Source organism: Mirounga angustirostris, unplaced genomic scaffold (assembly GCF_029215605.1).
Source record: "Mirounga angustirostris isolate CCGP_5_RB_7025 unplaced genomic scaffold, mMirAng1.0.hap1 SCAF_10, whole genome shotgun sequence".
In the NCBI taxonomy this organism is placed as follows: Eukaryota; Metazoa; Chordata; class Mammalia; order Carnivora; family Phocidae; genus Mirounga; species Mirounga angustirostris.
The window spans coordinates 13,995,937-14,068,025 of record NW_026991718.1 but is presented as its reverse complement, the minus strand read 5'-3'; the positions used below and the strand labels follow the sequence as shown (position 1 = coordinate 14,068,025).

The 72,089-nt window shown below is 39.5% G+C and overlaps 2 protein-coding genes and 1 non-coding gene across 7 annotated transcripts; all 3 read left to right on the top strand.

Moving 5' to 3' along the window:
- The first annotated feature begins 20,601 nt into the window (after positions 1 to 20,601).
- Positions 20,602 to 40,106, top strand: NT5C1B (5'-nucleotidase, cytosolic IB). 5 transcript variants are annotated; one of them, XM_045884138.1, is made up of 10 exons: positions 20,602 to 20,634; positions 22,594 to 22,682; positions 23,041 to 23,173; positions 23,783 to 23,920; positions 25,792 to 26,250; positions 26,543 to 26,710; positions 27,897 to 28,026; positions 30,873 to 30,995; positions 31,400 to 31,584; positions 39,774 to 40,106. In XM_045884138.1, the coding sequence occupies exons 1-10, from the start codon at positions 20,602 to 20,604 to the stop codon at positions 40,104 to 40,106; spliced, it is 1,791 nt and encodes a 596-aa protein (XP_045740094.1). The 5 variants fall into 5 exon arrangements, with proteins under 5 accessions (XP_045740094.1, XP_045740093.1, XP_045740092.1 ...); XM_045884137.1 differs by having other exon boundaries at positions 22,594 to 22,683; positions 22,991 to 23,173; XM_045884136.1 differs by having other exon boundaries at positions 22,594 to 22,683; positions 22,991 to 23,173; positions 23,783 to 23,924; positions 25,790 to 26,250.
- On the top strand, positions 27,411 to 27,513 carry LOC123852162 (U6 spliceosomal RNA). Its single transcript, XR_006792785.1, has one exon. It is a non-coding gene; the product is annotated as a U6 spliceosomal RNA (small nuclear RNA).
- A 3,019-nt stretch (positions 40,107 to 43,125) lies between the features above and the next one.
- RDH14 (retinol dehydrogenase 14) lies at positions 43,126 to 48,242 on the top strand. The gene is made up of 2 exons (XM_045884140.3): positions 43,126 to 43,612; positions 47,167 to 48,242. The coding sequence occupies exons 1-2, from the start codon at positions 43,220 to 43,222 to the stop codon at positions 47,782 to 47,784; spliced, it is 1,011 nt and encodes a 336-aa protein (XP_045740096.1). The 5' UTR covers positions 43,126 to 43,219; the 3' UTR covers positions 47,785 to 48,242.
- Positions 48,243 to 72,089: the final 23,847 nt, after the last annotated feature.

The window sequence follows — 72,089 nt, the reverse complement described above, 5'->3', positions numbered from 1 at the left end:
AAATATCATTTGCTTTCAAAACAATTTGTGTATATGTGTGTGAAATTCATATTTTGCTGCAAAGCCAACATTACCTTCATGTATGCATAGCATATTTTCTTTTAGCTCTTTCCTTTGTAATACTATATACTTTAGTTATATGTCATTTGCCTTAAGACCCTGTGAAAACCCTGTTTCCAGGCTTCTCAGTTGAAGTTTATTACCTATCTAGGCTGATTGTCTCCAAATGTCCTGTGGCTGGAAGCTACCATACCCAAAGAAGCAGAATGCTGAAGGAAATCATTCCTCACCATTAAGAATAAGTTCTACTCTCATCTTCCCAATCTTTTTTCACTGCTACTGGCAAAAAAAAAAAGGAGGCATTATTCCATTAAGGACAATAACCAGCTGGCTTTGAAAATCCTTAAGACATTGAAAGGACATTGTCATTGAAGACATTGACATAAGACATTGAAGTGTTCTCAACAGAACACTTCTAATAACCATTTGCAAATCAGCCTTGCTCTTAGAGACCCTAAATGTCCAGGCTTTCCATTGACACAGGCACCCACCAGTTTGCTTCTTCCTCCCTGAATCTATGTGAGTGTGAGGTGGCAAAGCATCTTTAATTCATCTTGGGTTATCACTCTGTAATGTGAATGGACAGCATCTAAAGTAAGATGACTCTATCAGGCTGCTTTCCCTTCACAGAAATGAAAGTGGGGTTAATCTACTATATATCTGTACCAGGAAAATAAAACTCTATTGATGTGCATTGTGAAAGGACCACCTCCCTCCTTCGGTACCGTGTTGGGGTGGGGAGTGGTCTAGAGAGAGAAAGCCTGGTTGAGTCCCTGGCTTCTACTTGCCAGAAGGACTGAAAGGGACTTTGCCTAGTGTGCATGTCAGCTTTCTCATCTATAACACAGGAACGAAACCCTGCCTACTTTCTAGGCCCATTTGTAGGAAATGAGTGAGATCATGTGAGCAAAAATATTCTACAAACTGTAATGACCCCAATAACTGCAAGTTCACAACATTTGAGCTCCAGCTACAGAGGAGAGTCAGTCTCTAAGGATTCGTCTCAAAGCAAGGGCAGAAATGGTCACTTGAAAATAATGCTTTTATTTTAATCTAAGTGTTTTAAACAATGTATATCTGCACCAAGCAGATATGTTACTCTGGGGGGAAAAATAGCATGCTGGTATTTTCAGTTTGTTTATTTTATGCCACTCTTACAGAATAACACAGCCCTTCTCTCCATAAGAGCCTTTCCTGATCAATAATGTGTTTAACCTCAATGTTAAAGAGGTATTTAAATTAGCACATGATTCTCAAGTTCCTTGTCCCAGAGAAGTTCCACAGAGTAACCTTCTAAATATTGCTTTTGTCTGGGTCAAATCAACTTGAGATGCCAGAAATACATTACCCCAAAGCTGCATTATAAGACAGTGCCATCATAACAAAATGGTGAAAACCAGAGCAGTTTTTATTAATAACAGCAGAACCTAATTTTGTTGGTTTTAATTTACCATTTTTACATTTTACTATGACATTATCCAGATATAAATTGTTATGATGAGAAGCTATTCACTAGGGACAAAAAAAAATTACAACTCTGCTTTTAAAAAAAGACTTTGCATATATCAGTGAAGGACACACTAATAAAGATTGGTCTGGAACATTTCTCTTTATGACGATTGACTTATCAGCAATAGTTACTGCCTCAGAGTTGGAAATTACATAATTGCGAGAAACTGTAGATATTTGACTTGGCAAGAACCCTAGGTTTATCTGATTTATTTTTGTAAGAATTGGGCCCCGTGGATATTTAGAAATGTTTAATGAAAGAACAGTAGAATATAAATGAAACAAGCAAAAATCCTCTTTTCAAAGGCTTCATTTAACTCCATCGTCACTGTTGTGATAACACAAATAAACCAAAGACAAACCTTTGGTGATGGCATTGGGGGAAAGCACTGGTTTAAATTAAAACATTATGAGCTACTAACATCTGGACAGTTTCTCCCTCTTCATAATCATTCTCGTCCATTCTCTGCCTACTATTTATCAATGGGCACTGCATAATGTGACATTGAGCTTTCGAACACATGCACAGTAATGAGCACAAAACACGACGGGGCCATATTCATGTGCAGGTATGTTCTGACCTCTGCACTTGGGAAAGAGGCCATCTCTTGGAGACAGAGACAGAGAGAGACATGGAGAGAGAGACAGAAAGACTGAGAGACAGAGAGAGACATGGAGAGACAAAGGCAAGGGTTTTGTTAACCCAGGCTGTTCTCCTGCCTTTGGATCTCCAGTGACTGGTCAATGCTTATTACAAAGCTAATTCTCACAGAGTGCTTTGTTGTAGAATTGAAGCAAATGAGTTACATGGATGGACCAACTGGATATAGTAAGAAAAATCAGAACACAAAGACCTGAGTTCTTGCTCCGGCTGTATCATCAACACTGCGTGACTTTAAGTAAGTCCTTTCTTCTTTTTAGGCCTTGATTTCCTCATCTGTAAATTGAGTTCATTTTGCTTGATGGTATCTGAAACATCTCAAATATCATCTACTCTATTAACCCAATCTTTTTCAGAAGCTTACTGTCCCACCAGAAATGTCATACTTCCTCCCCAGTACAACAAACTGTTAGTATTCACCACTATATTTACTCACTAAGTTGATTTATTTTGGCAATGCCCCCAACAGAACTTCATCAGTAGCTATTTTTTCTGTTCTGTTCTTCTTGATTTCCCCACCTAACATAGCTCTGAAGCATCCAAGCGGTGGTGGGCAGAGTCACATAGCAAAAAAAAAGTTCACGTTCTGGAGTCAGACCAATAAGAGTTTAGGTTTTGGTCCCTTCATTTTCTCAGAAAGTTATTTAGCTCCCATGAAACTTGAACCTACAAAGTGAGATTCCTATTTCCTTCATCACAGAGTTGTTGTAAGGCTAAAATAAGAAAACACATAAAGCAGTCATTTGGACCTAACAGTTTCTCAATATTATGTTTTTGCTTATAATCCACCTGCTACCTTGCAGATCCATTTTAGAAATGTCTACATTTCCCCTCTTTCCCATCCCACAGCTTCACATTTTGAGATCAGGCCCAGCAGTGAATGGGTTAAGCAGACCCTAAAGGAAGGGAAAGCTACCCATTTCAGAAGTTAGTCATTTATCCTTCATTCCTTCAGAAACATTTATTGAGGACCATCATGAAGCAGGACAATACCATGCATCAGAATACAAAATATAATCAAAGTGTTGTAGGAGAGACAACATATAAATGACAAAGTGTCATGTAATATGTTTGATAACAGAGGGATGTACATGATGATATAGAAGCACGAAGGAGCATCCGAATCTGGTTAGAGTTGCCACTGGCTCGGTAGTTTCAAATTTCTCTTGTTTCCATTAGTAAAAGAGGAATATAGTGCTGGGTTAAATACTCTCCCTCTTGAGGCTATTTTTTTTTTAAGAGTTTATTTATTTATTTGAGACAGAGAGAATGAGAGAGACAGAGAGCACATGAGAGAGGGGAGGGTCAGAGGGAGAAGCAGGCTCCCTGCCGAGCAGGGAGCACGATGCGGGACTCGATCCCGGAACTCCAGGATCATGACCTGAGCCGAAGGCAGTCGCTTAACCGACTGAGCCACCCAGGCGCCCTCTCTTGAGGCTATTTTTTAAAGCAGGATAAAACATAAAAAATTGACTCCCTCCATAGGAATATAAGTAATGGGATTTTAGTTGAATACTTATTTCACAGATACCTATGCATATAAAAGGATTATTGTAAGATCCATTTGTACATTAAAACATATCAAGCTTGTGGTTTTCTCATCACTATAAAAATGTTCATACACACAAATACTTCAAATGTTCTTAACATCTTTATATACTCAAAGTCATAAGAGTAGCAAAGTTTCTCACATTAGAATATTATTCAGATTTAATAATGAATAACTATCACATAGAACAAGTCTCTTCAAAGATCCAGTTGCTGACTGGCAAAATGAGAACTCTAATATAATACTTAATATAAACACAGTAAGTGTTGACTCTGTTTTTAAATATTTTTTTCAATAAAAAAGACCTAAGTTCTTTTTAGATCCTTTGTATTTTATCTTTCATTATCTCTTGGGTAGTAAAATAATGGTTGTAGCATGTCAAAAGTTTAAAATTTTGTGTGGAAGCTATGTGGAGGTAAGAAATTGGGGCAAGAAACACTAGAGGCAGGAGACAAGGAAGAAGGCTCTTAATTTATTTAACAAAACTATACTTGCACAGTGTTATGAGTTAGCAATTCTAAAGCTATCTTATGTATACTTCAAAGTTGAGGAATAAATATGCTGGGGAGAGCTGAAAGAAGGAAGTTACAAATATGAACGGAAGGTTAGACTGAACGCTGTAGAGCTGGATTGTGATTGGAGATATCAGTATCAATTCATGGTTTTTAATATCATAGACAGGTAGGTAGACAAATAGATACGTAAATAAACTCAGGTGTGTGCATGTACCTCTGTGTGTGTGTGTTGCATAGCCCATCCACTGGGAGGGCCAAGCAGCAATGACATACTAGGGGCAACAAGCCACTTAATGCCTACATATTGGTTTCTACATACTATTGTCCACTAAAAGGAAATAAAACTCTAGAGAAATAGCTGATTCCAGGGATGGAAGAGAAAGAGTACAAGATAAAGCTACAGAATTCTGTTATTCTCAAAAGTAAGGAAGTGCTTAAGAATCATGGGGACATTTCAAAGGTATATAGGAAGCCACTTGGATGGGTTCCAACTAGCTAAAATCTGGAACAATATGAGCATCTAAAAAATAAGATAACAAGGAACTACATCCACTGAATAAAATAAAAATCTGAGTCCATACATACAGAAATGAGTAAATGCATGAAAAGAGAATGCACTTTATTAAAGTAGAATGCCATCTAATAAGTAAAGAAGGAATGGAGCTAGAAAATCATCAGTGAAGCTAAAACTAGAGGTGAAAGTTGGTGAGGATGGGATATTTGCAGTCTCTCAATGTATCTCCTTGCAATTACACATTACACACAAAGGGGCGATAAACAACTTCACTATGGAGAAATGTGGAAGACACAAATTCAACCAAATCTTCAAACTAAAATCACCAATACTGGGACAAACTGACATTGTGATCCTCCTAATGAGATGCACTTAGAAGGACACAATATTGTGTCAGTGACATTATTCCAAAAATAAGTTACCTGAATCTAATAAAAAGGAACTGTCAGGAAAACCCAACTGATGAACATTTTAAAGAATATTTTCTGGGGCACCTGGGTGGCTCAGTTGTTAAGTGTGTGCCTTCGGCTCAGGTCAGGAACCCAGGGTCCTGGGATCGAGTCCACATCGGGCTCCCTGCTCTGCGGGAAGCCTGCTTCTCCCTCTCCCACTTCCCCTGCTTGTGTTCCCTCTCTCGCTGTGTCTCTCTCTGTCAAATAAATAAATGAAATCTTTAAAAAAAATTAAAAATAAAAAATAAAGAATATTTTGCTAATAATTTTCAAAATGCAAGGTCAAAAACAAAACAAAACAAAAGGAGAAAGGCTGAAGAATTGTACCAGAGATAGAAGATTAAAAAGACATAAAAACTAATGTAACATGTGATTCCGGATTAGATCCTGAACAAGAAAAACGGTAACTATAAGAAACATTATATTGTGACAGTTGCCAGACAGGAATAGAAACTCAGGACTAGATAATAATATTATATAAATGTTAACTTTCCTGATTTTAGTAACTACATTGTAGTTATGCAAGAGACCATCCTATCTTAGTAAATGCACACTGAAGTATTTAGGGGCATAAGGGACACAGTTTCTCCAACTCTCAAATTGTCAAAAAAAATTTATCTATCTATCTATCTGTCATCTACCTATCATCTATCAATCTATCTATCTATCTATCTATCTATCTATCTATCTATCTATCTATCTATCCAGAAAGAAAGAATGAGGAAGAAAGGGAGAAAGAATTAAATGGGATAAAATATAAACAATCAATGAATCTGAATAAAAGGAATTCAAGAGTCCCTTTTACTATTTACTTGTCTGTAAATTTCAAATTACTATGAAATCAACTATATCATGCATTTACTCAATGAACATAATTCTGGATCTCAATCAGTTCCAGATTGAGTAAAGAATTTATCCTACTACATGAAACACCTTGTGCTGGTAGAGATATTTACTGGCACTATGGTGACCCAAAAGAAGAAGTGGTCACTTCTGCTTGGGGAAATCAGTGAACCTAGTTCAGAAGTTCCTCTCAGAGTGTTGAGGGCTGGAACCAAAGGAGGGGACAGATTCAAGAGATATTATGGAGTGGAATCAATAGAACTCAGTGACCGGATGAATGGCAGGATGGGGGAACTAGGAGAAGCTTTGCATGCCTTTTGCGTTCCTGCTCAGGTAACAGAGCTCACTGGGATAAGAAACACAGGATGAAGAAAAGATTTGAGAGGGAGAGAATAAATCCAATTTTGAACACAATGAATCATCAGGCATGATCATCAGGCAGGAATGACACCTCTGTTTACTTAGAATAGTCTCTGTCAGGATATCAAGTAGATAACTAATCACTGAGGACATTTGGCTGAGAGTTGGAAAATCCCAAATAAGTACAATGTCATTCAAGCCTCCCATTGGTGGAAAGAGGATCGGGGTTCAATTTTAGGGTCATAGAAAGCGCCTCCTCACACCCTAGTCTGACCTCTGACACAGAAAGTCTTTCCAAGGGACACAATGTCTTTACACTTGTGTTTTTTTTTGTTTTTTTGTTTTTTGTTTTTCTAACTCATCCTGGAAACATTTACTTCAAACATTGTACAAGGCACTGGAGATACAGAGATGATTAATTCATAGGCCCTGTCCCCCAAGGTTTATCACGGACTAGTGGAAAATAAAAATATTTATAAATTGGTGTGCTTAGGATAGAGCCTGCACAGGATGGTGTGGAAGGGACCAGAGTATGGCAGTGAACATGCAATTGGGAGCATGGCTGCTTTTGAAGATATTAAGGAAGTCAAGCTAAAAGATGCTAAGATGTGACCCGACCAAATGTGACAGGGAGGAAGAGATAGGGGTCTAGGATAAGTTCAGGATGGATTTTACCTGAGCTACCGGAAGGATGGTGGTGCCATCCACCAGAATAAGAACACAGGAGTAGAAGCAAGCTTTTTGGTTTCAATGGGGAGGAGGAAGCAGCCAGGAGAGGGGACCAACTAGAAAAGAAAGGAGAGGCTATTAATCTCAAAGCCAAACTCCAAAAAACTGAAAAAAAATGTCACAAACGCCAATTTTATCCCTATGCATTGCCAAAAATATCGAATGCAAGCTGGACTGGACTTGGGACTCTACTCTGAGCTGTGCAGCACAGATAGACATTCATCACTGACCTATATTTTGCAATATCGAGGGGGAGCACCTCTAGAAACAAGCTGCTTGCTCCTTAAATAGCAAACATGCCTATTTTCTCACCAGGAAATCACACAGACCCCAAATCTAAAACAAGCCAAAGGAAAACAAAGAGACAAGCCTCCTAGTCTCCTGTTCATGAGACCCTGAAGTTCAGGGCAAGGCTTCTCTAGGTGGTCACAGGGTCCAGATAAAATCCTCCCAGAGCTCTGAAATTTGTTTATGCAGGTGAATCAGGAGGCAGGGGCCCTGGGGAGAGGATGGTTACCGAGTGCCTGCTCAGTGCCAGGCACTGGGCTTCACCCTTCATGTTCCTTGTTTCCTGTCTCTCTAGGAGGTCGGTATTATTATCATTCCTATTTCACAAATGAGGAAACAGGCTGTGAGGTTAAGCAACTTGCAGAGGCCCCTGGGCAGTGGCAACACTAATGTTCAAAGCCAAGCCTGCGGATGACAAAGCTGTTTCTTTTCTCAGCAATGTGTTGCTCGTCTCAAGGAGGTAAGCGTACTTGCTGGGAGCTCCTGGTGGCTGGAAGGAAGCACGTAGGACTGCAGCCTCTGATGTGGGAAACAAAGGCAGAAAGAAATGGAGATAACATTAAATGTCCTTATAACCTGCAGCCCATTGACAAAAATACCTGAGGCCAGCAGAGTATAACGTTCCTCCAGAAAGCTCCCAACTGTCTTAATTTTAGTGCCTTGCTAGAGGCCAAAATAAGCTTGATTTGAGAATAGCAAGGTCTCCAGTATCCTGTGAGTCTTCTCTAGCACACGGAATACCTCTTGGAACTTCCCTTACTTTTACTTCCCCCAACCCCGAAGTATATAATCAGTTGTTCCTCACAATCCTGGGGCAGTGGCTCTTTCTGCCCATGGGTCCCCATGCTTTAATAAAACCATCTTTTTGCACCAAAGATGTCTCAAGAATTCTTTCTTGGTGGTTGGCTCCCGACCCCAAGAACACTACTCCAAAAACTCCATCACCTCCACACAGGAAATAACTTGAGGACAACGTAGGGGCGGTATGATGAACGTGTATATGGGTAGGTGTCTCATCCATCCCTTTTTTGTTGTTATTTTCTCTTTCTTTCTTTCTTTCTTTCTTTCTTTCTTTCTTTCTTTCTTTTCTTTTTCTTTCTCTTTCTCTCTCTTTTCTTTCTTTCTTCCTTCTTTTTTTTCTTCCTTCCTTCCTTCCTTCCTTTCTTTCTTTCTTTTTCTTTGTCTTTCTTTCTTTCAGATAATCTAATAGAGAAAGCCCTTTAGTCCCTACAGTTCCTCTCAGCTGATAAAGTCCTGAAGGTCTCAGGCTTTGTTCTACTCAAAACTTGTCTCTGGAAAACAGAAGCATCAGAACATCACACAGAACCAGACAGCCCAGATGGCTGCTGTGAAATCTGGTACACGTCCTCCTTCCCACACGGCAGTCTCAGGTGCAGCACTTATGTGCCGTGAACATGAGGAGGGCACATACTGAAGTCCTATTTAGCACTTGGTTCATCTGACCGGCATGCAACAGGAAGCTGGGTAAATTTTTTTTTTTTCCCTTGGATGAGGCATAGCAAGCTGATTAATGATGTGAGGGAGAGTGGGCTAAGGAGGGGAGTTCTACAAATGTTCCCTTTCTGAGAGCCATAGCAGGCCTGGGAAAAGAAAGGTGTGCATTGTAAGGGGGTGGCAGGCAGTATTTGGCTAATTAGGGTTTGGTTAATGCTGGTGAGTGTTGAACATTCCTGCTAATGGCTGTTACTAATGGGAGAAATGGGATCATTTGTTAACTTTACTTAGGAAAGTGAGTGTGGAAGGCAGGATGGAGAAAAAAAGGTAAGCATGGCCCATTCTGGCTAAGCCAAATGAAAAGTGGAAAAAACTCCTCATGATTTTCTTTAAAAAAGCAAGACCCCGATTTCACACAGGTACCAAGCTCCCTCACCTTTTAAAAAAGTGGTCACCAATTTCTACTTCACCTACCTGCTTTTCAGGCCCTTTGGCCATTTTCCAATTGACCTTTTCTCCCTGTTCAACATGCAGATTTTTAAATGGAAGTTGTCTTGGAAGTATGTGTTATTAAGACCTTACTGTGAACTGTGCTCTGTGCTTTGACTTGCATGATTTCATTCAAGTTTTACAACACAATTGTGAGATGTATATATGCATCTAATTCCTATTTTAAAGATGAAAAGATTGAAGCCCAAAGCCCTAATCTATACAACTAAATGGCACTTTTATTCTTTAAAGGCCTTATGTTTTATAGAGCATCTTTACCTTTAAGACTCCCCCAGGATAATCTTTAAAACTTATTTTCTAAAGTACAAGTGTTTTTCTTCTTTTTAAATTCTTTCCCAATCCATCTGACACATTCCATTCCAGTGTCCCACAGAAAGAGTTTCTCTGGCCTTTTGAATTCACAGTAACTCCTGAGTCATGTGGGTAATCAAGATGGACTGACCCAAGAAATATGAACTTGAAAAACAGCTTATTCTTCACTAGTGAATTCTGATTGGCATATTCTCTTCTCTGTATAGTCTTCCCAGAACTTGTACGTTGCAGCCATGACCTACGTAGGTGGAAGGCTGACATTAGTCATCTGAGCAGAGCCTAGTATATATGCACATTGGCCTCCAGTCAATATCTTGAACAAGGAATTTCCACTTATCAGCTTTCAGCAAGAGTACTCTGCATATACACTATGAATAGCGTTGATATGATGAGAAGCTGCTCCTTAATCATGCTCTCAGACCTGTAAAGACATGGTCTCATCCAACAGGGTTTATATTTAGAAATATGAAGACTCATTCTTTAGACCACTGAATTAACTGCATAGGATTTCAGATTGACCTGCTGTTAACCTGAGTATTGGAGAAGTTTCCTAGAGGCAGGTAGGACTGAGAATCTTGATTCTACCAATTGTCAGTTTTGTGACTTGGACAAGTTACTTCACTCTGTCTGCTTGGTGGTTGAAAAGTAGTAAATAGTATAAAATGTGTAAAGTGTCTTTTAATTCCTAAAGATTTCAAACTATCCCTATGGCAGCAGCATCCCAAAAAGGGGAAAGAAAAAAAGTAGTCACTGCCAACCTTTGAAGACCTAAACACTTACACAGTGTTACTTCCCCAGAATTATATTAGATAAAGCAAGTCATGGGTAGGCCTGAATTCAAGGGGTGGGAAACAGACTCTACTTCCTGTTGGGAATGGCTGCAAAATAATGTGCAAGACTCAGTCAGACACAGAACCAGGTACTCTGAGCCAAACATACTATAGGTATTGCCCATGTATTTCTCCCTAAAAAACCCTCAAACTAGGTGTTATACACCCATTTTATAGACATGAAAAACAAGGCTTAGAGACATTAAGAATTTATCTGAGATTAACCAAGTGGTTACTAGCAGATATGGATTTTAAATAGAGGTTTTACTCCAAAACCAACACTGATAACTTAGATACATACTTTATTTTTTTATTTTTTATTTGTTTAGATTTTATTTATTTATTTGAGAGAGAGAGAGAGAGATAGTGAGAGAGGGCACAAGTGGGGAGGAGAGGGAGAGGCAGGCTCCCCGCAGAGCAAGGGGCCCGATATAGGACTTGATCCCAGGACCCTGGGATCATGACCTGAGCCGAAGGCAGATGCTTAACCGACTGAGCCACCCAGGTGCCCTAGATACATATTTTAAAGGCCAATCATGAGCAATGCTTCCATTTCTATAGGAAGGAGCTAAGAAAAATATATTACTTTATCTTTACATTTATTTTTTAGGACTATTCCAAAGAAAACATCTTGAGTATATAAACTCTCTATTTAGGTGTCAAGGTGCTCCCAAGTCTGTTAATGCCAGCCTCAACAATCTATAGAGGAGTGTCCACCACTCCTCCAAAAATGTCCAAAGACATGAATCCAAGGAACTTAGAAACAGGCTCAAACAACTCTTCATATATTACTTTTCCCAGCCCATATTCTCAAAAAGTAGGAAATGTCTTTAAATCAAGTGCCAAGAGAAAGACATGTATCATATGATCTCACTGATATCACGAATTCTTAATCGCAGGAAACAAACTGAGGGTTGCTGGAGTGGGGGTGGAGTGGGAGGGATGGGGTGACTGAGTGATAGACACTGGGGAGGGTATGTGCTCTGGTAAGCGCTGTGAATTGTGCAAGACTGTTGAATCTCAGATTTGTACCTCTGAAACAAATAATGCAATATATGTTAAAAAAAAGAAGAAGAAGAAGAAGGTAGCGGGAGGGAAAGAATGAAGCGGGGGAAATCGGAGGGGCAGACGAACCACGAGAGACAATGGACTCTGAAAAACAAACTGAGGGTTCTAGAGGGGAGGGGGGTGGGAGGATGGGTTAGCCTGGTGGTGGGTATTGAGGAGGGCACATTCTGCATGGAGCACTGGGTGTTATGCACAAACAATGAGTCATGGAACACTTCATCTAAAACTAATGATGTAATGTATGGGGATTAACATAAGAATAAAAAAATATATATATATATAAAATAAATAAATAAAAAAAATAAATCAAGTGCCAAGAGCAGCCCTAGTTAGGCCATGTTCCCAGAGATAGATGATGTCAGTTAAAGGAGTGTTGCAGGAGATATTCTAAGATGACTCCTCCACAAAAAAAAAAAAAGAACAAAAACAAAAACCTTCATCTTTGAATAATTCCCTTCCCTGTGAGTACAATGGGACATGGCAAAAGGGATTTTATAGCTATAATTAAGGTTACTCATCAATTGACTCTGAGTTAATTGAAAAGGAGATTATCCAGGTGGGCATAACCTAATCATGTGAGTTCTTTAGAGAAAGGCAGAGAGATTCAAAACATGAGAGGAATTCAACCAAAGCAGGTTCTCCATTAATGAGATGGAGAATGTGGGGCAAGAATCTGAGAATGGCCTCCAGGAGCTGAGAGTAACCCTTGACCAACATCCAACAACTTGGACTTCAGTCCCACAATCACAAGATACTAGATTCTGCCAACAACATAAATGGGCTTGGAAGCAGATTTTTCTCCAGAGCTTCCAGATAAGAGCCCAGCCTGGCTGACACCTTAATTTCAGCCTTAGGAGACCTTGAGCAGAGGACTGAGATGAGCCTATCTAGATTTCTGTTTTGCAAAACAGTGAGATAATGAATTGACATTGTTTTAAGCTGCTAAATGAGTATTTGTCATATAGCAGTAGAAAATGAAAACAGAAAGCTGAACCAAGTGGCAGATGGAGGCAATAGGAAAACCTGAGTCTTTTCCTTTCTCCACAACCCCCGCTCTGTCATCTCAGACAAGGCATACCTGTGTTGACTTATCTTAGGCCTGATAATCCCCAAACTATTTGCTCTGTGATATGGACAGTATCCATGGCTTACTATATTAAATTTTCTATTATAGTCTTGATTTGAAATATATCATTAGACCACATATTCCACATATTTTCATTTTCAATACCTCGCCCTATTTAGGTAGTAGAGCATTGGTCATAGGATCACAGCAATGCTCTATGCAATATTCTGTTCATAATTCACCAAAACAAAATGATAATTAACACCCATTATCATAATTCACCAAAACAAAATGATAATTAACACCCATTATTGCTAGACACCTTATTATATTATCAGTAATCTTCACAACCTCTCTGACAGGTAGGTATTATTCCAATTTGGAGGTCAACAGAACTAAAGTTTGAATGGAGTTAAGTGGTCCAAAGATATTTACTAGCAGAAGTAGAATTTGAACCCAGCACATCTTACTCCTAAGTTCAGAACTCTATTGGAGAGTGGTGCATAGATCTGTAAAATGGGCTGTGAAGAAAGCGGATTAGTGATTACTTCATGCTGGAAATGGGCAGATGGGGGACGATATCTCAAGGGTGCTAGTTTATTTTTGAAATGATGACAATATTCTAAAATTGATTGTAGTAATGGTTGTACAACTCTGTGAATACAGTAAAAACCAATGAATTATACACTTTAATTGGATGAATTGTATGGTATGTTGATTATATCTCAATAAAGCAGTTTTCTTTTTTTTTTTAAGATTTTATTTATTTATTCATGAGAGACAGAGAGAGAGAGAGAGAGAAGCAGAGGGAGAAGCAGGCTCCCAAGGAGCAGGGAGCCCGATGCGGGACTCGATCCCAGGACCCTGGGATCATGACCTGAGCCGAAGGCAGACGCTTAACCGTCTGAGCCACCCAGGCGCCCAATAAAGCAGTTTTCTAAAAAGAAAACTGAGAAGGATCTTGTAGGAGAAGTTGAGGTATATAAGGCAAGGGAAGCAGGTGAGGAATAGGTGTGGGCTAAGTTATGGAAAGCCTTGCATATCAGGCTAATCTGACTGAAATCTGTTCATTCAAAAACAATGGTTCCCCACAAAAGGGTTTTTTTTTTTTTTAAGATTTTATTTATTTATTTGACAGGTGGGTGGAGAGAGAGAGAGAGAGCACAAGCAGGGAGAGTGGAAGAGGGAGAAGCAGACTCCCTGCTGAGCAGGGAGCCCAATGCAGGGCTAGATCCCAGGACCCTGGGATCATGACCTGAGCTGAAGGCAGTTGCTTAACCAACTGAGCCACCCAGGCATCCCCCCACAAAGGGTTTTAAATAAGGGAATGAAAAATCCTATTAGTGTTTTAGAAAGATACCTCCAATGGCTACATAGATGAATTTGAGAAGAGGGATGCAATACTGTAGACTAGGAGGTTGATAAAAAGACTCTTGCTTAACTCACTGAAAAGATGGACTTGACCTAAAGGTAATGGAATAGAAAAAGGCCTAGTGTTTGAAAAACAATGCAGAGAGAAAAGAGATGTAACTTTTTAAGAGCCTGAGATAAGGAAGAAGAAGTCAAAGACAACTGGGCTTTCTAGTTTGAGAGGCCAGGTTTGTAAGAATGCTGCTGCCTGGCCTTTTGTAGAGCCTGGGGGCACGGGACAGTGGAATTTTTAAGAGCTCCTAAGTCATTCTAACATGCAGTCAAGCATGTGAACCTATGGCTTGGATTGTTCCTTTCCGGCCAAGGCTGGCAGAAGAAGGCACAGCTATTGCTTGCCAAATGCTTATAGCCTAGCCAACAAAACATGGCTCTGCTGAACAGAGGTGAAGCTCCATCATGAGTAACTGGGGGTCTGATGGGCCCATCAAGTCGCAGTTTCACTGACGGTGGGTTTTACTAAAACAGATAAAATTTAAGGTAAGGAGAAGACTATTTGAACTGGTTAACATGGAATCAGCGGGCTAGCTAGAGCTGTACTCTGAGTAGTAAAAATTCCTAACTATTCTAGTGCAGTGATTATCAAAGTGTGGTTCTCAGACCAGTAACATCAACTTATCTAGGTACTCTTTAGAAATTCTTGGGCTCTAATCCCAACCTAATGATCACAAACCCTGGAAATGAGGCCCAACAATCTGTGAATATTTTTTTTAATTAAGTAAACTTCTTAAAAATTTTGAAATAATTATAGATTCATAGGCAATTTTAAGAAATAATACAGAACAGGGCGCCTGGGTGGCTCAGTTGGTTAAGCGACTGCCTTCGGCTCAGGTCATGATCCTGGAGTCCCTGGATCGAGTCCCGCATCGGGCTCCCTGCTCGGCAGGGAGTCTGCTTCTCCTTCTGACCCTCCCCCCTCTCATGTGCTCTCTCTCATTCTCTCTCTCTCAAATAAATAAATAAAATCTTAAAAAAAAAAAAAAGAAATAATACAGAACAATCCCATCACCCTTTGCCCAATAGATCCCAATGGCAACATCTTGCAAAACTGTAGTACAGTATCACAGTCAGGATATCAACATTGATACAATCAAGTTAAAAATATAGTTTGACTGGGTATTTACACCAAAGATACAAATGTAGTGATCCGAAGGGGCACATGCACCCCAATGTTTATAGCAGCAATGTCCACAATAGCCAAACTATGGAAGGAGCCTAAATGTCCATCAACAGATGAATGGATAAAAAAGATGTGGTGTACACACACACACACACACACACACACACACACACACACACAATGGAATATTATGCAGCCATTAAAAAAAATTGAAATCTTGCTATTTGCGGGGCGCCTGGGTGGCTCAGTTGTTAGGTGTCTGCCTTGGGCTCAGGTCATGATCCCAGGGTCCTGGGATCAAGCCCCGCATCGGGCTCCCTGCTCGGCAGGAAGCCTGCTTCTCCCTCACCGACTCCCCCTGCTTGTGTTCCTGCTCTCACTGTCTCTCTCTGTCAAATAAATAAATAAATAAATAAATAAATAAATAAATAAAAAGAAATCTTGCCATTTGCAACAACGTGGATGGAACTAGAAATTATTATGCTAAGTGAAATAAATCAATCAGAGAAAGACAATTATCATATGATCTCACTAATGTATGGAATTTGAGAAACAAGGCAGAGGATCATAGGGGAAGGGAGGGAAAAATGAAACAAGATGAAACCAGAGAGGGAGACAAACCATAAGAGACTCTTAATCTCAGGAAACAAACTGAGGGTTGCTGGAGTTGAGGGGGCTGGGAGGGATGGGGTAGCTGGGTGATGGAATTGGGGAGGGTATGTGTTATGGCGAGCACTGTGAATTATGTAAGACTGATGAATCATAGACCTGTCACCCTGAAACAGACATTATATGTTAATAAAAAAAAAATACAGAGTTCTTCCACCATCATAAGGATCTCTCATGTTGCCCTTTTGTAACCATATCCAATTCCCTCTTGCCCTCATCTACTTCTGAAACCCTGGCCACTACTGTCCCCATTTCTATAACTTTATCATTCAACAATGTTATATAAATGGAATCAAACAGAATATAACTTTTGGGGATTGGCTTTTTTCACTCAGTATAATTCTCTGGAGAGTCATCCAGGTTGTGTGAATCAACCATTTGTTTCTTTGTATTGCTGAGTAGTAGGGATGTTCGTGTAACCATTCACCTACAGCAATCTTATTTCAACAAGCCATCCAGGCAATTCTGATGCATGTTTGTTTTTGAGAACCACTGATCTCTAGACAAAGAACTTAAAAAGATAGGGAAGAAAAAAGGCATTTTTCTACTTCCACTTCTTACTCCCTGATCTTATGGGTCTTCTCAGAGGTATGGGAAACCATTTCTTTTCATCTTCACCACTACTGTTAACACACGACTCTGTATCCTGCTTATGGTTGCTATGCATTTCTTAAGGGATCGATGTATTTATTTAAGAAATATTTATTGTGGTACCTCCTAGTAACTGTTCTAGGCACCATGAAGACAGCATTGGAAAAGGTATACAGGTCCCTGCTCATGAATAACTTCCAGGACAGTGAGGCCACAGGAGACAATAAAAAAAGTCAGGTCAAAATAAATGCCATCTGATTTCAGCCCAACCAACCCGATGTGGCACTCTGAACACAGCTCCAACATGAGCACTTGGATTCTGATGGGCCCATCCAACTACATGTTTGAAACTACTGGTCACTGTGGAAAGATTTTATACTAAGGAACTTTACTTTAGCTGAGAAAGAAGATACTCAGGAAAATACTATTCATAAGAGAAAAATCCTGGAGATACTCCAAATATTCAATAGTAGGGAAATACTTATGTAAATTGCAGCAGACCCAATCTAGAGCATATGGAGTCATTAAATTGATGATTACTCAGACCAAGTAATAGCATGAAAATACCTGTGTCTAATATTATATAGAAAAAAATCAAGATACTGAGTTATATACACTATATAATTCTAATACTACTTTACAAAGGAAGAAAGATTAAACTTCAAACAAATGGATGAGAAAACTTTGGAAGAATATAATTGTAATTATGACTATCAGGATACTAAGTTCACAGATGCCTTCTTTTTTTGAACTTTCTAATTTTCACTAAATTTCATTATCTTTGAACCTACCTATCTACATATGTATAAACATTTTAAAATATAGTAAATGTTGACATTCTGACATGTTAGTGACTTGTGTGTCTTTACACTCAGAGAAGAAAAGCTATGAAGGCAATAGAGCCACTTTCCACAATATTAATTTCAATAGATCAGGGTGGACATGATGAAGAAAAAGATTCTTCAGTCTTCCCAGTATACTAGTGCCTAGTTGTATTACTCAATATGCATCCTACATTATGAAAATCTGGCTAAAGGAGAGTTTACTAGTGTCCCCAGAAATTTTGCATAATATCACAACCTCACAAGAAAACAAGAAATAGCAGAAGGATGGCCAAGTAGGAATCATGTCCCACAAATGACTCTGCAATGTCCTCTTAGCTCTGTCAAGGGAATAGGTATATTCCTCTCAGTAACCATGGTAAGAATCGAAACATATTTGCCAAAAATAGGTGAGAATGCCTATTTAGACATGTTTGTGGTATTCTACAATGTCTTTGAAGTCTTTTATGGAGCTCTTTAAAAAAAAAATTTATCCACAGCTAGAACTGAAAATGAAAATTTCATTATAAAAACCAATTTTGGGTGATCTCGGAAGGGTGCATGACAATGTCAGAACTTTGCAGCGTCTTCGCTTTATTACCAAGGTTGAATTCATGGAGAAACAAATCCAAGACAACAGAAGATATGTTGCTGTGATGGTTAATTTTATGTAAACTGGACTGGGCTAAGGGATGCTCAGACAGCCGGTTAAACATTATTTGGGGTGTGTATATGAGGATGTTTCTGGAAGAGATTAGCATCTGAATCAGTAGACTGGTAAAGAAGATCCACCCTCACCAAGGTGGACAGACATCATCCAACCCACTGAGGGTTCAAACAGAGCAAAAAAGGTGGAGGAAAGGTGAATTCTCTCTCTCTTCTTGAGACAAAACATCCATCTTTTCCTCGTGCCCTCAGACATCAGAGGTCCTGATACTCAGACCTTCAGACCCTGGGGTATAAACCAGTGGTCCCTCAGGTTTTCAGGCCATTGACCTTGGATTGGGAGTTCACCATTGGCTCTCCTAGTTTTCAGGCCTTCAGATTCAGACTGACTCATATCACTGGTTTTCCTGGTTCTCCAGCTGGCTTAGGGCATATTGTGTGACTTCCTAGCCTTCACAATCACATGAATCAGTTCCCATAATAAATGACTTCTTATATAGCTATATATCTCCTATTGGTTCTGTTTCTCTAGAGAACCCTAACACAGTGGCCAACACGTATGTGTAGTTTTCAGTGCTCAACATCAAGTTAATAATCAGAAGATAATGAAGAAAAACAAATCAGGAAATCTGAAAAAAATACAAATTTAATATCAACCTCAGCACTCAGAACAAAATGATATATTTAAATCTCAGTACATAAAATAATTTAAAACACTCATGAGGCTCACATTCTATCCTAGGCTGTGTGTTATGGGAAAAAACCAATAATCAAGGAACTTATTGAATATATGGATGCTGATTTACATGGAAGAGTCATGGAAAGACCAGAAGCAAAAGCCAATCTTGGCTGTAGACTAGAAGGACCAGTCAGAAACCAAAGACTCTTTCATTCCCTCATCTCTGCAAAATCTTCTTCCTGTGTTTTATAGAACACAAGTCTCAGAGCTCTCCAGCTTTTGTTCCTAACTGCTACTCTAACTTCCCGCTTCCAGTCTGCCCTCCTTGCTCTTTCTCCACAAGTAGGCCTAGAGTTTAGGATATGGGAAGAATCACCAAACTGACATTTGATTGATTATATATGTATATGAACAATAAGTATTTTTAAACTTCTGTTCCTACAACCAGATTGCATTGGAGATTGGAAATTTCTGTTTGAACTCTCTAGTATAGATACAGCAGAATTATGAATAAAAAAGTAATAGCTAATATTTATTAATCACTTATAAATACCAGGCACTGTCTTAAGTACTTCATACTAGCTCAACCATCACAACTACCATTTGATGTTGATACCATAATTTTCTCCATGTTGTAAATATGGAAATTGAGATCTAGGAAGATTAAACACACTTGTTCAGGATCACAGCAAGATATTGGCAGGGGCTGGATGCAGGGGACCAGTGGAGAAAGAATTCAAACCCAGGTCCTCTACACTTGAGCCTGCATGTTTCACTTTCTGGAAGACCCCTTGGGGACCTGTGCTTAAAGCTGTCAAAAACTTCTGATTTTCAAACAAAGTTATCAACTCCAATTAAAAGAGGTGGAAATCTGCCTTAGTTTGTGATGGTTTGACCAACTCAGGCTTGTATGTGAGTCTCTTATCTAAAGCTTGGGTGAAGATAAAATCAGAGCCATAAAATGTATTACATTAGTAGACCCTGTAAACCAGAGCTGGGGGCTGGATTTTACATATTTTCTGTGCGTATACAAGAGGGACAAATGTGTGTTTAAAAGTTCAAGGATGGGGCAAATGGCAAGGAAGGCAGTGAAAGTATCATTCTACTACACTGTATCTGGCCATAGGGAGAATGCTTTGAATTTGTGACATAGAAATGGCCTTGGCATTGTGAAAGAAACATCCAACATTAAAGCTAAAAATAAGTCTAAATTCCATGTCTAGAATGAAATCTCAGGTGTCAAAAATAGTCCTCAGATTGCAAAAAGTTCTCCAAAATCTGTCAGGATGAACAATAATAAATGATTGGGTCCACAAATGAGTTTACCATTTATTTTGGCACGGCCAGAAAATGTACAGCCACAGTGGGGTTTATATGATGAGTAATATAGTAATGTTTAAAAAGAAAGAAGCAGTAATATTGATATCGCTTCATATTAAACATTTTAACATTGTTTAGACATCATTTCCTAAAAACTCTAAGAATGGTTATGAGTGGATATACTCAAATATGAAGAAATACTATTGCTTTTTTTTTTTAAGATTTTTTTATTTATTTGACAGAGAAAGACACAGAGAGAGAGGGAACCCAAGCAGGGGGAGTGGGAGAGGGAGAAGCAGGCTTCCGGCGGAGCAGGGAGCCCGATGCGGGGCTCGATCCCAGGACTCTGGGATCATGACCTGAGCCGAAGGCAGACGCTTAACGACTGAGCCACCTAGGCGCCCCATATTGCTTTTTTTTTAATAGTCACATATTAAGAGTCAGTTTGTTACTATGGAATCACATATGATGTCATAAATTTGACATTCTAAATGCAAACCAAGGCAGAGCAACAGAAACAACAGGAAATGGAGCTGGGGAGAGGAAAACCTGCATAACAACAAAAGAAATTCAGGACTTAAAAGAAATGAGTCAAACATCTCTGAAACAGAAAAAGAAGGTGAGTGAATTGAATGTCCTAGAATCTTGCCAAAGAGCTAAGGAAATGTAGACATCAACAAATGTAGGTATCATTACCTCTGGGAATGTTCTGCAACAATTAAATCACTTCAGATAATGACTACATGTGGAGTAAAGGGAAGGAAAATAAAGAATATGAAGAATGAAGAAAAATGAGATTAAAGCATTCAGAATCAGTCAATCTAATAATTCAGCATTTGTATGCTCATATGTTAGTGACAAGAGGTGAAAACACTGTTGCTATCTTTGGAGAATGCACAACCTAGTAGGAAAGAGAATACATAAACAAAGTACAATTCAGTGCTCAGTAAAAGTATGTACAAAGACACAGGCAATACAAAGGAATGTTTAACTCTGGGAACTTCTCCCAGGTCATACTGAGCTGGACTTTGAAGAACATTAAAGAGAAGAGGCGGTTAGAAGGAAATAGGGTGATATGTAGGCAAATGCAGGCATTTAGCACAAGCGAACATAGAGATAAAAGTGTACCGTGGAGGGCAAGTTGGAGGTAGACAGGATACACCATGAGACTCTTGGTCTGTAAAACCAGTACCCAGAAATGAAGCATAATTATATTTATGTTTTATAAGTATCACTTTAAATAGAGGGGGTCGATGGATCTAGAAGTTGGGAGGATATGAGGTTATGAAATCTACTCAAAAGTCTACAATTCTAAGAATGCAGGCCCATAATGATCTGAGATCTGGAACAAGGCGATGATAATAGGGATGGAGAAAAGGGATTGAGTTTCAAATCTCTTTTGCAGTTATAAGTGACAGGATTTTATGGTTACGATGTAGGGAGTGGCTGGAAGGATTTTAGTATCTAGTTCTAGGACCACACAGCTCTGCAGTCATAGACTCAATCATCCAACGAACCCTAATACAAAAAGAGTATTATGCACAGACTGCTCCTGAGCACATTGGTCTAAGCTAGAAGATGAGCTCTTAAAACAGAGAAATAACACTAATCTTGATTGCAGTACAGCTACTGAATTAGCATGAAACAATACAAATAATGCTCCAATACAATGGTATTTCCCGCAATCGAAAATGAACATATTTGAATAGTGTCCATGACACGAATCATCTCCCTGTGCCCTCCTACATAGCCTTCCCTATTAGTTTACTCATGAGAAACCTCCTTTCACTCTAGGTGGTATGAATAATTAGAAAATATGTACAGAAGGCAGGACTGTCAATGGATCTGCACAGGATTAAGAACCTTGATTTTAAAAATCAAGCTAATATTCGTGAGGCTTAGATCCACAGAAGATTGGAGTTACGGTTTATTAAGAAAACAAACAAAAGAAGTTTCAATTCTACATGGCCAAAGGAAAAGTTCCTTAAGTATCAACCTTCAGAGCAGTAGAGAAAATAAAAGTTATTCTGTGTGAGCAGTTTCACATTTAAATCAAAATCCTGCTGAGCTCTGGAAAATTTTCCCATAGCATTTCGCCTGATATCATTTTTTTTAATGATAAATGCCTCATGCATTAAATCTATAAACCAACAAATTTCTATATTAAAAATTATTTAGGGGCACCTGGGTGAATCAGTCGTTAGGCATCTGCCTTCGGCTCAGGTCATGATCCCAGGGTCCTGGGATTGAGCCTCGCATCGGGCTCCCTGTTCAGCGGGAAGACTGCTTCTCCCTCTCCCACTCCCCCTGCTTGTGTTCCCTCTCTCACTGTGTCTCTCTCTGTCAAATAAATAAATAAAATCTTTTTTAAAAATTGTTTATATAGTTCTCTGATATGTGTTATTTTTATTAATGTCTGTAGAACAGAGGGAAAATGTCTAAAATTTATATACATATATATTTTTTTTATATTGGCAAAGAGACAAATTCTAATTTTTATTCACCCTTTTATTCCCAAACTCAAGGTTTCTAATGCTCCTGAGATTAATTAATAAACATTCTTTGTTTCCATATTAAGAATGAGACTGGATCGAGGAACTCAAAAGACAGCCTAGACACAGAGAAAAGAAAGGATTCTGAGAAATCAGGAGTTCGTCTGAGCACTCAGGTGAGCTGACCTCTTTAGAGTTGGCAAGAGAATTAAAGAGCAGAAAGTACAACAGAAAATTTAAGGGGGCAGGAAAGTTCTGGGAGAGAAGACTGAGCTGCCAAGATTTCTACTAAGGGATACCTAATGTCCTCATGGAGAGGTTAAGGACAAAATAGGAGAAGCTGGTCCCTGCCTTCCCCACCAATATACATCCCCACAGTCATCTTCTCTGCTCAGCCTATGGGAGGAGACTGGTCTATGTTCAGATCAGGGAGGGAAGGGGAGTCTGGCCATCGCATTGACCATTTTCTGCACAATCTTTCAGATGAGGCGTGCAGTCAATCCGAATCACTTGCTGAGATGTTGCCCCATGCGAGGTCACTCGTCGTGTAGACGCTGCCTTTGTGCAGCTGAGGGAACAGTACCTCTTGGCCCCTGCCGCACAATACGTATTTATATTCACATGTGCCTGTTGTGGGAGCAGGGCCGGCAGATCACCATGATCAGGGTGAGCAGAGATCAAACTACTGATTTTGGAGGGGAACCACAGGCAATCTGGGTGAGGGGAAGGATATGGGGAATAGAAACTTCCACTTGCCTCTCCATAGTGTCTTCCAGTCTGATTCCTCCCAAAGGAAATGCTAGAGTGCTCTACTCCCCCTTAGGCAGCTGCTTGGGAGCCCTGGTGCAGCCTCACTTAGGTGGTGGCCGCCCTCATCTTTGTAGTGTGCTCAAAAATGGTAAATATGTCATCTTAGCTTCAGCTAACAGGCTTAACCTTAAGGGAAGAAGTGGGGAAAAGGTCAGAAAAATGGTCAACTCTACCATGTTCCATAAAAGAAGGGTCACAGGTGAAAAAATATGAGACATCAGATTTGTTTCTTAGTTTTGGATTCTCTTCCAGGTGGATCTCCATTTTTTGTTCATCACAGAATTTAGGATTGGGCCAGAGCTAGAATAGTACATAAGGGTCAATGTTGAATTAAGGTCATATAGGACAGGGACCTTCTCATTGGGTTCTGCTATGTTTAGCTTGAAATGGTTGTTTTGTAGGCACAGGCATGGCAGGAGTGGGTGGTGGGGTATTACACCCCTGGGTCTCTTCTTTCCTCCAAAGGGATCACAGGAATTATCACTGCCAAAGACTGATTCTCGAGGGTACCTTGTGCGAAATCAGTGGTCCCGAACTTCACGAAGCCCATCCACGAGAGGTCCATCAATAGACGAACCTAGAAGCAAGAGTGCCAGTCTTAAGGTAGAGATGGGAGATGAAATGAAGGAGAACATGATATAATAATGATGATGATAATGATAATAATAATAGTTAACATTTACTTATGCTTTCTATGTGCCAGGCCCTGTTCTATGTACTTTACATGTGTTAGCTAAATCAGTCATCATTAAAACAAACAAAAAGACAAACCCATAAGCCCCATTCTACAGTTGAGAAAATTGAAACACAGAGTAATTTGCCTAAGATCTCACATTAATAACACTAATTGAGGTAGATTAAAACCCAGGGTCACTAAGTCTATAAGCTGTACACTAACTTAATGATTAAGCCCTTTGACTTCTCCATCCTTCCTTCATTTATTCAACAACTATTTACTGAATAATCAAGCCTTAGAAGACAGGATGGACCGTGTTTATAGCAGCAATGTCCACAATAGCCAAACTATGGAAAGAGCCCACATGTCCATCAACAGATGAATAGATAAAGAAAATGTGGTACATATATACAACGGAATACTACTCAACCATCAAAAAAAATGAAATCTTGCCATTTGCAATGACGTGGATAGAACTAAAGGGTACTATGTTAAGCAAAATAAGTCAATTAGAGAGAAACAATTATCATATGATCTCACTCATATGTAGAATTTAAGAAACAAAACAGAGGATCATAGGGAAGGGAGGGAAAAATAAAACAAGATGAGATCCGAGAGGGAGACAAACCATAAGAGACTCTTAATCATAGGAAACAAACTGAGGGTTGCTGGAGGGGAGAAGGGTAGGGGGATGGTTTAACTGGATGATGGACATTAAGGAGAGCTCATGATGTAAAGAGCACTGGGGATTATATAAGACTGATGAATCACTGAACTCTATCTCTGAAACTAATAATATACTATATGTTAATTAATTGGATTTAAACTAAAAAAAAAGAAGAAGAAGGGGTGGAAAAATCAACAAAGTAGATAAATTGTTGAAAAGTATTAGATTGTGTGGTGCTTTGGTCCCTTAACTAGGCCTGGCCCCATGAGAGGAAAATGTTAGTTTTGAGATTAAGTTTTTGGATGCAGAGAGAGAGTGACACAGACCTCGCCACTAGGAGAACATGTATCTCTGTGAAAAGTGGCTCAACAGTCTAACCAAGAATATGCCTTTTGAAATATGTGAAACAATCATGAAAACTGAAATATAGATGCCTAATAATTTATTGCACACCTTGGTAAAGGTATTTTTCTCTAGAATCCTTCCTTTTTATTTAGGAAGAGGATTCTCTCCAAATGAGCTCCACTGGCACACAGAGTTCTGAAGGCAATGGGAAGATACTTGGTTCTCCAGTCTACCAACCTTCCCAGCAATCACTGCATTAATCACAGGAGAAATGTAGAAAGAGATACCTCTAGGTGTTTTGTAGAGTCTGCTGGTGGGAACATCTGGTCTAGTTGTTCATAGAGTTAACTGGAGGTCACAGATGAAGGCAGTGGTAAGCAAGGACCTTTACTCAAGCCCTCCATCCTACCTGGAGGTCTCTGAGAAAGTATAAGGGAAGCAAGCAACAGTACTTTGCAAACTACAGGCCAGCTGCCTAAGGGTAAGGAAGAAGACCTGTGCCCTATCAACTCCAGAAAAAAAAAAAAAAAGTGTGAGGTGCTGATGGGGGAAGGTAGGGGAAAATAAAATAGGCCAATCTCTGTGTCCGTGTAACAGAAATATACAATAACTGGGGCCCTGAAACATCTGAGCCCCTTCGAGCCCTACTGAAAGGAGCTATGATGAACCAGGATCCAACTAAGGGCTAAGAATGGAACAGAGGGAAGGGGAAGGCTCCTTGACTCCTGCTGGACAGAGATGGGGACAGGTGAGCATCTAACTCAGACTCCCACTTTCTTGCTCCAGCTCCCCAGTAGCTCCACGACCTCCCGGACTTCATCCACCTCCCCCAGCCAGCAAGAGTCCCTGAAGCAGCTGTCAGAGCAGCCCTCGCCGCCCACGCCACCTTTGCCTTCCACTCCACCCATGCCCCTCGACTCGCGTCCTCCCACCCCGCCGGAGCCCTACAGCTCTTCCCGGCGCAGCACCAAGATGCACGAGAATCCCGAAGCCTGGGCTCACGGCATCGTGCGGGATATCCGGGACTCCTCGCAGCAACGGGATTACCCGCGCACGCCCCCCACCGAATGGAAGTCCTATAGCCAGCGCAGGTCGACCTACTCCTCCCCGCTAGACCGGGACTGTCTGTCGGAACTGCCCCGGCAGCATCAGCAACGGGAGGAAGAGGAGGACGACGAGGAAGCCTACTGGGCCTCCGTGAAAACTCTATATGAGAAGATCCCGAGCTGCTCCCGCCCCCGACCGGTGAGCAGGGCCCACCGACCTGGTACTGGAAACTCCCCTCCGTGCAGCCCTGCAAACCTGAGTCTCCCCCAGCCTCCCTTCTCTCCAATGTGTAGTGAAGTCCTGCCCAGACCCCTGCTTCTCCCCTACCCCTGCAGCCTCAGGAGTTGGGAGGGAATACCAGCCCTTGGCTGTCTCCAACATCCCAGCGCTCCAAGCGGGGCCTAGATGTTTTCTTCCCACCTTGCCCTGGCATACGCCCCTCTTCTGATCCCTTTGGTCTGTGTGCCTGACTATCCGCCCCTCTCTGCAGCCCAAACCCAAGAATGCCATCACCATCGCTGTGTCATCCCGGGCGCTTTTCAACATGGTGGATGGCAGGAAAATCTACGAGGAAGAGGGTCTAGAAAAGTACATGGAATATCAACTCAACAATGAAAATGTCATCCTGACCCCAGGGCCCGCGTTCCGCTTTGTTAAGGTACCCTGCAAAACTCTGTTTGGAATGTCAGGACCCTGGATGGAGATGGAAGAACCCAGGCAGACCCTTGGGATCTCATCCAGTTTCCCTTATATTTCCCAGTCCCCCCATTGTAATTCTTGCCCGTTTCAAGTTGACCTCAGGCCAGCTTATGCTTCCATGGGAGGCTCCCAGACTAGTGAGGAAGGGCCTCCAGTTCTAGATTTGGGATGTTGAGAAGGCGCTCAGTGGAGTTCTAATCATGACACCTGGAAGAAACACCTTTGTTCAGTGGAGTTCTAATCATGACACCTGGAAGAAACACCTTTGTTCCCTTCCTAGGAGTGGTAACTGGAAGCAATAATGAGTTTACAATCCCAGCAGTAGAAACAAAATGCCTCATTAAAATGAGATGAAATTCACTTGAGATGCTTTTGCCCCAAACATAACATATTAAGAAGATCAAGATGATCTTGTTGGCATTTGGGGGGGGGCATGATTTTAATAGAAAAAGTAAGGTTCTCTTAACTTACACTGAAATGTATAGCACTTCTAACACTGATACTCTATATAACTTATACAAGTGTTATACAATAACATAACCAGGCAGAAAAAAATGACACCTACAAGTCGTGAGTAGAAAGTACTTATGGGGCATGGTAGAAGCATGGGAGGAAGCCACTAACCTATTCTAAAGACTCATATTTAAAAAATAGACAAAGTGCATTGGTAGCACATATCCTAAAATTGGAACAATACAGAGACCATTAGCATGACTCCTGTGCAAGGATAACATGCTAATTCATGAAGCGTTCTATATTCCTTATTTTCACAAGAAATAATAATCACCCAATGATCAAGAAAGAAAAGCAGATTTTAGGAATAAAAAAAAAAAATAGACAAGCTTGAAACTGTTGGCCTGATCCTTCTCTCTACCTGCCCCACAGAGAGAATTCTAGAAAACCAAATGTCATTAACAATTTTCAACAAACATTGCCTATCCATTCAGCAAACATTAACGAGGTCCTGTATAAAAGAGGCTGGAAATAGAGAAATGAATGGCATAACCCTGCCTTAAAAGAGCCATAGTCCCTCAGTGAAGAGTCTCCAGAGTTTGAATTTGACACCAATGATGTCGTTTCTCTCCAGACTCCAACGGCCACCTTGCCTGGTCCTCTTTACATGTGCTTATGTTTGTAACCTGCAGGCACTGCAGCATGTCAATGCTAGACTCCGTGAGCTGTATCCTAATGAACAGGACTTATTTGATATTGTACTGATGACTAATAACCATGCCCAAGTGGGAGTGCGGCTTATAAACAGCGTCAATCACTATGGTAAGTAAAATAAATACCATGTGGAAGAACAGCTTGCTGCTCTGGGAGAGGGAAGCCGTGTTATTTTGCTGACTGTGACCTAACTAATGCAGTGTCCTTGATTCTGACACCCCCCTTCTGCGTGAGGAATGTTTATTTGCCCATGTCAGAGAAAGAGAGGCCATGTTCATTTTTAACTTTAGCACAGAGTTAGGCCCAAAGCTCTGGACTTAACTTGTCAAGTGTGAATTTCAAAGTCTTAATCCCAGCTCCTGCAATATACTTCTCTGTTTTATGTTTTTCACTTCTGAACTTGACTTCAAGAAGCCATCCACCCAGAGGCTTTCTCCGTGTGATCAAACTTCTTGCTCACCACAGATCTGTGTTTAAGGTTTATGGGTTTTCACCTTTCCTTTCCACTCCTACAATCTGATTCTCCCTGACTGCTCTCCCTACACATCAGATCCATACCCATGTCAGCAAAATTGTCTTTGTTCCTTTACATGGAAATTTTGACTGACTCTAGTCTCCTCACAGCATTTCCATCAGTGTGTTGGATTCTTTAAGAGAAAATCCCCAATTTCCTGTTATGGAATTCCATGACTTATTATTTGGGGACCTTTAGACTATTTTCTAAGTGACCTATCCAGGCTTATGATATGTCAAGTCAAAGTAAGGTTGAACTTTGGCATATTTAAATTCAAGGTTTAAAGTGGGCATGCTTATAAATAAACAAGATGAATTACAACTTATGAGTTTTACATTATCCTAATTATAAAGCTGATGTCTGAGGGGCGCTTGAGTGGCTCAGTCAGTTAGGCATCTGCCTTCGGCTCACGTCATGATCCCAGGGTCCTGGGATTAAGTCCTGAGCAGGGAGCCTGCTTCTCCCTCTCCTTCTGCCGCTCCCCCTGCTTGTGTTCTCTCTCTCTCTCTCTCTCTGTCAAATAAATAAATAAAATCTTTTAAAATTAAAAAAAAGGCTAATGTCTGAGACATACTTTAAAAAAAGGTTTGTCTTTCAAAAAAAGCAGCTTTTCATAGTGTTATGACATGGAAAGAGAACACAGATAAAAGGTTTAGCATAGATGAGTAGCATAATCACTCAGTAAACAGCAGCCATTATATTTTACAACACACAATCTTGCGCAATTTAGTAGGTGACTTAGGTCTATCTATCCCTCACCAAACTGGGCCCAACAAGGCTGGCAGCATAAGGAAGCACAGTTATCTACCTGTCAATTCTGCTAATGAGTTGATTGAGCTCCATCTTCTCATGCAGCCTTATTCATGGAATAACAGCCTTTCACCTGGAAGAGCTAGTTGGTTGCTTCCCTTCTCTGGGTGTTGAAGGCAATTTGTATCTCCCTCTGCTGTGGCCTGTTACATTATCATTCTCTGTCTTACATGCCTGACTGCTCAGTGGACTGTGATCTCCTTAAGAAGTGGGAAGATGTTTTAACTCTTTCTGAAGTCCCCAATGCCACCAAATAATTTCTGATCATATATTAGTATTAATTTATAATATTATTTAAGGGCTTGTGGAATACACTTTTGTGACACTTATGTCCAGTGTTGGCTTTAGTGAAAAACTGTAAGTATTTCGTTAGTACCATAGCAAACACTTCCACCCCAATTGTTGATGGACCCTACCTACTCTGTGGGTCCATACAGAGGAAAAACAACTGACTAGACTCAAAATTCTGCTTTATATCATGTGCAGCTACCCAGTTTATTATGAATCTAAAAACACTTTGAATGGGTATATACTATTTAGATGCATAATGTTATACTTTATTTAACTGCTCTCAAGACAGTGTTCTGCTTTTACAAATTATCCTGAACTGAGACCTTTCCACATAAATCTTTATCAGAGTTTCAGATTATTCCCTTAGAATAAAACTAACAAAAAGGTCAAAAGGTATAAACCAGTTACATTTCTTGATACATCTTGTCAAATTACTTTCTAGGTAGTTTGTACCAATTTATACTTTCATCCAAAGTGAAAATGGGTGCCTATTTTACAAAACTTTCACCATATCTAGCATTTGTTTTTTAATTGTTGTTTATTTGAAAGACATTTAATGGTATTTTAATATTTAGTCTCCTAAATAATTACATTTAAAATTTCAAGTCAGGGGACACCTGGGTGGCTCAGTCGGTTAAGCAGCGGCTCTTGGTTTTGACTCCGGTCATGATTTGGGGGTCATGGGATCAAGCCCCGACTCAAGCTCAAGGAGTCTGCCTGAGGATTCTCTCTCCCTTTCCCTCTGCCCCTCCCCCACCCCCCTGCTAATGGTTGCTTTCTCTCTCTTTCAAATAAATAAATCTTTAAAAATAAATAAATAAATAAATACAATTTCAAGTCAAGACAGAAACAATTTCAGACCTGTTGTTGTTTTTAGAAAACAGTTTAAATTCTAGCACTGCTTGTCATTACTATTATACTGTTCCTGAAGAAATACAGAAATGGTACTTAAAATAGAGTCACACATTAACTATCTCTTTCAACAAGTGAATAGCCTATGGTTGAATTAAAAGAACTCTGTCTAGTCTAGACAAGAGTCAATGTGAATCAGCGGGCTTAGACAAGTCTTTATGTCTCAGTTTCCTTTTCTGTAATGATGATAACAATGCCTATCATACAATTGTTGTGAGAGCAAATTGGCATAGTCTATGTGGACATACTTAATAAAAAATAGCTTTTTTATATATAACATAGCAATTTTTCAATATTAGTGCTACAAAGGTAATTCTAAAACCTCAATAAGCACTCAATTATTACTAAGATAATTTTGGTTTACATTTACAGCAAGTATATTGTCTTTAGTCTCTGACATAACAAAGTCTTTCTTGCCCAATAATAGGCTTATTAATTGACCGCTTCTGTCTGACTGGTGGAAAAAGCCCCATTGGCTATTTGAAGGCATATCTTACCAACTTGTATCTTTCTGCAGATTCTGAAAAAGTACAAGAAGCAATACAAGAAGGTATTCATTTGGTTTTATCCCTCAAATTAATAAAGAGGTTCATTGGGTTTCATATATGATTATGTGGCTTATGTCTTTGTTAAATTTTCTGCTAAGGTGATTCCACAAGTAGAAGCCCCTAAATCTGTCTTTTAGAGCTTTGACCTTCTTGGAGGTGGACATTCTCAGTGATTGTCCTACATCCCATTCTACACTTTCCCATCCATTATAGAAATGGAGGCAGTGTGTAAACAATTGTTTTGAGATGTGTGGTTATAAAGAGCAATTGAGTCATCAGGTTACATAGGGAAAAAAAATATTTCAAGGTCTGGAAGGACCTTTTTTTTTCTTTTTTTAATCATTAAAATGGTAGAAGAAACTGATGCCCCTGAGAAGAGTATTAATAAATCTCCATGGTCTGCCAGGGATCGCCTCTGCAACAATGTTTGATGGAGCCAAAGACATGGCTTACTGTGACACACAGCTCCGTGTGGCCTTTGATGGGGATGCCGTCCTCTTCTCTGACGAATCTGAACATATTGCCAAGGAGCACGGGCTGGACAAATTCTTTCAACATGAAACAATGTTTGAGAATAAGCCTCTTGCTCAGGTAGGTTCAGTGAGTTCTAATTAATTTTCATCTACTTATTTTCCAACATATAGATATACATATTTTAAATTATTTTAGGCAGCCACTCTTCATTTCTTATCCTTTATACTTTCCTCCCTTTCATGAACTCCTCATTTTGAAACATATACTGCAAACTTGGGTTTTTGTTTGTTTTGTTTTGTTTTGTTTTGTTTTAGCATTCTTTTATCTATCCTTTTTGGAAGTGTTCCTATGATCTTCTCATGATAATGAGTTCACCTCCAAATTACAAGTGATAGAAGTAATATGGCTTACCAGTAAGCTATTTCTACATAATAAGTTCTCAGAATAGTAAAGTGATTTCCAATAGGTCAGTAAACATTTGTGGACCTCTCTGCCCATAAACCTCAAACTCACTAACAGCATTACTTAACTGAGAAAATTTGCACAAATGAGAGCTCAAATTAAATCAAAATAATGAGCCTCAATAAAGTTCAAGCTATGAACACCTAATCAAAATGAAACTGAATATTTAGGTTTTTTGGAATCAATCCATGAACTGAAGTGTTAAAGTCACAGTATAAAATGAACAAAACTTACAACTTCTGAACCAAAGGAAATCTGAAACATCAAAATATTCTCCAAACTGAATCTGAACTGATAGATTATTTAGTTTTAATCTAAGAATTTTACCAAAGAATTGGTCTTTTTTCTCAGCTCTTCTTGAACATAAGATAAACTTAAATGTTGTTTATTTTATTAGACTTATAAAAGTATAAATAGAAAACAGAAAGCTGAAGAGTTTCACTAACTCTTGTTACAGCAAGTGATATTTAAACTGTGTGTGTGTGTGTGTGTGTGTTTTAATCAGAACTGTTGAGGTGTAATTTATATATAGTAAAATTCATAATTTTTAGTGGATGCTTCTAAGAGTTTTGACAAGTGTATACAGTTATGAAACCATTACCAAACTCAAAATACTCATTATACTCACAAAATTCCCTCATGTCTCTTTGTAGCCATCCTACCCTGCTATCTCCAGGATCTATCCCCTACTAATCTGATTTCTGTCCCTATAGTTTTGCCTTTTCTGGATGTCACATAAATGGAACTACACAGGATACAATCTTTTGAATCTGACTTCTTTTATTTAACATAATGTATTTGAGATACATCCATATCATTCCATGTATTAGTAGTGACTGTTCCTTTTTATTGTTGAGTCTCTTCTATGGATGTACCACATTTTCTTTATCCATTTACTTGTTGGAGGATATTTAGGTTGTTTCCAATTTTTGGCATTTATAAACAAAGCCATTTTAAGCATTTGCATACAGGGTTCTGTGTAAGCTTAAGATCTGATTTCTCTTGGATAAATACCTAGGAGTAGGATTACTAGGTCACATGGTATATGTGTCACTAGGTCATATATTTAACTTTATAAGATACTTCCAAAGTATTTTCCCAAGTGACCAGACCACTTTGCATTCTGAATAGCACTATACATGAGATTTTGTTGCTCTGTATTTTGTACTGGTAAGTTGTTTTTAGTTTGGTTCTTTTAAGTTGTTCTAGTGGTTATATAATGGTATCTCACTGTGGTTTTAATTTGCATTTCTCTAGTGACAAATGACATTGGACATGTTATCAGGTGTTTATCTGCCATCATTTGTACTCTTCGGCAAATATATCTGTTCAAATCTCTTGCTCATTTGTATTGGGTTTATTATTGAAGTTTGAGAGTTCTTAACATATTCTGGATAGAAGTCCTTTATCAGATGTGTTTTGCAAATAAAAAGCATGTCTTTTTATTCTTTTTATATCTTTCAGTGTATTTTGATGAACAGAAACTTATAATTTTGATGAAGTTCAATTTGTCAGTTAATTCTTTTATGAATTGTGCTTTTAATGTCATACCTAAAAACTGTCAAAGTCACATAAATTTCCTGTTTTTGTACAAAATTTTATAATTTTAGTGTTTTTTAAGGATTATGACCTATTTTGAATTAACTTTTGTTTTTGTGCAAAGTATTGGTTAAGTTCAATTTACTGCTTATGGATATCCTAATTGTTCCAGCATTATTTGTGGAAAAGAATGGCTTTCTATTCCTTTAACATAGGTGTGTATGCTTTTACCAATATCACACTGTCTTGATTAGTGCAGTTTTATAGTAAGTCTTGAGATCAGGTAGTGTGAGTCCTTCAAATGTGTTATTTTTCAAAATTCTTTTGGATATTCTGATTCTTTTGCATTTGTATACAGATTTAACAACTAGCTTGTGCATTCCTGGAAAAAAAATCCTGCTGGAATTTTGATTATGATAGTGTTGAATTTTTAGCTTAATCTTGGGGAGGGGGATGTCTTAATATCAAGTCTTTCAGCCCATGGACATGGTATATCTCTCCATTTATTTAGGTCATCTTTGATTTTTTTCATCAGTGTTTCAAATGTTTTTGTATACAGATATCACACATACTTTGTTAGATTTCTACCTAAGTATTTCATAATTGTTGTGTTATTGTGAATGATATTTTAAATTTTTGATTTCCAATCTGTTTGTTGCAATATGCAGAAATACAACTGGTTTTTGCATATCAACTTTGCATTTTACAGCTTCATTAAATTCACTAGTTAGTATAGTAAATTTTTTGTAGATTATCTGAGATTTTCTCCATAGACAATACTATGAATAAAAACACTTATTTCTATGTTTCCATTCTGTATGTCTTTTAATTATCTTTCCTGCCTTATTACCTTTGCTAGTACATTCAGTACAGTATTCAACAAGAGTCGTAAGAGGACACATCCTCGCCTTGTCCCTGAACTTTGGGGCGGATCATTCACTCTTTGACTGCTAAGTATTTATAGAGAATATATTTTGTATGATTTCAGTTCTTTAAATTTGTTGAGGAGTGTTTTATGCCCAGAATATGTCCTATCATGGTGAATGTCTCATGTGTACTTGAGAAGAATGTTGATTCTGTGTTGTTGAGTAGTCAAAAATGTCAATTAGCTTAAGTTGACAGTGTATTAGTCAGGTAATATTGCCCAGGTTTTCCAAATTGTCAATGATTTTCTATCTATTTCTATCCACTATTGAGGAGGCAGTGTTGAAGTCTTCAAGTATACTTTGAGGATTAATCTATTTCTCCTTTTAATTATATGCATTTTGCTTCATGTATTTTTAATCCTTTTGCTTACTGCCCAAATATTTAGGATCATTATATCTTCTTGGTGAAATAATCCCTTTTCATTATGTAATGTCTCTCTGTCTGATAGTCATATAAACACTGCAGCTTTTTACTTTTTGGTTTGTTTTTTGAACTGGTGTTTGTATTGTATATATTTTCTATAATTTTTACTTTTAACCTATTATGTTTTTACATTTAGATTGTTTCTATATTTAAATTGGCTTTCTTGTAGATTATATGTATATATATGTCTATATATATAGACATATATATATATATATAGTTCATGTTACTTTTTTTGGTACAATCTGACAATCCTTGTGTTTTAACTGCTATTTTTAGACCATTTACATTTAATGTGATCATTACTCTGGTTGGATTGAAATCTATCATCTTCCTCCTTTTTTCTATATGTTCCATCTGTTGTTTGTTTTTCCTTTTCTTACGTTTTGCTTTTGGATTTATTGTAGGTACTTTATGTTTCCAGGATTCCATTTTATCTCCACTCCTGACTTATAACTCATTTTAAGTTTTCCAGTGATTACCCTAGGATTGATAACATACCACTTTAAGTAATCACAGTCTATTTTCAAACAATATAATGCCGCATCATGTATAGTGTAAGAATCTTACGGGGCGCCTGGGTGGCTCAGTTGGTTAAGCGACTGCTTTCGGCTCAGGTCATGATCCTGGAGTCCCGGGATCGAGTCCCGCATCGGGCTCCCTGCTCGGCAGGGAGTCTGCTTCTCCCTCTGACCCTCCCCCCCCCCATGCTCTCTCTATCTCATTCTCTCGCTCAAATAAATAAATAAAATCTTAAAAAAAAAAAAAAAAGAATCTTACAACAGTTTACTCTCAACCCCTTCCTCCCATATTTGGTGCTATTGTCACACATTTTATTTTCACCTATTAACTCACAATACCTTGCTATTATTTTTTATTTGACTCAATTATTTAGAATGAATATGGATAAGATAAAAAATATATCTTTTGTATTCATTTTCATTTTAACCATTTCCAGGGATCTTCATTTCTTTGTGTAAATCCAGCTTTCTCCCTGGTATCATAATCAGTTTGCCAGAAAACCATATTTTAACACTGTATGTAGAACTGATATGCTATTACCAAAAGTTCTGCTTTTCTTTGCCTCAAAAACTCCTTATTCTCCTTCACTTTTGAAAAATATTTTATTTTGACTGGACGTAGTGTTTTGCACTTACTGTATTTTTATTTTAGCACTTTGAAAATACCCATCCATTATTTTCTGATTTCCGTAACAGTCTCCAATCCCACTTCCAGTCGTGGAGGGTTTTTTCCTTTCCCTTTCCCCCACAGCAGTGGATCTTTACCTGCGCCCTAGGCGTGACAGTGTTTGAAGCCCTTCTGCTGGCAGTGTGAGACTTTTGTTACTTAGGAAACATGGGGCAAGGTGGAGTTTTAGTCTTTTCTCACAGTGGTAGCTGCTCCTGTCCTCCAGACTGCACTACCAAGGACTGTATTCTCTCATTTCCCATCCTGCCTACAGTCTTTCTCATAAACAACTAGTAAAGTCCATGACAAAAAAGCCTGTAAGAGAGTGTTTTGGGTCTGTGACTTTCAGGGCCTCTTGGCTCTCTTATTAGTCCGGATCTGGCCTTTATCAATATGCTTGTTTTTTAACTATCTCAATCTTTCATACTTGCTTATATGTATCTGATATGGCATCCTCCATTGCTTTGCCAAAGATGTGCCAGTTCTTGAATTCCATATGTCCTTGAAGAGAACCTTAGATTTTCCCTTAGATTTTTTTCTTTACATATCATGTTAGTCTGTTGTCCTATTACCTATCAGCTGTCTAATGGGCTCAATAAATGTTAGGATTTTTTTTTTAGATTATCTTGGTTTTTCTTTTTTTTTTTTAAGAATTTATTTATTTATTTGAGAGAGAGAGAGCACAAGAGGGGGGAGCGGGAGAGGGAGAAGCAGACTCCCTGCTGAGCAGGGAGCCCGATGCAGGACTCAATCCCAGGACTCCAGGACCATGACCTGAGCCGAAGGCAGTTGCTTAACCAACTGAGCCACCCAGGCATCCTTGGTTTTTCTTTTTAAGATAGGAATATCATCAGTCTTTCCAACTTTTTTTTTTTTTTTTTTAAGATTTTATTTATTTGACACAGAGAGAGAGACAGTGAGAGAGGGAACACAAGCAGGGGGAGTGGGAGAGAGAGAAGCAGGCTTCCCGCCGAGCAGGGAGCCCGATGTGGGGCTCGATCCTCTTTCCAACTTTCTACATCCTAGACACATTCTAAATGTTTTAAGTCATACAGCTTCTCAAAAAAGTATTTTTTTAGTAACTTTACCTATTTCTATATTTTTATTGACAAATTATATACCTGTACTGCTGCACAAATGTTTAAATTATAAAACATACCCAAAAATAGAAATAAGAAAGCATGATATGGATACCTGGTTTGAGTATGGTGACATAAACAGACTGGTCCCTATTTATTCCCTTTGGAAACTACTCAAAACCAGCAAGAAGAATTGTATTCTTCTGTGTTTTAAAGCCAAACTAGTCATGAGTTGGGTGACTACTGCCAACAGTCACTATACCCCCTTTGCTGCTGTTGCCAAAAAAAAAAAAGTTAATAGTTTTTTCACATATATATAGATAGAGATACAGATATTTCACCTTTAAAAAGTGAATTTTATTTGTTTTTTTCCCCTGATATATGCTGACAGAGAAACAGTGATCTAAATAATGTTTAGATCTATACAGACAAATGATCATCTAAATAAGCCATGTTTATTAAAAAACAGTGTGTTTCCTGAACAGCAGGGTGGAAGGGATCTTTTGAATTATGAAATCAAATCGGCTTTAGAATATTATCCTTGACCTTTGCCATAAACCCTCTAATTGTTCCAAGGAAAACCAGTCTGCTTCAGTGATGAGTAATAAAAACAGAACCAGCATAGAATATAAGCAAAGATACTGAAAAAAAGGCAAAGAAGGGAATAATAAGAGATGTAAATCTCTAATAAGAGATGCAGATCTCTCACTAGAAATAGTAGCCAAAGTATAGGTAAAAATTGTGACTAAACATTTACTATAACTTTTAAAAACTTAATAAAGCAAGTCAGGGTCATAAAGTAGAAATGTAAGAATCAGGGGCGAGATAGTAAAAAGTTAAATGGTAGAACTCTGGAAATGAGTAGAATTGAAAAATAAGATTTTAGAGAGAAAAATGACAGAAAATAGATCACAGGTAAAGAAAATCCAACATATGCATAACTGGAATCCCTGAAGAAAAACATCAACATTATGTTCTGAGGGGAGGAGGAGAGGGTTGTATGTGGTAAATACAAAGACGCAAATGTATATAAAAACATAAACCAAGAAAACATCATAAATTGTCAGAGATTTTAATGGGTACATTAAACTATTAAAAGAAATTGAACAAAATGACCATCATTAAGACGTGCCCTACTAAAATTTTTTGACATCAAAGATGAGGTAATTCTTTGGGCAGCCTTCACATATGAGTGGGGAAAAAAATCAAGCTGTCCTCAGTCTTTTCCACAGCAGCACTCAATAGCAAAAGACAGTGGAGTACTACTGATAAAAAAAATCTAATAAAATGGAAAGAAAATCTAAATCACAGATTCTATATGCAGCTAAAATTTCATTTAGGTAAAAAGAAAACAGATCAACAGTTGAAAATATCAGGGATTGTTATTTCCATAAGATTTTCTTGAGAAAACTAGAAGACAACATTTTGGCCAATATGTAGATGACTACAAACACAAAGGGACAAATAGCACAGAATATATTTAATCACAGAACTAAAACTAAAACAATTGTAGGGAATAGGGTGGCAGAAAAGAAAGCACACATTATGTGTTCTAACAATGGAGAAATTACATAACTAATGAAACCTGGGAAAATGTGGAGGAAAAAGACCTAAGGAAGAGTAAGTATGTTGATATCTTCAGTTATAATAAGTGATCAAAGGATAAGATGTAAAGGTGATAAACAGAAATATAAGAATCTTTAATAATGAAAATATAAACACTGAGAAAGAGGAAACAAGTAAAATTGGATGGTTGCAGAAGAAATCGAGGATAAGAGAGAGGTGAGTAAGTACTGTAATTTCATTATTTCTCACTGTAAAAAATAATAGATCCTGGATTTTTTTTTTTTAAAAAGGGACTAACAGTACTATAAAAAGTTATAGTCACAAAGGTAACCAATAGAAGGAAATAATACAAACCTTCCTAAATCTTAGACGAAGCACACATACACACATGCACAAAGGAAAAAAAAACACCCAATGAACAATCCTTTAAAATATTTAAACAAGGAAAATGCAATAAAAATCATAAGAAAGAACCATTATCACATATATTTGTAATACCAATAAATTTAAATGGCCTAAAACTCAATTTTGTTTTAAAAATTAAGACTTCCAGATTGGAACACATAGCAGAATCCAAATCTTGCTCTATTCCAGAGAAACAGCTAAAACTAAGTGTTCAGAAAGGCTGAAGATAAAAGTAAGTGTGAAGATACACAGGTAATTGTAAATATAAGACAAGGCTAGATTCGAGCCAAGAAGGCACTGAACTAGATAAAGGAGTATACTTCATAATATTAAAGTGTGCAATTCACAAAAAGAAAACTAAAATAGTTCTTTTGGTGATTAACCAAACTTTATTTAGAGTATCCCATTTAGCCATGGATAATTTATGTCTGTTGCCCTTTTACTTTTTATAGAAACTTTCACTCTTAAAACATCAATGTTTAGATAATAAATTATATGGTCATCCTACATTTATTCTAGGAATGCAAGGATAGTTCCATACAAGGAAATACACTCACATAAATGCAAGGAGTTTCAGGACTGTTCCATTGGCCTTAGAATACTGCATGTCTAATGCAGTACTATAACCTTTTATAACCTCTTATAAGCCTCTGCCTTTTCAGCATTCACTTCCTTTAGCTCACTGGATCACAGCTGTGACATATGTTCCTTTTACAGGGTCCCTTAAAAGGCTTTCTGGAAGATTTAGGCAGACTGCAAAAGAAGTTTTATGCCAAAGACGAACGGTTACTTTGCCCTATCAGGACCTACCTGGTTACAGCCAGGAGTGCAGCCAGTTCAGGCGCCCGAGTGCTGAAAACCCTTCGCCGCTGGGGTCTAGAGATAGACGAAGCTCTTTTCCTTGCTGGAGCCCCCAAAGGTCCCATTTTGGTGAAGATAAGGCCCCACATTTTCTTTGATGACCACATGTTCCACATTGAAGGGGCACAGAAGTTCGGCACCATCACAGCTCATGTACCTTATGGCATTAGTCAAAAAATGAACAATTAGGGATGGGGATGAGAAATAAAGCAGTAAGCCTGGTATTACAGAAGCCACTTCTTGTGGATCTCTAGGGTAATTACATAGGTATTTCAGAAGACTGGGCCCGAACTTAGTTCATTTGGAAAGGTTTCCTCTTGTTCCTCTTGAAAACGTTTTGAACCCTCAAGTTACCTTCAAGCTACTTCTCTGTGAGCTGTTGAACACAACTCACCTACCCTTGTGTGTAAGTCATACTAATGACTCTTTAGGATAAGCTTATAACTAGGATGCTTGAATGCGGAAAGGGCTAAAGCCTAGTTAGTTTTACAAAGCATTGCTCATTTTTGCATGTACTTAGTAGATAGAATGAATTGTTACCCATCATCATTGTAGAATGTTGGTCTTCAAAGAAGGAAAGAGAAGGGTTAAACACACCCTTGAAAATTAGAGTTTTTTATTGTTGCCTCTGTGACCAGCCTTTTAATCAATGCAAAATTAAAAGGTCACTCCATCTGCATGAGTATACCAATTCTGACAATGCTCATTCAGAAATAAATCAGCAGGTTATTCATATAGGGTACTTTCCATCTAAGATGAGTTCTAGACAGAAGCTCCTGAGAAAGCTTCTTCGAAGCTTACCTGGTGGGTGCATTGCCTCTGGACCACAGGACTTCATATTGAAGTCTCTGGCTCTGGGCCTGACAGGTAGGTCCAATGATTACATGGAAAAAAGCCTTGGCTACCACTTCAAAATGTAACATGAAGTGTAGTATCCTAGCCTTTCACTGTTACCATTCTTTTGTTATTTTTGTTTTGTTTTCAAGAAACACTGACTGTTTTTTAACCATAATCTACTGCATAATAGTCACAGTGAGCTGGTTATTTTCATGCCACCTCATTTTCTTACAAACCAAATGTTTGTAACAGAATAGTATTGTTACATCATTTTTTATCAATGAAGAACTTAAGATTCACAAAGAAAAAGTAGCTTGTCCAATAATGTGCAGCTAATAAATAGTAGAACTTAGATTCAAAATCAGGTCTTACTTCAAAAGCTATAATCTATTTTCTCTGTGTTATATAGCCTTCCACGTCAAGTTGTTCTTATTAATTCCATGGCCATAGGACCCATCCTGAACAGATTAGTCATTCCATTGTTCTATGCTTAAAGTACACAGCAGTTACATAGCAGATCTGGGGATTTCCCTCCTCCTTCCCTCTTCATGCCCTCTCTTGTTCCTTCTACCCCCACCTCTCTCTCTAGTGCATGCATATATACATACTCCACCCCAGCTCTAGTTAAAGAAGACTGCTGCTGATACATAGCTTTTGCTCTGCTTCTTAATTTGATGTAAGCTAGTCCAAAATATATCAGTCATGACACTCACTGAGTACCTACTGTTTTCTATGCATTCTCCAGTGTGAAGACCACAAAAGAAACTCAGACATAATCCCATCCTTTAGGAAATTTAAAACCTCGAACAATCCGTAGGGTAAGTTAAGCATGCAAACTGATACAGTCAACACTAGAGGGCTGTTTGTCCTCAGTGCCAAGCAAGGGTCACACAGAAAGTTGAGGCAGAGTTCTGCATGGGCTGGAGGTGATCAGACAACAGAACTGAGGTGAACTTTGAAGGATGGGAAAAATACAGATAGATTGAAAAAGAAAGAGGAAACAGAGGTGCTCCGGGATCAGTGAGTTTGAGAGGTAGCTGCAAATTACAGAAAGGGTGGAATAAAGGCCCATGCCTGGTGATTTCTGCTCTGGTGCCTTGTGGAATCCCCAGGGACAGTGCTCCTTCCCACCTGCGAGCTCCACCTCCAGCACTCACATGAAACCTTCTAATCCTCTTCTATTTGTAATGTGACTGTTCACTGCATGTTACATCCTTCCCAAATGTACAGGAGTGGGGGAGAGTTTATCAAAATAATCTAGGGAGTTTATTTCAAACTATACAGGTTGTGTGTCTCTTCTCTTGTCCTGAAGATTCTAGAATGGGGGCTGTGGCCGGGGAGGTCTCTGTCTCTGTACCAGACAGTAAGCACCTTGAGGGCAGAAATGGTGTCCTCGTTCTCTGTGACTCTCCCAGGGCAAGGGGCCTTACACATATCTGATGGGTGAGTAGATGAATGAATGAGGACTTGAGAAGAGCTTGGTCTAAAAACTATGAAGTTTGCCGCTTGAAGATGGGTCCCTGTGGCAATGGCCCTGACATTTTTCAATCACTTTATAGTGTGCAAAGCCCTTTCCCCTCCATGATTAATTTAATCGTCTCCTGGAGGAGGTGTGGAAGCACTTGTGAATGGGTCTACTCAGAAGTCTGTGTCTAGAGTAAGTCCAGGCTTTCCCACTATATCTCTACCAGTATCAAGTAAGACCACCGGAGGATGACTTTTGCTATAGAGATCAATGACATAATGGTTTTCAGTTCTCAGACTGTGGTCCACAAACCAGCAGCGTCGGAATCACCTGGGAACTTCCTAGAAATGCAAAGTCTCAGGTCCCATGTGGAACCTACTGAATTCTAAACTCTGGTACTGGGGCCCTTCAATTTCGGGGACGGGGTTGGGGGGAGAGGGTTGTGTTGTTTTTAGGAGCTCTGCAGGGGATTCTGATACTAAGCTAACATCTGAGAACCACTGGTCCATTCTGTTTTGGACTGGTTCACGTTGCTAGGTTCTTCGCCTCATCATAATAGAAAAGAGCTCTTCCTCAGACTCCAGAGGGTAGGAACCACTCATTCTCCTGGGGGTGAAAGGAAACTGCACCGAGGGTAACAAGTCCCAGGAATCCTTAACGGAAAACACACTAAGCAAGCCCCGATATGTGGGATTTGTAAATTCAAAATACTCAGAAGGCATTCCCACCGGGTCAACCACCACCACTCTGGGGCCTGTGCTCACCCTCCATGGGCCGGCTCCACCGAGGCACCGCGACTCAGGGCGCTGTACTGCCCTAACCAGTCCAGCGCCCTCGGAAGGAAAACTACAAATCCCAGCATGCCCCACGCCGCCCCGTCAGGCGGCAACAGGCCCCGCCCCAGAGTTCTTCGCGTGCAGGTGGCAGCCTGGGTACCCGGCGTGCGGCGACTCCGGAAGTCCCGCGCGGGGGAGCCGGTGGGCCCTCGGCCCCGGCGGCTATGGCCATAGCTACCGTAGCGGCACTCCTGGCCGCACTGGGTGGGGCCCTGTGGCTGGCGGCCCGGCGGTTCGTGGGGCCCAGCGTCCAGCGGCTGCACGGAGGGGGGAACGCGGGCCTCATGCACGGGAAGACCGTGCTGATCACTGGGGCGAACAGCGGCCTGGGCCGCGCCACGGCAGCCGAGCTGCTGCGCCTGGGGGCGAGGGTGATTATGGGCTGCCGCGACCGCGACCGCGCCGAGGAGGCGGCGGGTCAGCTCCGCCGTGAGCTCCGCCAGGCCGGGGGCCCCGAGCCGGGCTCTGACGCGGGCGCGGCCGGCGAGCTCGTCGTCAAGGAGTTGGACCTCGCCTCGCTGCGCTCGGTGCGCGCCTTCTGTCAGGAGATGCTCCAGGTGTGGGGCTCCGGGAACCAGCTGGAGATCCGGGACGGGCGCGGGCCTCGGCGACGGGCGAGGCGGGGCCGGGGGCTGAGCGGGGGGGGGGGGGGGAGGGTGCGGGGGGGCCCAGGGGGTGTGACCGCCCAGAGTCCAGGGGGTGTGACCTTGGGAAAGACCGAGCCTAAGAGTCAAAACCGTCGAACGGGATGAGGGCTTGGGAGTGCAGACTGGGGAAATTGGTTTTAGGAAAGGCCTCTGTTTTCCAAAGATGCTGAGAAAGCAATGGCCCCAAGAGGAAAATTAGCCAGTTTCTGAATATTTCCTTTTGTTATGTGAGGACGGCCCAGGGGGAGATCCGCCAGGTCTTAGGATTGTTTGTTTCTGTGTCTGAAGTCCGTGCACCAAGTCATCTTTCAGAGCTGAGAGCCAGGGACCTTGAAGCATTTTTTACCCGCTCTGCTGGGGTAGGAAGTTTAGCTCTCTGACACCAGTGGATTCATTAGCACCAGCTCCTTAAACAGTCTCTGGCCTGATTTCTAAATAGACAGGAGCTAGGAATCCCAGTAGCCATGTGCTCTAAACGGGGACAGAAATAAATACAATACTTAGTATTTATTGAAGGTTTCCTATGTGCCAGGAGCTGTTCGAAGAATTTCAGATACTTAAAAAAAATTTTTAATGAAATTAAAGTGCCTTTGGCTGTTATTGTCATCAAATCCTCAGTAACCCTGATAGGCTTTTTTTTTTTTTTTTTTTTTTAAGATTTTATTTATTTGACAGCGAGATAGGGAACACAAGCAGGGGAGTGGTAACGGGAGAAGCAGGCCTCCCACTGAGCAGAGAGCCCGATGCAGGGCTCACCCCAGGACCCTGGGATCATGAGCTGAGCCAAGGCAGACAATGACTGAGCCACCCAGGCGCCCTTAGGCATTATTATTATCCCCATTTCACAAAGTTAGGCAACAAAGGCATAGATAAGCCAAATAATTTGCCCAGGATTTGTCTCCAAAGCCCTTTCTTTCTATACCCCTGCTGCCTGCCTGTGAGGTGTAGGAATCTTTGTTTAGATGATAAATATTCCACTGAGGTGGATGTCCTCTGTTGAAATTGAGGTAGAAGAGTTTCCTGCAGAAGTGACTTGCAAAAGGGCATATAGAAGAGTGAAATTTAAAATTAGCTGGTGTGAGAAAGGTGCCCATATGAAATGGAGCCTCTTGAGTCTACAGCAGAGGTTCCCAGACTTTCTGATTTTTTCATGATGCCAGTAGGCCAAAGGAAATATCTATCGGTTTATTAAGCAATTAGGTCCAAACAACCTAATAAGTATTTATGTCCTAACAACTTAGTAGCTGTTTGAGAAAATAATACACATAATTGAAAGAAAAAAGATATTTCATTCTTCAATAACCATAATTACTAATGGGAAATGTGCACCTGTTGTTTAGTGTATCACCACCTCAGTATTTGGAATCAGATTGAAAATGTCCACCCCCATGTCTTGTTCTAAATTGATATTTAACATAATACTTGCATTTTACCAAAAACTCCGCTTTACAAAGATAGGACACCATTGAAAGGAATTTAGCACAATTTAATGTTGAAGGTGTGAGCTCTCTGAGGCTCTGGGGCACCTTGATGCACAGTTTGGAAACTTGCAGATACAGGGAGGTTTTCTGTTTGTTTGTTTGTTTGTCTTAATGGCTAGTATTTCATTATCAGGTAAAACAGGTTAAGAAATAAGAAATAATACTAGTATATAAAGGATGTTGAAACATTAAAAGTGGGTCTTCCTGTTGTTCATTAAAAATGTAGATGAGTCCGGGTATGCTTCTCATTTCAGACACTTAAGGCATTTTATTACTTTGGCCACTTGAGACAGAACCAATTAAAAGTTAAGGAGATAAACTTTACTAAGTTTCTTTCTGGCTCTGAAGTCCAGTGACTATAAGCAGATTTTTTTTTTAAATGGAAGTATAAATTTCCCACAGGTTGGTATTCGTGGTATTTATGTCATTTATCTCCTAGAATTTAAAAAATAGTGAATGATAAAGTCTTAAAATAACACAAGCCCAGCAAAGAATGATGGCTCGGAAATGATTAATACAGGAAACTCTTCCAAAGGATTAGTGAAAAAAGAACACTCCTTTCTTTCCCCCACGGGTGAACTTTTGCCTTCTTTTTGAAGTTGACTGTTGGAAAGGCCAAAGGTGCTTAGACAGACAGAATGATAAATAGTTAATCCTCTGGCAGGTAGGCTGTGATAACAGTTGTGAAATTTAACACATTTTTCTTTTTACTTACACTTGGCAAAAGGGCCAGTGAAATTTGAAATTTGACCTCAAATTAATTTAATCGTAGGTCATCACTGTGTCTTTACACCTGGAACATGTTGTACATTTCTTTTTCTCTGCCCATCAAAAGAAACAGAGAGGAGCCCAGAAAGAGCTAAGGAAAACCAACTTAAATGAATTAAAGAATGAAAAGACTTCCTTTTGAGGACAGTCTAAATTTTAGCATTTAACTCTGGAGAAATGCAGGAGGGTACAAAGTGTAAAATTCTGACTATAATAGATCCCCTAAGCTGGGGGTCCTTCAGAGTTTGAAAGAGGTAGGGAAAAAAAGAACAGAATTCTAAATTTATAATAGAGGTTAAAGGTGTTTGTTGGTCCTAACTCCTCTCTAAATGTCCTTTGCTGTTACTGTGAGACTTAGTATTTATGATTCATTGCTCTGTTTCTGATATTTTTATATTACCTAATCAATCTTTTTCTTAACGTTTCTTTGATTTAGTCATGATATTCTCTCCAGTTTTAATTGGCATCCCTGACCCTTTCTATTGTGTGCTCCATCCCCATGGTACCATTTACCCTTAGAAGAGTACAGAATGAAGCAGTCCTAGTTTGCTCCTGGTGTTGATAATAGCAGCTCTGGGAATAAATCATGCTGACCTGCCTTCTGCCATATTTCCACTTCCTAGCTCACATCGACTCTCTAGCTATGATGTGAAACTCCCAGTTAGAAAAGCAAGCTAGGGGCGCCTGGGTGGCTCAGTTGGTTAAGCGACTGCCTTCGGCTCAGGTCATGATCCTGGAGTCCCTGGATCGAGTCCCGCATCAGGCTCCTGCTCAGCAGGGAGTCTGCTTCTCCCTCTCCCACTCCCCCCTCTTGTGCTCTTTCTCTCTCTCACTCTCTCTCTCAAATAAATAAATAAATAAATCTTTAAAAAAAAAAAAAGCAAGCTAGTTTACTAACTAAAAACAGGGGCATTGGTGTCAGAAGATTTCATCTTCCAGTTTTTGTTTGCCACCCAAGAGCCCTGTGATACTGCACAAATCACCTCACTTGGGTGCTTAGTTTGCTCACAGCGTTGGTAAGGGTAGATGAGAGAGCATGTGAAAAGCACGAGGCCAGGCCTCCATTAAACATGCAAGTCTTTCCACTCCCCGCCCCCCAATTGTTGAAAACCCACAGAGCCATTTTATGGAATTTTAGTAGTTTGTAAGAACTTCTAAAAATTTCATTGTAGGCCTGTATTCCTAATTGCCCCATTCTCTTTTTGACATTTAAAGGAAGAACCTAGACTGGATGTCTTAATCAACAACGCAGGGATCTTCCAATGCCCTTATATGAAGACCGAAGATGGGTTTGAGATGCAGTTTGGAGTGAACCATCTGGGGCACTTCCTACTCACCAATCTTCTCCTTGGACTCCTCAAAAGTTCAGCTCCCAGCAGGATTGTGGTAGTTTCTTCCAAACTTTATAAATATGGAGACATCAACTTTGAAGACTTGAACAGTGAACAGAGCTATAATAAAAGCTTTTGTTATAGTCGGAGCAAACTGGCTAACATTCTTTTTACCAGAGAACTAGCCCGCCGCTTAGAAGGCACAAACGTGACTGTCAATGTATTACACCCTGGTATAGTGCGGACTAATCTTGGCCGGCACATACACATTCCACTGTTGGTCAAACCACTTTTCAATTTGGTGTCATGGGCTTTTTTCAAAACTCCAGTAGAAGGGGCCCAGACTTCAGTTTATTTAGCCTCTTCACCTGAGGTAGAAGGTGTGTCAGGAAAGTACTTCGGAGATTGTAAAGAGGTAGAACTTTTGCCCAAAGCTATGGATGAGTCTGTTGCAAGAAAACTCTGGGATATCAGTGAAGTAATGGTTGGCATATTAAAATAGGAACAAGGAGTGAAAGAGCTATTTGTTAACACTGGCTGCCAGTTCTATCTGTAATCAGAAATGGTGTGGCTTGAGTACTTGCTACTCGAAAACAGTTTGGGTTTTACACTAATACTGCTGAGAGGTACGTAAGGATATTTCGAAGTTACTCAAAAGTTATTTTTTGGAGAACATAAAATTTCAGAACAGATGTCTTAAATATATAATAAGCATAATAAATAGTAAAATAAGCAGTATAATTATCATATACTTTAGAAATTATAATTGAGCAAGCATGGATTACAAATATTAAAGAATCCAGTGACTTAAACACCTTGAGAAGTTTTTCAAATATCTTTTGAGTTTCATGGCCAAAATGTTAATTATTTTTATTGCAGTGCCGGTTTTTGTGTGAAAATAACATGCCTATTGTATGCACAGTTCTTACTTGGAATAAATTTAATGATGCAAATTCTTAATTGTGTATTTTTTTTTTACAAGTTTCACTGAAATGAGTCCTTTATCATCTTATTTAACCTCCACTGATCTTGGTATGCCCACTGTCCTTTCTTCCCACATATCTTGCATACTGCATTAAGAAGTAATATTTCTAAAACCCAAATCTGTGTCATGGTGTCATGCACCGGCTTAAAAATATGTGGTGGCTTCCAGTTGCCCATAACAGTGGGTTTCGAGCCTTTTTTTGTTAAGCTGCATTCATTCTTCAAAAGAAGTCTCAAATACAGAATCTGGATGGATGAAACAGGTCATAACAATATTGCAGGGGTAGAGTCTCCCTATAAATATGTTCTTTTTGCCAGTTCCTGAAAGGACTTTGCAGAATATATGGTAATTTACAAACCATTTTCATTTAAAGTTTATAAACTCCTTAATACATATATGAGACTGTCCATGAGCTGGCCACAGGCTTACCTTGTCCTCTTAGTGCTGTCCAGTAGAACTTTCTGCAATGATAGAAATAATTGTGTTCGCACTGTCCTATATGATACACTTCAGACTTGTTATTGAGTACTTGAAATATGAGAACTGAACTTCTAATCTTACTTAATTTAATTTAAATTTAAATAGGCACATGTGCCTAGTGACTACTGTCTTAGCACATCTCTATTCATTGCATTGTATAACCCTGTCCTCAGTTTAGACCATACTTGTCTCTTGGCCTTTCCTTATATTCTTTGAATCCCTGTAGGCAGAACCAGTCCTTTTTCTACTTTGTTTTAATTGATCTTAGCAGCTTTACTAACTATTTTTTTTCAAAAATCCAGTTGGGTAATTAGAATAAAAATTCTCCAAGGGAAGATTTTACTCTTTTATTATATTCTTACTAGTTTTCCTTCCCCTAGTATTGAGAATCGTACCTGACACACAGTAAACATTGAATAATGATGTTTGAATGAATAAATAATAATGAATCAGTGGTGTGCACATAAAAATAATAGTCTGAATAGGTCTATTTTAGGTATCTGTTAAAGCATAAAAAATAATTAGTAATTCTTTGTCTTAACCACCTGTAATTGGAAAAAGGAATTATGACAGTGAAGGATAGACAGTACTGCACTGAATTTAATGACCATTTTAGTCGGGAGTAATCCTCGATTGGTTATTGCTTTTAAGACTTTTTATATTATCTGGTTATCAGTTCTTTTTGAGAATGGCAGGATCTTGGCAGATCATAGAGAAGATCTATTTTCCGTTAGAGCATTGGGTTGTGAATATGAGAAACAGTGTTTGTACTATCACAGGTGTGTCTTTGTAGGTGTAGTGGGTATGTCTGCATCATGTTCTTTGAAATGTATTTTTAAAAAATAATCCTACAAAGAGACTTGCTGAACTTAGAAATATGGGCAGGAAATACACCAGAATGCAACTTGGAAAAATGGAAGCTAATAAATCTGTCCTACACCTCGACTTCATTAAAAAGAGCGCTTTTTTTCTCTTTTTTATTCAGTTAATACCATCTTTTCTGGCTGCATTTTGATACCTGATGCTTTTCAAGGGAGTTGGGCCTTTTGTAAGAGTTGAGCCTTTCAGAGTTCTTGTTTGTGGCACCATAATAAAATAAGATATATTAATTTATCATGATGGAAAACTAGAAGCTCATCTGGAAACACCAAGTATTTAGGTAAAATGAGCTGCCATTTGGAAGATGTCCTTCCCACCTTGTGTTAGATGGAATTGAGGACTCATAGCTATAGTATGACTACTTGGATTTTGAAGATTATTAAACCTTTCTGTTCTTCTGACTTTTGTTACATTGATACTTATTCTCACCCTTAGCAAAATATTCTTAGAAGGATACAATGTGCCAGATAATGGACTAATGGAGCTGGAAACCCATTGTCATGTTGGTTTCTGGCTTCATCTTTGGAAATGTTGACTTCTATTTCAAGCAACTTGTTCTGAAGCGAGATTATAACTCTTCTGTCTCAACTCTACCCAGTAGAGTGAGTGTTTTTTTAGGAGGTTCCCAGTAGCATTTATCTGGGATAGGGATCTCAGGGTGGAAACACACCACCACTTTGGGTTTGATTAACAGCTCCACCACTCAGTTCTCCCTGCCACATGGGCAAGATACTTCAGCACCCCCAGCCCCCACCCACCCCTCAGCTTCTATTTTCTTGGCTTTGTCACTGAGATAATCCTTTAAGGGATCGCTCAGTGAATAAATTAGCAGAGTATATAAAGCATTTAGCAAAGTGCCTGGCACATCATGGGCACTCATCTGTTTCCCCTTCCCCAGTGCACCTGATCATTACTATTAATAGTGATAGCAATTAGTAACAGTAATGTTTACAAGAGTACATATGATGGAAACAAAACTAAACCAAGGGTCAGCAAACTTTTTATGAAAGTCCAGACTGTAAATATTTAAAGTTACTAGACCATATACGATCTGTTACATGTTCTTTTTTTTTCTTTTTCTTTTACAATCCTTTAAAAATGTAAAAAACCATTCTTAGCTCATGCAGGCCATACCATCATACTGATGCAACAGTCTAAAGGACTGACTTTTTTTTGTCTTTTCAGACACTGTGCATGGTAGCAGTTCTTGTGTGTACTGTAATTCCAGTTTCTTAATTTGGCTCCTGTTGTTTCTCCATACCCTTTCTAATCTTGTATGACTATTTGTTTGCAGACTCAGGAAGTCAAGAGAATGTATTTTTTAAATCTCTCTTTTCAGCTATCAATTCTGGTGTGAGGAAATCGAAGTTATCCTCCTTCGTCTCTCTCCCCTCACAAACCTGCTGGGCCTGGCCCGAGATCTGAGAGAATCTCTATTTGAATATTTAATTGATTCCAAATGTCCTAAGGAAGGCTGAAGAGAGAACATGTTACTAATCACCCTTCAGGAGCTTGGCCCCCACAGACAGCTTCAGATGTTTCTTTCACAAAGCTTATCTGGACAATAGGGAGTTAAATTAGTTACAGGTTAACATGGAGGAAGGTAGTTTATGCCTAAAGGAAAGTTAGGTGGAATGCTCCTTTTTACCCAGACAGTAAGGAAGAGTTTTCACGAAATTAGATGTTTAACCGAAGTACAGAGAAGCACCTTTAACAAACCATTGCCTAATGGACTTACTACAATAATTCCATTTTTTTTTTTGGAAAACGTACTGACTGACACCCCATAGCATGCAAATGCTCTAAGCTGGTAGGCTCCCCTCCAGCACAACCCAGGCACCATCAGTCTCTCTTGTTGCGTCATATATTTAGGAAGAGAGTTGTGCAGCTTTCAGTTATTCACTTAACAAATATTCATTGAATGCCTATTATGTGCCAGGCATTATTCTAGGCTTTGGGGACGCAGGAGGCAACAAGGAAAACTCAACCAAACCTGCGTGTGTGTTAGTTGTGCTTGTTATTAACCATCGTACAAGTTATTCATCATAATACAAACCAATGAAATACGAGTACAAAGAGAAAGATTTTCTGTGAAAAGTAAGCTGAGTGCTTTCTAAAAACTAAATGAAGACAAATCACTAGAAACACTGTTGAATAAAGTTTCATAACATCGTCAAATACTAAAAAAGATACTGCAAAAATCTAAAAGGTGTCTATATTTAGTGCTTTACAAGTGACTTTAAACTTTGACTCCATTTTAAAGACACAAAAGCTGGAAATAATAGACTATACTGTTTAAGTGAGTATAATGCAAGAAGATGGAATTCCAAGTGAACTCATATTCAGAAAAACAACAAAGAAAGGCCCCTAGCCTTGTACCAGAAGATAGGCAAATGAATGAATGTGCCGTATGTTTCAAGTTCAGATAATAAATCCCGAGTGCATATGATTCATCTTTATGATTTCCTTCTTTAATCAACTTGTTCATGTAACCAACTGATTCTAAATAAGAGGGCTAATACCATATAAAATAGAGCTATCATTGACATCAGAAAAGTTTCAGTTTGGAGGAATTGGCAATAAATGTGCTCTGCATAGTGAGTCATATTTTCCCAAAGACTCCTCATCTAAATTTGAGATATACATATTTTTAGTGCCCCAATATACGTAATTGATTATAGGATTTAATTGGTCCTAACTGTTTTTGCAGCCTAAGATTTATTTTCATCAACCCCGTGTTTGTTTGTCTTCTTCATTCAAAGCTCCTACTAATTGTGTTAAATAGGTAAGTTCCTGAATATTTAAGTGATTTTTTTTTCCAGTATGTCATTTTACCTTTAGAAGTTGCCATGGTACATATGACGTATGACAACCTGGTCTGTCCTCAGTTGCAAGTTTTAAAGTCTCTTCAAAAAACAACAACAAAAAAGAAGATGCTGACTTCCTTTATAAATTCTGACTTAAAAAAATACTTGTACCTTTTTTTTTCTTTCTTCAAGGGGGTATACCCCATAGTCTAGGTAGTTATCCAGTTATTAGCAGGATGGTTTGAAATCCTAATGGTACCTTTTCTGCTACTATGAGAGAAGTGAGATGAATGAGTAAATAGGAGTTTAAGTTGTAAATATATTCAAAAGATCATTATCTGTACAGACCTACATATAGTGTTGGCATTTTAGGAATATCTTTAAGTTGTACACATGGTTTGAGGAAATGCTGAGCACAGAGAAATACATAATCATTATTAGTTTGTGAAAAAAGCAAAGCACGTTTCTGCCACCAACCCATGAAAGCACAGGAAATGGCTTCATGTAGTAGGTGCTGGAGTTTGAGCATTCTGTTGACAGAAGCGGGTTCTACCCAGGGGTTTTGTGTTAATGTAATCAAACACTTCAGAGCTGCAGCCTAGCAAACTCAAGTCCACCCACCTCAGAGTTTATCTTTAGCTCATCTGGAAGAGTTTATTTTAAACATTGAACATTGTTTGCTGCTGTTGAAATGAAAGTGAGAGAGTTACAAGCTTTCTTCCACTGCCATCTGGCAGATTTACTGATGGATCGGGTTCTTTAATCCATGTAGCCCCGTGTGTGGGAGCTATTGTCTTTGTGTTGATCATGCAGCTGGCTTGGCTGAACTTTAAAAAGCTCACACAAAGCTATCAAGAGCCATCCTATAGATAAATGAAGTTGGGGGTGTTGCAAAAGTCAATGGAGCCTTTTGCAGAAGGGTGGAGAAGGCTTGGATGTATACTTTTCATTCTTCTCTGAACATATACTTTAAAATCTATAGCTCTCTTTGTGACCCGTAAAAGAGGAAGATAACCATATTGGAATATTTTAAAAGAAATCATTGAAGCTACAAAGAAGTGACTATAGCTAAATTAGAAAAGTATGCAGCAGAGTAGAATGGAAAGGAAGAGCAGATTTGGGGAGTCTCTTAACTCATTAGAGTAAATGTGGGATTGCAAGGAGTCAAATGAGTGTACTCTTCAGTGGGGATTTGTCCTGTTTTTTGTTTTTGTTTTTGTTGTTGTTTTTGCACTATACATGTCATATTGGGACATTCAAAAATACACACATCACGTACCTAATCCTTAGTTGTAGGCTTTTGGGGGTATGGAACGATGTAGGATCTCACTCAGTACATTACAGTGAGTATAATTCATGATTAGTTCCAGTGCATAATTCTTATCATAACCACAAATGCATACACATGCATTAAGAGATTGCATGTGAATGATGGTCTATGTGCAAAAAAGGATACCTTCAATATACCCTATATTAAGTTTATAAGAGCACAAGAAGACATAGGAAATATCTTGGATATGTTTGATTGGCATTCAGTTTTCTTTCCTAACAATGAAAACGAGGAACTACATGGCGCACATTCTGGATGGAAACCAGTCTCCAACAAATAGGTGCCTTAGCATGAGATTTGGAAGGGAGGATTAAAAGGAGGCCTTCTTTCTACTGTTTTTGGCTATCTTCTGGTAGTCTTGGAAACAGTGTTGCTTCTTTTATTCAGTTTTGGTTTTCTTGTTTTGTTTTGTGTTTTGATGATAAGAGGCAATTGAGGTAGACCCTGTAGTTCTGTGTCCGCTCGCTTCTCCCTGGGTGTTGAGAGGGGGTTACAGTGGTAGCAGCATCCTGATTCTGGTTTCCCAATCCCAGAATCAGAGTGGTGTCTCCTAACTAAGCATTTCTGTCAGCATCCTCCAGGTTCCCACCTTCCCGACCATGGCAGAAGGAGCAGCTTCCTCTTATAGGTCAGCTCTGTATATTTCAGCATTCATTCTTCTTACTGTAACCTAACCCACTCTTTCAGCCCTTCCCATGATTTTGTAGTTGGGTACAAACTTTGTTTGTCATAGGTTAGAGTCTGAGCAAAATCCCATGATTTCATAGTTGTAGGTAACTACAACTTTACTATATTCTATCCCTTTCTCCTTAAAATATCTGGGAGGATTCTGTTTCCTATTTAAGAAACAACAACAACAACAAAACAGATTAATAAGATGACTGACCGGAGAGAAGAAGCATAACATTTCAAATAAAAACCACCTTGCCAATGAGTAAGCAATGGCAGAGACAGAAGACACAAAGAAATTGAGTGGTACAGCTTGAAAGGGAGGGGGCTGAGGAAGGAGAGGCCAGCCATGACAGCATTTCTTTGGTGAAATCACTAACCTACAATGCTTGGGCCCTAGCTTAGCAGCTTCACATATTTGAACTCGTCAAAATGTCAGTTGACAATGTGAAACTACCAAAGGAACTGGAAACCTACCAAAGAAATTTGGGTAGCACATAGTATCCCAGTGAGGAGATTCATATGGGGAACCAAATTATAGCCAGAAATTTGATTAGTTATTACAGGATTGGAGAGAGGAGTTAATTCTGTCGGAGGTTGGACATTTGGTGACATTAGCAGTGATACCCATATTAGGTGAATTCATAAGCAAGTGCTTTATGCGCTGGATGACCACGGTTCTTGAAGTGGGCCTTGTAAGGATGTGTTCTGTTGTTGCTGGCTATGCCACCTTCTAAGTGACATTTTCTTTTTTTAAATATGTGTTTATCACCTAAATATTGCTAGTCTGCCTCAGGAAACATTTCTCCACTATTATACCCCAAAGAGAAGTAAAAGGGGCCAAGTGAATTAGCCACACTCAGAGACACAGGTAGGGGTAGAGGAATATATTATTCATAGTTGGAAAGGCTGACATGTGAGAGAGTATCTACGAATCTTTCCTAATATGAGATTTCTGGTGAACAGATTAATTTATCACAGCTGCTTTCCATTTAGGAAAAATGTAATAAATACTAGGCTTCCTTCAGCAGGCAATTTGATTAAGATTGTAGAATGACGTGTGATGGATAATCCTGTATAAGTGTTTTGGGCAGTGTGAATGGATTAGAAAGACATTCATAACTGAAACCCTGGCTACCCTAGGAATATTTATTTCTATTTATCTGCTGCAAATCAAGTCAGAGAAGTAAAGGTAAGAGGGGACTCAAAGGCTAGATGTGAGTTTTTAAGAACCAGACTATAGTGCGTTGAAGGCAAGAACATGTTTGAACATTTTCTGCTTCCTGCTAACATCTGGCATGGGGCTATAATATATCAATTACTCACAAGATATTAGATTGATTAATTGGTTATTTAATGACCAAAAACTAAGGTGTCTACCATCCTATTGGTGGCCAGGGGAGATGGAGCCGATTTAACTGGACTGACAGATGGTCTCTTCCTACACCCTGGAGAATAAGCTCAGCCTTCACAGGGAGTAGAGGGCTCTTTTAGCTTGTGGAAGAAATGCTGGATTATCCTCTACACTCTTACTCAAAACATGGAATGATACGTATGAAAGAGCCTTGAGTAAGTGTGCCATCATTTTTGACAGGTATAGTCAATAGTAATTGGGACTTCATAGGAGGGAAAAATAGAATGTCAAAGAAAGCTCACAGGCTACAAATATTTAATCTTGCCACAGATTCTCCTAGAAACATCTATATAGTTCATTCAAATTATTGACTAGTGCCTTCCAGTTCTTTCGCAGATTCCTCTGGATTCCAGTAAGTAGTCTGCCTTCAGTTGATGAGACAGGATTTGCCAAAACCAACACAATTAATTCTGCCACAAAGAGTTTGTATTTACCCCGGCTCATAATTAATTTTCAAATAAGTATATGCGCATGAAAAAAAATAAAGAGGGCCTATTTTCTTTTTAAAATAATGCCACCATTCTTGCAAATCCCTAAGATCATCAATTCATAGGACAAATTAGAAGATGTGATTAAACTCGCTAGAGAAAGTTCTTTCTAGAATAATTATTATTTATGTGAGATATTTCACATATATTATCTCTAATCCTTGTAACAACACTGAGAGGTAATCTTAGTCCTAATTTGCAGATAAGGGAAGAGAGTTTCAGAAAGTCTAAGTGATTTGCCTCGAAACTGATGGGCCCAGAATTTGAACCAAAATTTTTCAGATTTTAGAAGCTTTGGCTCCTTCCTACCAGTGTATACTTCTTTTAGTGAACTAAAATAAGGTCCATAGAAAAAGTTAAAACTGTCTCTAAAACCAAAATAATAGTAGATATTTCATTTTCATATTTATAATTGTTGTTTTTCTCAGTCTGTCCTTTTAATATATTCATTTTTTAGAGTAGATAATATTTTAAATATGGTTATTTCTGCCTGATGGGTCAAGAATGTGTTAATTTTTTTTTTCATTGACTACTATATTTAGTTTCTCTGTCAACACAAGTTAATTGAAAAGGTTTCTGCATAATATCCCTAAGTGTAAATTATTTATCAGGGTGGTTAAAAAAACCAGTGCCCCATCCAGAGTGTTGATTTCCTGCCAAAGGGATATAGATCATCTTTCATGGGTTTGCTGAAATTGCACAAACAATGAAATGTCTGAGTTAAATCATAATGCAATGATCAAAAGAGCTGTATTACTGTGCTTTATAGTAAATGCATCCATTTCTTTTGAAATAAAGCAGTTTTAACTCTCCAACATCTGCTGAAAATTCAAAGATTATACATATCCTATTAGTGAAAATCCTCTGAAGAGTTCAAATACTTCAATAGTTTTCCCACTTTGCAACTGATAACACATTTGATATATCAGTATTATTTCATGCAAAATTTTCTGAATAAAGTAAGAGGTGACAAGGAAAAGACTTTTTATGTTTCATTTTCAAAAAGATTATTTGAGGGAACTTTGGCTTCTGGAAATGACCGGCTAGGTTACTTAGACCAATACTTACTTAAGGGCAAATGACAATTCTGGATAAAAGTAGAAAAAATATGCAAACAAAGTGGTGAGAAATTTTTAGATCAAAATCAGACAATCATGTAGTAAGAATCCTGGAAGTTAAGAGAGAAGGCAAAATTACCTTTGCGCAGAGGATATTTGTCCCCTTAGCAGAATCAATGATGAATGTGAAGTTTTGTTATGATTGTCCAGAATCTGAAGGGGGATAGAAGTGAAAGTGTGCACAAAATCTGGGATTCGACACACTCACACAAATTCACATTAAGCTGGGATTCTGAAGGACTCCACACTCATGGTAAGTAGGAGCAAGAACTAACATTGAATTATTCTCCCACCTGTCCCATGGAACAGGGGAGTTGTCTTCCCACTGAGCAGAAGAGGGAGCATATAAAAGAAGAGAAAACCCGTCACTGGAAGGAAGGGTAAGCCCTAGTCCCCAAGCAGAAGTTCACACTGATTTCACCAGAGCAGTCCAAAGTAAGCTCAAACCATCAATGTGGCCTAAAGTCATTTAGGACTGGCAGTGCCCTAGATGACCAGCAGAAAGAAACCCAAATCCTCTTCTGAGGAAGGGACCTTCATAAAAGGGCTTAGACAACCTCCATAATTAATTTTTTTTTCAAAGTCAATGAGTAGCTAAGGTACATGCACAGTACCATGAGTCAGAATAAGCAGCACTGATCCAAGAATTTCAAATATGAGAATTATCAGACATAGATGATGTAATAACTATGTTTACTATGCTCAGAAAAATAAAAATGAGCTTGAAAATTTCATCAGAGAGAAACTACAAAAGTGACAACTTTTAGAACTATGTAACGCTTCTAGAAATGAATTTATTGGTATATTTTTTGAGGAGAGGGAGAGGGGAGAGAGAATCTGAAGCAGGCTCCATGCTCTGCGCAGAGCCTAATGTGAGAATCTGACCTGATCCAAAACAGAGTCAGACACTTAATCGACTGAGCCACCCAGGCGCCCCTAAAAATATATTATTTTCTATCAACCACATTTCTTGATCTTTCCCCTAAAATGTCCATCCTTATGTCTCCCTTTGCAGCTTCCTGCATTATTTCTTCTGATCTGTCTCTTTAGTTTATTACTTCTCTCTTCTGCTGTGTTCAATCAACAGCAAAATCCACTTTCTGAATTTTTCATTTGTTAGAATTTTGTTATAAATTATATTTGTTATAACTTGCACACACCCATGCTTTCCCTCTCTCTCAAAAAAAATAATATATTTTTATTGGCGTTACAGAAAGGACACAAAGAGAGGTAGGGACAGAGGCAATCTTTGAAGAGATGGTGACAGAGAATTTTCCAGAACTGATGAAAAACAATAACCCACAACTTCAACAAGCCTAACTCTAAAAAGAGTATTACAAAGGCACACACTGGAAACTTCGCTCCACACAACAAACTGTACGACAGATATTTAGAGCAGCCAAAATTTTGAAGCAACGAAGATGTACTTCGGTAGGTAAATGGTTAAGTAAATTGTGGTACATCCAAACAATGTAATGTTACCGAGCACTAAAAAGAAATGAGATCTCAAGCCACAGGAAGACACAGAGGGACCTTCAGTGTATATTGTTAAGTGAAAGACATCAATCTGGAAAGGCCACATCCGAAATATATACCCATGTGAAAGATGGTAATGGACTGAATGCAACTAACTGCCAACCTAGAATTCCACACTCAATCAAAGTATAGATTCAGAATGGCTGTAAAATAAAAACGCGAACATACATACCAAAATGGAGAGGAACCACCACAGCTGAAGCCCATAGAGGACATTCTAAACAATTCACTTCAGGCACAAGGAAAGTAATTCCAGATGGAAGTCCTGAGGAGATAAGACCAAAGAAAATACTAAGTATAAAATGGATAATTATATTAGAAAATAAGAATTCTAGAAACATTTATTGTATAAAGATAATAATGTGAAAGATAGACTTAATATACCTGATAAGATTTAAGCAGAAATCGGGAAGGGGTGAGCTGAGTTAAAGTGTTCTAAAGGTTTTCCATTATCCAGGAGTAAGATTAAAAAGACAAGATTGGTATTAAAGGATGCATGGTGTACTAAAGAGTAATCACTGAAATAATTTTTAAAAGCATGATCTCCAAACTAACACAGCAGGAAACACACACACACACACACACACACACCAGAATAAAAATCATCTTTCTAGGAGCGCATGGCTGGCTCAGTTAGAAGAGCGTGCAAAAGACTCTTGATCTCGGGGTTGTGAGTTCGAGCCCCATGCTGCATGTAGAGATTACTCAAATAAATAAAAAGTTAAAAAATAATCTTTTAAAAAGAAGATTAGAAATAATAAAAAGAGTAGAAAACGTGAGACAAATATAGGACACAAAATAATATAGTAGATTTAACCCAAAATGTATAGTTATAATAAATGTAAGTGATCAAATACTCCTGTAACAAAAACAAAGGTTTTTGGACTGTTTTTTAAATGTAGTTATGCACTGTTTCAAGAGATACATCTTAAATGTAAGTATGAAGATATTGAAAGCAAAAGAAAGGAAAAAGATGCATCAAAAATAAAAAAAGTGTCACCAAATGAAAACTGACATAACTCTATTGTAAAATTTAAGCCAAAAAAAAATCATTATAGGTAAAGAAGGTCACTTCATAATGATAAAAAAGTTTTAATTCACCAGGAAGATATGACAGTTTTTTCAAACATTGCATGAACCTAATTGTATGAAAATTCAAAATTATAGAGCTTCAAAATATACAAAGCAAAAAGCAGAAAAGCATATCTACTGTCATAGTGTGTTTTTTTTTTTTTTAACACATATCACTCAGTAGTTGATACAGAAAGCTGACCAAATGTCAGTGGCCTACAGGAGATTTGAACAATAATTTGATTAACAAAGTTATTTTACTGGACAGCTACAAAACACTGCACTCAACAGTTCAATAATGCATGAACTTTCAAGCATATGCAGAAGAATTTCAAAGTGCTTTTATATTGGGATATAAAGCAAGTTTCGATGTATCTCATGAATTTGAGATCGTATAGAATGTATTCCCCAATCACAATGCAGTTAAAATAAACATCAGGAGCTAAATAATAATCAGAAATTCTCTTACATTTCAAAATTAAGAAATATACTTCTACATTATCAATGGATCAAATGAGAAATCAATATAGAAATTTTTCAATATTTCAAAAAAAATGATAATGAAATTATAGCCTTGAATGAATATATTAAATATATTAAAAATAGAGAATAGTTAAAAATAGAGAAAAATAGAGAATTGGGAATCAATGCATTCATTTCTAGAGGCTAAAGAAAGTACAGCAAATATTAGCTCAAGAAAAGTGAAAAAAATTAAACATAAGAGCAGATAATGAATGAAATAGAAAATAAATTTGTAATAGAGAAAATCAACAATGTTGGATCTTCGAAAAGATTCATGAAACTGGCTTACCTTTTGTAGAGAAGACACAAATAAATAAAAAAATGTCACTTAGAGCCCTTCAAGCCCTCACAGGCAGAATCTTCAAGATCTTTCCTGCTTTCACTAATGATGTCTGTGAGGCTCTTCCAAGTTCCACCTGTTATCTAGTCCCCCAAACCACATAACCTTTATATGTATTTATTTATTTTATGCCATTCCACTTCTAGGTACCAAAATTTCTTCTGCTTCTCCATTGCTGTGAAACAAAATGCTCTAGAACTTACTTACTTAAAATAATAGAAACCATGCATTTTGCTCATGAGTCGGCAATTTGAAACTGGGCTCTGCGTGGGGGGCTCATCCCCTTTCCTCTTGGCGTTAGCTGGGATCTGAGCTGGTTTGGGGGTATGCAGTACATGTAGGTGCAGAGGGCCTCATGCTCATAAGAGGGCCCATGGTTGGGTTTAAATGCTCTGTAGTCTCTTTCTTCAACTTCTTAATAATTTTATCTTTGAATTTGTGTTTTGTAAGTGAAATCTGATGGGACAATGAAACGTGCGGGAAAGGCTTTGGGGCCTAAGGCTGCACGTAGCTTAGCCTCTGCCACCTCCCAGCATCCCGAGGAGGGTTGCTAGCTGCCTGGCTGTTGCCTCCAGCAGGCACCCACCTGAACCATCCCTATTCTTGCAGGTTGCCCAGGTACCTTTGGGGGTCTGCACTCACTTGGCATCTATCCCTGTGCCAAAGGATGCATGATATTAAATAACAAACAACTACAACAACAACAGTAAAAATCCATAACAGGTCAACCAAGATGCCTTAAGTAAAAGAAAAAAAAGCTTTTCTCCTACTTTAAGAACATAGTCTCTGAATTTTCAGTTGCACCGGGCCCTACAAATTATGTAGCCGGACCAAACTGGGCAACATGTCTGATATGGAAGATCCACCTCCAAGAGAATTCATTCACATGGCTGGATAGTTGGTGCTGGCTGCTCAGCCAGGACTGTTGGGTGGGGGGGCGTGGTTCTTCTCCTTGTGGACCTCTCCATTTGATGGCTTGGACTGCTAATAACATGGCATCTGGGTTTCAAGTGGCAGCTGCTCTTTCCTAAGGCCTGGGCCTGGAAATCTGCATAACCTAGCATTGCTTTTGTCAGATCCTATTAGTTACACTAATGGGAGATCCCATCAGACTTGAGGGGAAAGAGCATAAAACCCACCTTTCAGACGGAGGAGCTTCAAATCGTTTGTTCATCTGTGATCTGCGTTACATATATGTGAGTGGTAAAACAATACAGCAAACTAAGGAACTGAGCATCTCAGAAGGCAGGATAGTGAATAACTATAGGAGGGAGCGAGAAAATTGTGATCCGGGTGTCTGGGGTGCTGGGAATGTTCTGTCTCTTGAGTGGTTGGGTAGAGGCAATTTAAACTATTTGCATATGTGTTATGCTTTTGGTTTGTTTGTTTTTGGTATATATGTTATTTTTTAAGTAAAAAGTAAAAAAGGAAAGTAATTGAATTTAGAGCTAAGGTTAGTTTTCAGATGCATACAGGATAGCTTTAATATTATTAAAACCATTTCTAAGTCACATTTGTATCCTAGAAATGCATCTTTTTCCTAAAGTAATTGTAAATGAAATAAAACCTCATTATTTAGGCTTAATTAATTGAGATTTGGAAATAGCATGTTTGAAGATGAAATGAGTTGCCTTCACATTCTCTGAGGACAAAGCCTATCAAGCAAATGAACATGCAATGCAGGGTTTCACCTGGTCAAGAGAAATTGTTTTCAAACATATAAATAATTGACATATCTAAGGATCATATTTCATTTAAGGTTTGTCTTCTATGGACATGTATATATTTTGAAACAGAATTTCTAGTTTATAAATAATGATCCATATTAACCCTTCTGACAAATCTGAATCATTTTTCTATGATAATCTACTACCCTGCCTAGAGTAGCTTAAATTATAGTATTCTGAAAATTAAAACTCAGATTATTTTTATTTATAGATACATCAGAATGATCGCAAGTATTACAATGTCTCTAAAATTTATAATCCATCTATGTTAACATTCCCTAATTTCTGACTATCCCAAAATACAATTTTATATGTCTTTTGCACAGCACAAGAAAGTTTCCCCAGGAAGCAGATTCTGAAGTAGAGATATTCATGCAAGTGACTTATTGTAGAGTGCTTATTTCATATAAAGAGATAAGGAAAACAAGGTTGGGTATTGGAAGAAGTTTGAGAACTTACTTGGATATGGGCTGCATTTTATCAATATTCTTAAAAAATTGCTCGAAATCTTTTTTGAAAAGGAAGTAATAAATCAACATAAATCTCAGAATACTAACACATTTGATATTAAATTGTCAAGTAGTGGATATTCATTTATTTGTTGGTGTTTGTTGAATAAATGAACAAAATGAGTGCTGAAAGCTAGTAACTTATAACCTCAATCATATGCTCATTGGGCTTAAGCTCCTTATCTCTGTATTCAGTTATAAATTTAAATATATATATAGGATATATATAGGGGTATATATATTTATATTTAGGGATATATATAGGATATATATATATTTATATAGATATAGGGATATAAACAAAATACTAAAAATATTACTTTTAAGATTGTACCAAAACAGGTCCAATTAAGGATTTTGTCATTTATAATTATCTGGGATCAGCTATTTCTTATAATACATCTATATTGGTTGTTCAGCCTAAATATAGCTGACTTTCATACGCCTCCAAGAAACATATCATGTACGGAAACAGACACGTGACTTTACCCTTGTCTTTTGATCTTCACAAGACTTTGTGAGGCCAGGATCATTAACCCCTTCTAGAGATGAAGAAACCGAGTCTCGGAGGTATGCAGTGGCAGCTAATGAACAGCCTCAGGCTTCCCTTACCTGCCACCGTTCTTCAGCCTCACACACATTTAGGCCTTTCCTTCAGCAGATCCATGAATCTCTGTCAATGTGATCCAATAAATCTTAAGGTGAGACTCACCTGTTTCTGGGTTAGTTTAACTTTTTTAAAAAGGCTCTGAAAGACCCAGTGGAATGATTATGATGTCCCGGGAGATCTTCAAAAACTGTAAATTAAACTAGGAAAGGTGGGTGGCTACTCCTGAATCCCATCCTTCAATGCATGAGTCCCAGTTGCCAGGGGAAAAAAAAAAATCTTGTCTGGGAGAAAAAGGCTCTGTCCTCTTCTTAATAGTGGGAAACCTTTTGCAACTGATCACCATCATCTTAAAGGGCTTCCAGAACGGCATAATACCCCAGAATTAAATAAATTACACGTGTGGTTATGAGCAAGTTAAGTACTTATTTATCCACATCATTAGTCATCGAAATTCTTGTAGGGAGTAACAGCCAGCCCCACAGGTCAGCCACTTCATGTTTCCTCAACACTTCCACTGTTTTTTAAACACCCGCTCCTTGATTTATGGCCGTACTGTGGCCTCAGCCTGGGCCTAATAACACAGCACGTACCACCCCTGATCAGAGTGACACACACATTCCCTCGCACCCATGTAAGTCATCCCATATGTGGGCCCTCGCCTTTTATTCTGCTATCTGGAAGTTCATGCAAACAGGTGACCGGCCTTGCAAGCCAAGGACCTTCACTTCAGCATGAAGACTTGCAGCAAACGATACTTACTCCTTGGCTAACGTCAGCCACTCAGTATTCTTGAAGCTTTTTTGGCTGCTGGCTTCTTTTCCTCCAACGGGGCCACTCACTCCTGCTGGGTATGTTCCCCTTGTTTTCACCCTCCACAGGCAAGGGATTGTTTTTCACTTCCTTCATAAAATCACTAGCCGGGTGATGAACCCCAGATCACATGCCACCTCGACAGGAAGTCTTCCCCACCCCCACGTCCTTTCGGGCCCTGAACACACTATTGTTAAGTCATGTCTGTCTCTAGGTCAGGCCCATGTGCATCTCTATGCCTGGTATGTATTAGGCATCTAGAAAAATTCTACTGTTTCTGAGTATCTATTATGTTCCAGCTACTGTACTGGGTGCTGGCAATACGTTGATGAATAAGACCAATTTTAGCCTGTGAAGATACTCCCAGTCTAGCAGGTATAGATAAATACATGCTTACACAGGAGCTAAATTCTAAGTGATTGGACCTGTGATAAAGAGCTCATAGGACGAGTAACAGCAGCGAGTGGGAAAGCTTTGGTTAAGCATGTGGTTTTGCGTCGGCCTGGGAAGCGTGGGTTCCTCGGGGAAGAAGGGACAGAAGATCACAGCAGTGGGAAGAGCACAGACTGAGGCACAGGGACTTGGCCATGGTGTGGCAGGAAGGTGGACACTAAGGAAGATGTGGGAGAGACGGATGAGGCAAGGGTCACGAATGTGTGAAGGACAAGTGAGGGATGGAAAGGCGACCTAGGTCTTTACCGTGGGACATCATTGGAGTCTTTTCAGCCGATCAGTGGCCCAGCTAGCTCCGTGTTTCAGATAGACTGTGATCACAAGGTCAACGTAATTAAAGTGGGGGGAGTGGGGCAGACAGACCAGTTACGAGATTGAAGCTCTGAGTCCAAGCCAGAGCTGGTTAGAAGTGATAGCTACTCTGGAAGGAGAATTGGCAGCTTGGGGAGATTTATTGGATGTTGGAAGAGAGCAAGAGAGTGGAGGCGAGGAAGACTTTAAATGGAATAAAATAATTAATCTGACTCTTGAGCATTCAAATACAATTATCCCGACGGCACTGTCCTCTTCTGAAACGGGCCAAAGGAACTCTGATTACCTCATGTAGAATCCTCTCTCTGGTAGACTTCAGTGAAGTTACAAGGATCTTCTCAGACCCACCAGAGGAGAGACCAGGGGTGGCCATTGCCCATGAATGAAGGGTCTGTTTGCCCTGGGGAAGTACAACGTTTTCCACTCACTCACTCATTCTTTCATTCCATTGTTCATCAAACGTTTACACAGCAGCTTCCCTGTGACTTCAATGAACTTGGAGGAAACAGGCAGATAAATGGATGTTTGGGCTGAATTGTGTCCCCCCCACCCAAACTCATATGTTGAAGTCCTAACCCCCAATACCTTAGAATGTGACTGTATTTGGAGACAGGGCCCTTAACGAGGTCATTAAAGTAAAATGAGACTAAATGGGTGTTTCCTAATCCACTATGATTGGTGTCCCCACAAAAAGAGGAGGTCAGGACACAGACACCACAGACAGAAGGATGACCATGAGGACGCAGCAAGATGGCAACCATCTGCAAGCCAAGGAGAGAGGCCTCTGAAGAAACCAAGCCCGCTGACAACTTGATCTCGGACTTCCAGCCTCCAGAACTGTGAGAAAATAAGTTTCTGTTGTTCAAGCCCCCCAGTCTGTGGTATTCTGTTATGGCAGTTCTAGCAGGCTAATATAATGGATAACTTTAATTTGTAGTGGTAAGAGTGTGATAAAGTCTAAACCTTGGTACCATGGGGCACAAGGGAATCATGATCAATTCAGCCTGGGTGAGCTAGGGGCTGAATAAATTCTCTGATGAGGTTTTGAAGGCTGAGTAGGAGTTTGCCAAGCTAAAATTGAAGGATGACATCCCAGACAGAAGAATTCCTTCTCTCTGGCTCCTCAGTCCCCGTCTCCATGCTAGTCGTCCGGTCCATCGTAAAGGCTTTGTTTGTCCCTACTCACCCTCAGCCAGTCATTACTAACAGAGAGAACACAAAGCCCAATCTTTCCTGAGGCCCCAGGCTCTGCTCTCCCTGCCTCTGCTTGGCTTCATCCTCAGGCAAGCTGCCTACACATGTTGGCAAGATGGCTGCTGACAGCCTCCAGCCCACATGGGTTCCTCCAAATGGCCCCTCAACCTAGAGCACATTGATTTAATCTCACAAACGCATGCCCAACATAGCCAGGGAAATGGTGTTCCCCAATGAGCCAGGCTAGCCTGGGTAACAATACCAGCCCTGTGGCCAGAGCCATCTGAACCACGTGGAATGGCTTTCCCACGGGAAGGAGGAGCCATGTTACTGCACCTAAAAGGAATACCATGTAGGAAAAAGCAGTAGCTGTTCTTGGCAGTATTATTGTCATTCCTATTTGGAGAAGAGAAAGCAGATTTGGAGAGGGTAAGTGGCTTACATGCACTATTTATCCATTCATTACGTTTTTCAACCATAATTTCTGACTATATGCTAAACACTGTGCTAGGAACTTGGACTCCATTAGTGAACAAAACAAAGACTCTACCCTAATGAAGCTTGAATTCTAGTTGAGAAGGACATCAGTAAAGAATCAAATTATATGAATAATATAAATAAATCGGTTATATACTAAGAAGGTGGTAGGAAAAACCTCGGGAGGATAAAAGGGTGCCTGCAGAAATGGTAGTAATTATAAAGTTCACAGAGCATGTCTCATTAAGAGGGTGACATTTACATAATCCAAGTCCTGGGATCTAGCCCCTCCTCGGGCTTCCCGCTCAGTGGGGAGTCTACTCGTCTCTCTGCCCCTCCCTCCACTTGTGCTCTCTCCCTCCTCCTCCCTCTCAAATAAATAAATAAAATCTTAAAAAAAATTATCCTCTTTTTCCTCAGGTCTGAGGCATAGGGAGGTGGCTGGGGGTGGCGAAGGTGAGGGGTGATAATGGGAGACCCCACTCAATGACAACTGGCTGTTAGGGTCACCTCAAGCCTAGAGGGCCTGAAGTGAGTGTCCTCCTGCCTTTTGATGCCTCATCACCTTGGTATTTAGAAGCTGCCTGGCATGCGGGTAAAAGCAGTGGTTCTAGAACCAGAGAGCTGGGCTTCAGTCTCAGTTCTGCTATCACTATGTGTGTGCTGGGGCCGAGTCTCATCATCTCTCTAAACTTATCTCGTGGGCATGCAAAACGAGTGTAAGCGGGACATAAGTAAAATACTCAATGTGGGGCATGGCACACAGGACGGACTCTGAATATTAGCTCTATCTATAAGCACTAAGATTTAAAAGCCCTGAACTCAAGCCCTGTTCTGTCCCTTCTCCATTGTATGGATCTGAGCCAGTAATCCTCCTCTGAGTAGTCTGTAGCATGGGATTCACGATCCCTGACTATCTTCAAGCATTATTTTGGAGACTAGGTGACATCAGAGAGGTGCAAGTTCCATGCCCATTGTCAGTGTACTGTACAAATAGATGAGATTCTTCTTGTTACAAAGCAAATAATCTCATGGAGGTCTTGTACTTTCAGAAGCCTTTGAGCTGGATAAACTGACAAAAGAAAAAATATGCTTCACAGACATGGCACAGTTGAAGCTGCAGCCAAGAACAGAGCTATTCACAGGCTGGGGCCCCCAAACTAAAAAATATTTCCCAGGGGGGCAGCAGGCAGTGGGACCACCATCTTGGTTTTACTATGAAATGGGTTCCATGAGATGGTGTTTCCTTGAGACCTGTAAGCACCATCCTCAAGCGAAGTCCCTCTCTGCTGCCACTGAGCTGCCCAAATTTTAGGGCACACTTACGCACTGCCTGCTGTCCAGGGGCAGGAATACGAGGAACCAGACAGCAAGTGGGCAGGAGGTAATGGAGAGAAAGTGAACGTCTGTACGTACATAAGAGGACTCCATGGGTGCCAAGACCAAGCTAGTGTGTGTGGAATTCCCTTCAGGACCTAGAGTTACACAAGCATGAAAGGAAACACAAAGTTACAATAATAATGGAAATGACAAAGATTTTTTGAGTGATTGTTAAGTCAAGCATTCTGCTTGAGGGGTAAAGGCATTAATTTTCACAATATTTCTATGAGGCCGGTATTGCTATTTTCACTGTACAGATGAGGAAACAATGCCAAGAGTTTATGTGGCTTGTTCAAGATCACACCCTGGTAAAGACAGAGCCCGTATGTCCGACCTGTCTGCTTCCAAGCTCTGCAGCACTCCACTGATGGGGGGGGGGGAGGGGGGAAGGGACGGTTCTAGACGGTACCAAGCACAGCAGACACTGAAAATAGCAGAGGTAGGTTTTCAGAGGCAGGAGAGGTCTTTGTGGATGAGATCCGTCTGGAAAGCCTTCCTGGAGTCAGTCAGAAATGATCTTGGCTGGAGTGTTGGGGAAAGATCATAGGAGAGCAGCAGAAAGAATTTAAAACCTGAAACCATCACTATTTGTTCCTTGCTTGGGATGAAAGGGTGACAGCACTCTTGGGCTTTTGACGTAGCCTGTTTGAGGAAGTCACCCTTGACATTTGAAACTGCAAGGACTGCTCCCGCGGGTCAGGTCTGTGGTCTGGTGGGCTTGGAAACCTAATGGAGAAACAGACCAGAGACAGGAATAGGCATTTCCAGAAAAGGCACCCTGAAATGCGATGAACTTGAGAACTTCCGCTAATAATCCAAGTAAGAAGATACAAATCCATTTCCACTTGACGAGCAAAAATTAAATGGTCTCATTAGTCAAAAATTACCAAAGCTAGTGGATATGTTTTATACAAATGCTCATGCACTGCTGGGGAAAATGTAAAGTGGTCCGTCTACTTTGGAAAGAGAAGTGGCAATAATAAGTCATGAAATTAAAAATGAGCATCCTCTTTGGCTCTGCGATTCCATTTCCAGATGTTTATTCTAAAGGGATTCTCAGAGATGTGCACAAGAAAACATGTGCAAGAATATTCATTGCAGCAGTGTTCTTAACAGTGAAAAATTGGAGAACCCCAACGTCCATCTATAAATAAATAAATACAGTGTACTATATATGTAAATTCTATTCATCTGTTAAAAAGAATGACCCAAAACTATATATACAAATCTCAAAAACATGTGTTCACTTCCACTTCTGGTTGCAAACCACTGTTGTAGCTGGGAAGAAGAGAAGTAGATAAAGTAAAAAGGCAGCAGAAAGCTACTGAAGCAGCCAAGACTTTCTGGGCTGAGTTGTGTGCACAATTTTTTAAACGCTGTTTTGATATGGTGTGTTTGCCAATTCTTGGTGCAGGGAGAAGGATGGGGAAGGCTGGCGGAGGGTAGCGGCTAAGAGGCAATCTTAATAGCCCGGGCGGATAAACCCTGGAGTTTAGGACTGCCACAGAAGCCAGGGCCACCCGGGGCCCCAATTCTGGAGACAGCAGAGACTCAAGGAAGTGACAAAAGTACTGTGTGGGCGCCCGATCATACGGGTACTGCCATCATGGATTGTCACAAGAACAGAATAAAATGAGTGTGCCTATTACGGTCCTTTCTCAGCAGTGACTTTCCCCCCAATAGGCAACAAGGTGTGCTAAATGTGCTAAGAATATAAGAATGGTACATTACTGGAGGATATGTTGCTGGGTAAATCATATATGAAATTTTAATCTTGATTCTAGTCTTTTTTCCCTGCTCCTTTCTCTGAACTTCCCCATTATTTTGTATATTGTATGGTATGGTAGAAAGTCAGATGAATTTAAACATAGTACATGAGGGGCGCCTGGGTGGCTCCATCGGTTAAGCATCTGCCTTTCGCTCAGGACCTGATCTCAGGGTCCTGGGATCGAGCCCCACATCAGGCTCCCTACTCAGCTGGGAGTATGCTTCTCCCTCTCCCTCTGCACCCCCCACCCTGCTCGTGCGCGCTCTCTCTCTCAAATACATAAATAAAATCTTTAAAAAATACTAAAATAAACATACTACGTGAAATGATCAAAATTCACAATAACTCTAATCTCCAAAATTTAAAAAAATTGAGAATTGCATAATGAGCACTAGTGATGACTTAGTTGTAACCTGGGCTCACGATTGCCCATGACAATGCTATAGTTCTTGGCACACACAAGTCCCTCCCTGTCCATTCTGCTGTTTTCCCAAAAAAGGTGGGGGGAGGGAATTCTTGCTGTCATTTCCTTCACTACTCTGTGTTCTCATCATTTAATTTTTTTTCTATCTTTTACATCAGTGCCATCCAAGGGTGCATTAAGCGGTGGGGATAGTGCTTTTGCTGGGGAACATTCCTGAGAATAAGAACCTTAGAAAATAGATTGAGATGTGATAAAATACCACAGAGATGACCAACTATGTGCCAGGATAACCCAAGCAGTTGATTTAGAGTTGATTTAGGAGAACACTAGAGCTAACCCCAAGAAAGTAAAAAGTAGCATTCAACAAACATCTCTAAGTTTCCTGAAAGTCTTTATTCATATACTACATATTTATTATTTTAAAAGTAAACTCAAAGCAAAAAGAAATTCAGTTTTTACGATTATTATAAATTTATAAACCTCAAAAATTCACCCTTCCTTCCTTATGCCTATAAGAAAATGAGTTTGGGATTATTCAAATTTGTAATTATGGGAAGTCTCCAGTAATAAATCACTCGCGTAGAAGGGGGTCGCCCTCTACTGACCTCTCCGTTGCTTCCTGTAACCCAGGCCCTAGCTCTGTGCTGGTGGCCTGTCTTCCCGCCTGGGATAGTTCCCAGTGTGGGGAGTTTTCCCAGAGCCCCTCTCCCTGCTCAGTCTTGGGAGGGCCATGGAGCCAGCGGAGCTCCCATACCTCCCAGAATCCTCACCCCTGGCCTCGGGGACAAGCCCCAGATTGCAGGGCTTCCGATGAGGCAAATAAAACGGACTGGCTAAACCTTGAGAAGTTCAAGTGTAGGAACTCGATAAGGCGGTGAAAGCTCAGTGCGAAGAACGGCGGTGCTCCAAGTCTTGATAATTTCAATATGTTCCTCAAACTTCACAGATAAGTCCGGCCTCCAGCCAGGCTCTCACAATGACCTTGAGGAAAGGCAGCACTACCCTTGGATGTGCCTCTCTCGTCAGCCCAGGGAGCATGTGAAAGAGTTTAGGGTGGGAGGCAGCAGGGCATATGGGTGACCATGCGGGAGGGCGGTGGGGGGGTGGGGGGGCTCAGCTTTGCCCACACAGCATGTTCAACCAGTTCTTTGGCCTCCATTTCCTCATATGCAAAACAAAAACTGCACGTGATTATTTCTGAAGCTCCATCTTTCTTTATGGCATATGAAAATAAAAAGGAACTACCTACTGCCTGCTTCCCCCCATGCCCATGAAACTGAACGTAAATTAAATATGCTTTAATAATAATAAATGATGTTGAAGTTCTTAAAAACGAGCACTGGGTATTATAGAAGACTGACGAACGTTAACCGTAAGGCACCGCAAACCCATGCTGTCTTCCCTCTCCCAATGCTGCTCCTGCCACCTTGGGTTTGAAAATGCTCAGAGACCCTCCCTGGGCTTTCTGTTTTATGATTTGAACTTGACAGAGTCCAGAGAAAAG

Bases quoted from the DNA above. Each gene is read 5' to 3' on its own strand.
- RDH14 (XM_045884140.3), top strand. From the start codon at position 43,220: ATGGCCATAGCTACCGTAGCGGCACTCCTGGCCGCACTGGGTGGGGCC. The intron at 43,613-47,166 runs GTGTGGGGCTCC...TGACATTTAAAG, and splicing joins TCTGTCAGGAGATGCTCCAG to GAAGAACCTAGACTGGATGT.
- NT5C1B (XM_045884134.1), top strand. From the start codon at position 20,602: ATGAGTCAAACATCTCTGAAACAGAAAAAGAAG. The intron at 23,225-23,782 runs GTGAGGGGAAGG...TTTCCTCCAAAG, and splicing joins GGGAACCACAGGCAATCTGG to GGATCACAGGAATTATCACT. The intron at 30,996-31,399 runs GTATTCATTTGG...ATGGTCTGCCAG, and splicing joins ACAAGAAGCAATACAAGAAG to GGATCGCCTCTGCAACAATG.